This window comes from Micromys minutus (assembly GCF_963924665.1).
Source record: "Micromys minutus genome assembly, chromosome: 1".
Classification (NCBI taxonomy): Eukaryota; Metazoa; Chordata; class Mammalia; order Rodentia; family Muridae; genus Micromys; species Micromys minutus.
Genome location: NC_137969.1, coordinates 94,007,042 through 94,079,075, shown reverse-complemented (window position 1 = coordinate 94,079,075; position 72,034 = coordinate 94,007,042). Strand labels below are relative to the sequence as shown.

At 38.9% G+C, this 72,034-nt stretch overlaps 3 protein-coding genes across 4 annotated transcripts; all 3 read right to left on the bottom strand.

Moving 5' to 3' along the window:
• Window positions 1-17,699: 17,699 nt before the first annotated feature.
• LOC308435225 (acyl-coenzyme A thioesterase THEM4-like) lies at window positions 17,700-48,059 on the bottom strand (the record flags this gene model as incomplete). The annotated part of the gene is given in 3 exon segments (XM_080935916.1): window positions 17,700-17,727; window positions 17,729-18,410; window positions 47,639-48,059. Coding segments are annotated over 3 exon segments (1,131 nt in total).
• A 5,675-nt stretch (window positions 48,060-53,734) lies between these two features.
• LOC308417678 (protein CTLA-2-beta-like) lies at window positions 53,735-55,640 on the bottom strand. 2 transcript variants are annotated; one of them, XM_080913015.1, is made up of 5 exons: window positions 55,599-55,640; window positions 55,098-55,234; window positions 54,459-54,581; window positions 54,255-54,350; window positions 53,735-53,951 (listed from the first exon to the last, which is right to left on the bottom strand). In XM_080913015.1, exons 2-5 carry the CDS (start codon window positions 55,182-55,184, stop codon window positions 53,943-53,945), a joined length of 315 nt encoding a protein of 104 aa, XP_080769141.1. In that variant the 5' UTR covers window positions 55,185-55,234; window positions 55,599-55,640; the 3' UTR covers window positions 53,735-53,942. The 2 variants fall into 2 exon arrangements, with proteins under 2 accessions (XP_080769141.1, XP_080769140.1); XM_080913014.1 differs by having other exon boundaries at window positions 54,255-54,581.
• Window positions 55,641-58,527: 2,887 nt separating this feature from the next.
• Window positions 58,528-59,667, bottom strand: LOC308435163 (trophoblast-specific protein alpha-like; the record flags this gene model as incomplete). The annotated part of the gene is made up of 4 exons (XM_080935783.1): window positions 58,528-58,566; window positions 58,888-59,031; window positions 59,129-59,254; window positions 59,569-59,667. 4 exons carry the CDS (start codon window positions 59,665-59,667, stop codon window positions 58,528-58,530), a joined length of 408 nt encoding a protein of 135 aa, XP_080791909.1.
• Window positions 59,668-72,034: the final 12,367 nt, after the last annotated feature.

Below are 72,034 nucleotides of genomic sequence, written 5' to 3'. Positions count from 1 at the left end.
AATGATACTCACAAAAGGCCCCAAAGCACAAATAAATCATCTGTAGATGCTGGTCCCTTGGGGTGACCACTAAAGACAGCAGCAGATGTGGAGTGATACTGCTTTGAGTATATAGGACAATCTGTGTTTGTTGTGGATGGCAGAGACAGAAAAGTAGAGCCACTTCAGCTTTATGGAGCCCAGAAGATCATGAGTGAATCTCAGAGGTTGGACCCTGAGTACCTTGTACTTTAATGTTGGATTGCTTTGATTTTTTACAACTGTGCCCTGCTTCATCATTTTGGGGGTAAGAAATTATACAGTTGGTTACATATTTTATAGGAGTCCAAGAAGAAATGTTTGGTACTTAAAAAAACACTGAACTCTCAAAGTGTTGAAATTCTTAGATATAGTGAGATCCTTAAGAGTTGAACACAATTTTTGTTGTGATATAACTATTAACATTAGACTATGGGATTCATAAGAAAGTGGACACAATAGTTTAATAGTGGTATATTTGTGTGTCCTGGTGACATTTTTCAATTTGACACAATCTAGAGTCACGTGAGAAAAAGGAACAACAACCAAGGAGATGATTAAATCAGGTGGGCCTGTGAAGATGTCTGTGAAGCATTTTACTGATTAATGATTTTTGTGGGAGGGACAAGTCCATAGCTGGCAGTGCCATCTCTGGTCATAGTGTGAATAAGCCAGCAAGCTGTGAAAACTGTAGAGAGTAAGCTAGTAGGCAGCTCTCCTCTGTGGTCTCTGCTTCTGCCTGTGCCCCAGATTTCGCTCTTGGTTACCATGATGGGGGATGGTAACTTGTAAGCCACATAAATCTTTTCCTTCTCCTAGTTAGCTTTGCTAAGTATTTCATCACAGCAACATAAAGTCACTAAAAATAATAATTGGTCCATCATGCCTCAAGAGGAGGAGCTACTTTGTATAGGTAAAAACATTACGAGCTATGACAGACAGCATCCCCAATCTGAGAGGAGCTATTTTGGTAGTGCTTATTTTCAGTGTAGGTGCCCTGAGTACTGACCATGCTTGGTTTAGAACTGAGAAAAGTGAGGTTGCATGGTTTGCAAAAGGTGATCAAAAAGATATTCAGCACCTGAAGTGAAGAGGACATTCTTCCTGCCAGTTCTCAGACACAGTTTTCAGTTAGAGCCCAAAGACATTCTCATGAGAAGCTTCTGGAAACCAGTGGCCCCTAAGGCTGATGCTTCATATGAAAGACAAAGTTCATTTGTTTGATTTCAAGTGTCACTCAACTGCTGCCAAACTCCAACTTCAGTTAATAAGCAAGAATTAAAGGTGAAGCAGACACTGGAACCAAATGATGTGAACAAATCACTGATAGAAGATTGAGTCACTGGTGTAATATATAGGAGTTTCAGTAAACTGTCATCAGCTGTTCAAGTTTGCTGAGAAACTGCCCCTGGAGATGGGATCGCCCCTTCCAACTTCGGACCCAAGCATGTTTATTTCAAGTGTTCTTTCAGATCTCTTATCTGGAGATGGGATGTCCTGCCTAACTCTGATCAAAGGGAACAGTGACATGCACCAAGAGTAAAGGCACCATGTATCTGTGAGAACAGTAGAAGGTTAAACATTACCATTAATCAGCTACCCTGTAATTGAAAAGTGACTGCAATCTGAGGTTCAATTATGGGAAGCTGACAGATGGAAACCAGAGCAGTCAGGAGCTACCTTACTTTTTCCCAATGACAGATGTTTTGAGCACCTTAGATGGTGTGGTGTCTTCATCTGCTGCTGTTTATTCTTTTACATGGAAGTCTTACACTGGCAGACACTCTCCTCTTCCTGGTGTTTTCTGTGTTGGAAGCTCCATCTGCACTTCTTAGCAAGGATGTTTTAGATTCTGCTTTATGTATGTAAGCCTCTGATTTGTGATATTACCTTCCTTCCTTCCCTGCTTCCTTGCTTCCTTCCTTTCTTTTGGACATTCAAAACAGGGTTTCTTGGTGTAGCCCTGGCTGTTTTAGAACTCACTCTGTCAACCAGGCTGGCCTCAAACTCATAGAAATTTGCCTGCCACTGCCTCCCAAGTTCTGGGTTTAAAGGCATGTGCCGCCATCACTTGTTTTCTGCTGTTTTTCTTTTAATTTTCAACCTTGCTTGAAGGCACCTGGAATCTCTCTGTTGTTAGCCCCAGCTGACTATGTTAATATGGAAGTTTATTTATTTATGCTGGCTGTTTTGAGTGCCTTGTTTGTTGATGTTTTGCTATATCTGTCTATCCATCTATTTATCTACCTACCTATCTATGTACCTACTTGTCACAGTAAATATTTAAAAAGGTGGCTAAACAGGTGCCCAAGCATACTGCTCCATGTTTTCCCAGCTCCCTCTGACCAGGATGGTCCAATTCCCTTGGTGGGTTGTTACCACACCAGGAATACCCATCCCAATTCCATGGCAGGGTTGGTGTGCCCCACACCATTGTACTTTCTCTTGAACTCAATTAAGTCACCACATTAATGAACACACTTCACAGTACCTCTGATACAAATCTTAACATCTGCTTCCATGGTTGCTCCCAGCTCCTCCTCCTCAAACTGACTCTTTCTTCTCCTTCTAAAACTTTGTTCTGCCCATTCTGCCTTCTCATCTAATAACAGGACTCAATTTATCCTGGACCTGCCTTCCTGCATAAAGACATTATCTTCACCTACCTACCTACCCATTATCTATACCCACCAAGCTACCTGCTTTTGCTATTTATTTTTACATTGGTATGTTATGTATTTAATAAACTTACCCATCCAAAAACCAAATGCTGGCTGTTGTCAATCATTCTCTGAAGTATACAGAAAATCATTACCGAGTTGGCAAGTTGTATGTGATACTGTTTATGTTTTGAATAAGTAGCTCTTCTAAAAAATGATAGGGGTGTATAGCACAATGAGATAGGTGAATAAGCGAGGGGTGGTGTTCTTCAGAAAATCCTAGCCTCCCAAGAACTCGCTGCTAGCACTACAAGATGAATCAGTGTCTTCTTTATTTGAAATTGAAGTTACAGCGATCCTATAGATTCTATATGAAGAGTACAGTGTTCTCTGTCTATATTCTCTGCTACTTAATATATACATATAGACAGAGTGTTGACTGTTCAAGGTTATTAGGTCATATTTTAGGATCTTGACAGAATGTAAAATTTTCTCTGACTCTGAGTGTCTGTGAGACCACAAAGTCTCAAGAGCAACAAAGTCAGTGCAGCTGTTTGACACAGCAAACTCAGAAACAATAGACCCAGCAAAAGATCAGATTACAGGCTTCCTCCTATATGTAGTGTACAGGTAATTGCCCTCAGAATATCAAAACTTAATAAAAAAGTTATTTTGCCTAAAACAACATTTGATAGTATATATTATGTATATATTATATATGATAGATATGTATGACAGATAACATATTTATATATGATATAAAATAATATAATAGAAATATAAAACTTTGCCAATCATAAGAAAACTGGTTCACATTAAGTTACAATGAAGTATTTTAACTTAAAACCAAAGAGAAAACAAATGAATAGAACATAAGAAGTCAGCCCACAGCCTTGGAGAACTTTCAAACATAAGGCTGACTATTGTCTCAGTCAGGGTTTCTATCCCTGCACAAAACATAATGAGCAAGAAGCATGTTGGGAGGAAAGGGATTATTCAGCTTACACTTCCACATTGCTGTTCATCACCAAAGGAAGTCAGGACTGGAACTCAAGCAGGTCAGGAAGCAGGAGCTGATGCAGAAGCCATGGAGGGATGTTACTTATTGGCTTGCTTCCCCTGCCTTACTCAGCCTGCTTTCTTATAGAACCCAGGTCTACCAGTCCAGGGATAGTACCACCCACAATGGGCAGGGCCCTCCCCCCTTGATCACTAGTTGAGAAAATGCCTTACAGCTGGATCTCATGGAGGCATTTCCTCAGTTGAGGCTCCTTTCTCTGTGGTAACTCCAGCTTGTGTCAAATTGACACAGAAAGAGCCATCACAGCTACCTTAAAAACTGTACTTTAACCACTGTGTACATTGCTCAAGGACTGGGAACCTGCCTAGACTGAATCAGAAAGAAAAGCTTGTTTTAGTTTAACAAAAAATATACAAGCCAGTTTAGTTTGTGACATTGTGTCATGAATGCGATTCGAATTTAACTCTTGTTCAGAAAAGTGAAAGAAAAAGAATGAGTAGTAGGGGATATAGGTGTAAGTTAATATTTTTATTAGCCGAGTAAAAGATGACTATTTTAGATATGAATAGTTTATTTTTCCCTAAGAAAGAAAGCCACATGGTGAAAAATAAAACAATTTAAGGAATCTTAAAGACAAGTTGGAAAGTGTCTGAATAAGTTGTATGAGGTCTGAGGAAAAGTGAAACATGTATGATGTCTATTTGATGATTAATAAGCATTAAAATTTATAAATTAAGTGTTCAATACATTAATATCAAGTTTCTATTTAAGTAGGTTAGTTTTTTTAAGATATTGATTTATTCATGGTGACATTTACACAAACATGACTTACAAAACCAAAATTGTTTGACTCATTACTTGAGGTTTTCCTAACCTTGATAGATTTTAATCATTGAGTGTTAGCAAATCAGAATATGTTTAAATTATCTGGGGGGGGGGTTCTGGTGTCATCTAAACTTCTTTAAATATAATCATGATGTTAAAACTACAGTACTGGTAAAGCTCTCTTTCTGGGTAGTCATCTTCAAGCTTACAGATAAATGCCAAAGAGCACAAGAATATTAGAAAGGACTGTTCTTGTAGTCCAAGGTCAACCAAGACCCAAGAGAAGATGGTACCCCTCTGGAAGGTGGCTTGTCCTCTTCATTGGAGATTCTATTTTAACCAGGGTACCTCCTGCAGGGAGGAGAGTCAATGGGGATGTACATGTTTCCAGTGCTTTCCTGTTCCTGCCATTGAGATGACTTTCTGGAGTGAAAAATTAAAGAACAAAGAAGGATCCCCCTTTGTCTCTAGAAGAACTCCTAAGTCTTAGTATATTTTAAAAAGAAAATGAAACACAGGGTTAATCTGTGACCACTACATAGTCAGAAACGCTCAACAACAAAATGTGAGAATGTAAGAATTCTACCAGTTTGGGCCAATCGAAAGCACATGGACCACCACATTGTATAAAACTACTAACACTTATCTGGTATTTAAGAGTGTTTTCCAGAATTTATTCTGTGAGAAACAAGATATGCCCACAGGAGCAAAAATTCCAAAAAATGGAAATTCACATTTCCTCTTATACCAACCATCACCTTCAGGTAAGTACTCACACATACCAGGCCTTCTGAAAGCACATCCCCATCCTTAAAGGTCTAATCAGATTTGTATCTTCTGCTATTCATCATCATAGTTACATTGGATCTTAGTCCTTTTAATCTTGCTTTGTGCCTTTCATCCCCTTCCAGTGTGTGAGCACATGTCCTTAGAGGGAGGTTGTTGTCCTTTATGGTTCAGAAGTTTAAGCACACAACTAAAAACTAATCATCCTTGGACTTGGATCAATGATTCATATGTCACTTACACATTTCAAACATGACATCTAATCCCAAGTACAGACTAAGGGAACTGTAAGAGTTTGGGTCACTTGACACATTACTTGTCTCTATGCAGTAGGAGATAAAACTTCCTCTCCAGAATGAAACCTTTCTAGAATTTTCTTGCTAGACAATCTGGGAAAGACTTTCCTAGTAGTCTCTCTGACCGACTCAGTTTCAAAATATAAAAGATGCTCACATGGACAAGACATTGGGATCCAGACATAATAGTGTAGATAAAGCACAGGGAAGGCTATTCCCAGGGTTCCAGGCTCTCCATTCCTGAGCTAGGGGCATATTAGGGGCAAAACACAGGTAATTCTCCTCTGCATAAATCAGTTGAGACCAGAGCATACAATCTTGTGGTACTATCCTACTTCTGGTGACCTAATGATACTATGTGCAAAGCACATAATAGAAATTAGATGAGGTGATGAAGTGGGGAGTTTATAAAACTCAGCTTCCATATCTGAGGTTTGCAGCATGTTGTGTGACTTGTCTTGAGGAGAATGAAGAAATGTCTGTTGTACGTGATGGGTCATAAACAGACTAAAGGACAGATTGCACGTAAGTCTGGTTAGCTCACTTATGAGTAGTAGAGAATCAAGGCAGAGTGGTTAGTTATAGGAGCATTGGTATCTCAAAGACAGATGTATCACTGTGAAGACCCACCCTAGCATGCTTGGTGACTCATGACAGCTGAATCCCTGGAGGCCTCTTAGGATATAAAGAAAACACAAGACTGTTTAGTTCCCAAACCGTGTAAGCGTCATTTATCCCTCCCACTTCTCAAAGTTATAAAAGCTACAAACAGCTCATGTTGTAAGCTCAAACTACAATGGTCTGGTCTCAATTTCAATGAGCCTCATGCTGCAGTTGGACTGCAAGTTCAACTTGGACAAGTTGGACAAAGGGTCACCTTTGGGTGATGTTGAGAATAAAGGTTGGTACTCCACTAGACAGAATAGGATTCCATGTCCACCACCAAGGTGGAGACAAAGATCTATGACCTTAGATGGCATCAGAACATACAAATACTTTTATTTTAGATCCAGTTTTGTTCTATGGAAGCCTTTCCCCCTAAATTCACATGGTTGACGATGCCTGTGCCCTGGACTGCCCACTGCCTGATTCTATTTGTCCTTTGGGTTGTAGATGAGGCGGGATCAAAGGCACAAACTCAGAGCAGGTGAAAATGCTATTGCAAATTTCTTTAATAATCCACAGGGGTGCCCTTTATACTTTTCACTCTGACCCCATTAGTCCTAAGCAAATGTCACTTACAAGCAGAAAGTTCCTGATTGGCTGGCATTGTCTACATCAGCAATCCTCCGTGTCTCAGGCAGTCTTCAATTAGGTCCTCCCGCAGGAGTTGCCTTTGCAGCTGTGCGGCACTGGTGTTTATACAGACGCAGCCACTGCTGTTCCTCCTACAGGCTCCAACTTCGACAAAATCTTTATTCGCTTATATGTACTCCTTTGCTCATATTGGTGGACATGTTGTTTTTCCCACTCCTTACTTCTAAACAAAATTACAACGAATATCATTGCTAATGAAGCTTCATGCTAACTGAAAATGTTTCAAATAGTTTCTCTTTTTGTATATTTCATGTTTTACACACACACACACACACACACACACACACATGCAGAGCGGAGGGGGAAGAGAGTGAGAGAGAGGGATAGAGGGAGGGTGAGGGAGGGTTGGAGGGAGTGAAAGGGAAGAGGAGGAGGATGGGGAGTGAAGAAATAGAGAAGCACCTGTACATGAACCCACACCACCCCATGGCCAACATCTTTTCTTACCTGTGCTCTCCCTTGCACTGTAGAATACATAACTATACAGGGGGAGATTTGTTTTCCAGAAGGGTCACAAGACTTTGCGTTTTTCTCTTGCTCTTCCTTTCAAGTGTTGCAATGTAACCTGTGCCTTGTGGGATCTATTGGTAGTTCAGTTCCTTGGCTGTGCATTCCACTTGTCAGGTTCCATAAGTTAACAAGGGATAGATTTAAACACCCTTTGTAGTTTTCTATTCCTTAATACTTCTCTGTTGTGGATTAAGAGCTCACTTAGTTCTTTCTAAAAGAATTTATTGGTGTTCTGTGTGTTTTCTCCTTCTTGTTGTTCTGTGTTCATGATAATTACCAACATAGTGTAACTATTATTTTCTATTAGCCCGTGTTTGTAATGATTGATACATTTAAGCGTATGAATGCTACAGTGATAGTTATATTGAGATTATGTACATTATAGTACCTGGATTCAGAGATGTTCTCTTCCCTATACCCTAAGTGCTTCTAAATAACTAGGGCCTGCACAGACTTCTGTGAGGAACTAATGCCACAACCCATTCCCAGTTAAAAATCATTTTCAGCATTTTTTAATAAGTTCTACATACTTGGGTAGTACCAATCCCCTGAAACTACCAGTATGTGTTGGTGTTGGGGCTTTCAGGAATAGGTAAAGGGGATGCATTTTCCCACTGGTAGCTACTTAAAAGGAAAGCTGCAATAATAAGACTCTTCGCTCCACACACATTTCTCTATTGACAGTTGCTGTCTTTGAAATCACGAGACTGCTTCCTTTCCACAAGTTTTGACCTCAACTTATGTGTGTGCAAGTTGAAATTCTGGTGGTGGTGTGGTGTGTATGCATATGTGTGTGTGTGTGTGTGTGTGTAAACCTTTGAGTAAAGTCACAGACTTTTGACGTTGCCTAGTAACTAAAAGTTTATCATTATGTATCCTGGCAATATAAAATACATTTATTGTGTAATTCTGAAATGTAAACATAGCAATTTAATGTTAACAAAATGTGTAGTAAGTCATGTTCTCAACTACTAGGTATTTCAAAAAATTTTCCAACAAAAAGTGTGTTTTACTGGAGATACTATGTTTTTGTTCAGGAAGTAGTACCTGGTATTGTTAATATTTGAAACAAACCTATAAAGATTATTATACTTGGATGCAAGGAGTATCACTTAGACACTTTCTGTTCATATTTATTTAGATACTGACTTTAAAAGACTTCTTTTATATAGCTCTCAGGTACGTGTTCTTTATACAGGAATGATGTAAAACAGATAACTGCAATTACTTTATTTTTCTATAGAACTTTGGTTCATTCATCTGTACAACTATATTTAACCATATGTTAACTTTATATGTAACCTCACATGAACTCAGGTTAATCATTATGTAGAAGTTTTTCTCTTGTAATTTTGTCTCTTAACATTCCCCACAAACTTGTACAGTTGTTGCCTTCTCAGGTTCAGTATCTTTGCCAACTGTTAAGTTTCATCATAGTCTTTGACAAACCCTCCTCTGAGGCATTTCAGTGACCGCTTCCCTTGTCACCCTTTGTTATTCTTAAAGCAGTTACAGAAAAAAAAAAAACAGCATTCCACAAATCTTTAAGAGCATTTTTGGTGACATCTAAAAGGGTGCTAACTGTAGGCATCCCACTCCTCTTCTTGTCACTTGAATGTTGATTTTGAGACTCATAACCAAACAGCTGGGCTTCTTTGCTTTAGTTAACACATCTGTCTCATCAGCATAAATCAGCTTACCACCCTCCAGGACCATCTCAGCTCTGTGACTGATACAGCATTTTATAATGAAAATTGACTAGCTGGAGGGGGGCCAGTGAGTGGGACATTGAATGAATAAATGAATGAATGAATGAATGAATGAATGAATGAATAAATAAATAAGGACCAGGTGTGACTAATACAATGGATGGATGTGTGTTCTCTGTGATAGATGCTGCCCGTACATCAGCAAATCCTAATTGTTTTGAAATGGAGTCTAAGGGCACAGGGACCAGACAAAAATTCCTCTTCTGGTTCCTCCCAATCTGGCTCCTCTCCTGTTTCATTCTCTCCTCTGTATTATCCTCATACTTACGCTTTTATCCTGTCTTTTAGGTGTTCTATTTACTGAACTTCACCGCGTAGTCCAACAAAATGTTCCACTCAATAGCTTTCACCCTACAACGGCTCTGCAAAAAGACCTTTGAGATGCTGTGTAGAGAAGCAGGCTAAAAGTGAGCCTCATCCTATTTACTCCTTTGTGTGAGCCCTATATTTCTCACTGTTCCTCCCTTTCATGCTGTGTAGCTCCTGTCACTTCTGTTAGCTCATTTTGGTGCAGCAGTCCTGCCAAAGGGACCAACCAGCCACAGTCACCATGAATCAACCTCATGCCTGCTTCATCTCACCAGCTCACTCTGGCCCTCCCACCATTTTTCTCCCCGTTTCTTGACCTCCCCAGAGAAATCACTCAGTTTCCCCAGTAGCCAAGTCATCTGTTATATCCTCCCAATAATACATTTTTTTGAAAAGTCTCTCCAGGAACACAGGAGACAAGCACTGGCTCCATCAAGCGGCCAATCTGGTTAAAGCTCATGCTAAGTGACCCCAGGGGTCCCTCCTCCAGACGACGCCCCCTGGACCCACAACTGCTCTTCAACAACATAATACATCATCACAGGGAATCATGTTAAGACCCTCCTTAAGTGGCCAAAAGAACCCTCTCTAACAGATAGATCCATGAGTACTCTTTGTGGGTATAAGAATTGCCCACAGACTACACAAACATGTAGTTCAGGGATGGTTTATTGAATGCACACCCTTAGACTGATTGATCAGGGTGGTAGCTCAGAATTTGGGGCTGGGGCTATGGCCCTAAACATATCTCAGGACTGGCTTATTAAGGAAAAAATAAAACCTCCATAAACTCCATAATGAGTTCCTGCACAGATGCAGGAAGTGCTGCCCTGTTGTTAGCTCTGATTCATTCCGTTTTAGACCTAAATGTCATATTGGCCTATAACTTGATAGGTCCTATGTAAAGCTTTGTGGAATTTCTTAAGATTAATAACCCTCATACAGAACATAACAGGATATGTGATCAGCACAACCTTTCCCTGAGTCAAGCAAGCTATTTTTCTGTGTCCATGACTGTCTTAGTCAGGGTTTCTATACCTGCACAAAACACAATGACCAAGAATCAAGTTGGGGAGGAAAGGGTTTACTCAGCTTACACTTCCACATTGATGTTCATCACCAAAGGAAGTCAGGACTGAAACTCAAGCAGGTCAGGAAGAAGGAGCTGATGCAGAGGCCATGGAGGGATGTCACTTACTGGCTTCCTTCCCTGGGCTTGCTCAGCCTGCTTTCTTATAGAACCCAGGTCTACCAGTCCAGGGATGGCACCACCCACAATGGGCTGGGCCCTCCCACCTTGATCACTAGTTGAGAAAATACCTTACAGCTGGATCTCATGGAGGCATTTCCTCAACTGAGGCTCCTTTCTCTGTGATAACTTCAGCTTGTGTCAAGTTGACACAAAACCAGCCAGTACAATGACTGGCAGGCATATTATAGCAACAACATGAAATAGCTGTCAGGTATGGAACAAAGTGTCTACAGCAGTGCTATGGGGACTGGCTTCAACAGCCCCTTTGGACAAAGACCCTCCTTAGTAGGAAAACAGCCTCATTCTCTCTCTCTATGTCCGTCCCCTTATAGTTGGGAATAATAGTTCCCTGCTGATAGACCACACCTCAAAGTTTCCCTTGTGGACAGGAGTAGGAACTCCAGAAAGAAAAGACTATGAGAGGGAATGGAATATATGTATGGTAATCATTTCTGACCCACATAACGGTTGCTGCATTTTCTTCCTTTGTCATTCCTCACTGGGCATGGCTGGGGAGTCTCTCTTTTGTCTACATGGCATAGGGCATAAGGCTTATCCTCCCTTGTGGGTGAGATCTGAGACCACGTTTCTTTGTCATGTGTTCTCCAGTAAATGTGGTGTCTCCTATCTGAGGCCTCATGTTTCTTTCTTTGATTCTTTGTTTCTTTCTTTCCTTTCTCCCTCTCTTCCTTCCTCCCTCTCTTCCTTCCTTCCTTCCTTCCTTCCTTCCTTCCCTCCCTCCCTCCCTCCCTCCCTTCTTCCTTCCTTCCTTCCTTCCTTCCTTCCTTCCTTCCTTCCTTCCTTTCTTCCTTCCTTCCTTTCTCTCTTTCTGCCTCCAGTCAGTCCTCAAAATGCCTGCATTATTCTAACAATTACTATCTGAGAATCTGGCTTCTTCAAACATAGCCAATCACAGGAACACCATGATTCACAGTCTGTATCTTAATAAAGGCCCATAAAGTAAAATTAAAACTTGATTGATACTCTCCAAGAATGGCGACTCTCTGTCACCCACAATAAGGGAAGATCTGAGCTCACTGGGATGACATGAACTTCAGGTGAAGCCTGTGAGTAGGATCTTATCAAAACTACTGATGCAGGTTCTGAAACAAAACTTTCCAACTCCTGATGGGTGGGAGCCTGGCTAGACAACCCTGCCTGGTGTGTAAAGAAGACTCAGAAATTCTATATTGTATTTATAGAGAACCAGCCGAAGGATAAAAAAATACTTGAGTCAAGAGGCTTTTCTAAGATTTACTTAAGAAACAAAATGTGTAAGAAAGCTTTAAGATTCACCAAAATGTAAAAAAGTTTGAAAAAATAAGTCATTTAATAAATTCAAAACATCCCAAAGCACTGCTATTTTTGCAATCTGCTTAAAATAATGTTAATCAGGACAACACCCATGTATAGAAGGTGAGGTAAGTGGGCCCAAATATATTTTGTACACAAAGACATAAAGATGATATGTCATAACTTCTTCATGAAGTTTAGAAAGAAAATATGTTTATATACTCTCCACAGAACTGGAAGGAGTGAAGAAAACCACCGACTGCAACAAAGATGGAGTCTACAGTTCCCACATTCATAAGGGCATTTCATGACATGGGATATGCACAGAGTATGTGCACACAAACACACACACACAAACACACACACACATCACACTCATACACACATACTCTCACACTCATACACACATACCACACACTCATGCACTCATACACACACACACACCACACTCACACACACACTCACACACTCATACACCACACACACACACACACACACACACACACACACACACACTCACACACCAATTCTGTGGTGAAAATACTCCTCTAGCTATCTCCTCACAAGGTCATCCAACCAAAAGTGGTCATCCCTAAACATATAGATCTGAGAAACCTTGAAATCAGAAGAATACATGGTATGTATATGTTGATTGTTACATATATACACTATATTTGTAATAACGATGATTAAAGAAGAGTTGAGGTGACAGGGAAGCAGTAGAGGTGAGAGTAGTGTGTCTAGTATGTAAATAATACTATAAATACTATAAATGATACTTTGTAAAGTACTCATGTGAAAATTTACAAAGCAAAAATAAAATCTTTTTACATGCTAAAAAGTAAAATTTTAAACAAATGGAACAACCCATTTTCTTTTTAAAAATTGAATTCCTGAAGACTTCCATAAGACATATTTAGATTGTCTACTCCTGATGAGCAGACAAAAGTGGGAAGAAAACAAAATTGTGATACTTACTTGCTACCTGGGAGATCCACCTGCCACATTCTCTAGAATATCACTGCCTGGTCTACAATGTCCTCAAAATGAATTAAACTCTGGGTTATGAAAAAGAAGCCCTACTATTATTTTAAACTCAAGCTTTATTTTTAAAGATGTAATTTCGTACATTATTTTACAGATGAAAATTCAGCTACTTATTTGTTTGTGGTCGTAGAGGGAGTTGCTGTTATAAAGTTTTTATAGCAGCAAAATGTAGTAATTAACGAATGTAAAAATGTCCACATCTTCAATAGCCCAGGTACTGTATCCCACACAGTTGATGCTGATTTTTTTCTGTGGAGAGAAGCCCCTCCTCTGTAGGTGTGGTGCCCAGACCACTTCTTCCTTAGCTCCACCAGCAAGGTCACACAATCGGGTATGTGGCATAAGTGGCAATTCCACAGTGGTTGTCCCAGTCTTTAGGGATTTTCATGTAGCCCCTCATGCCCCATTCCTCACCCCATCTGGAAGAAAGCACAGTTTCCATTTAGTGGGAAGAACACACTAGAGCAGTTTTCTTACATTAGCTTCAGTTAAACACTGTGGCAGAGGCCACACTTCATAGCCAGACTCAGAAAAGGCAGAGTCAACTCTTGAACACAGACAGTGACTTTACACAGGATTGCAAAAGCCACTGTAGAGAATGTCTTCCCACCTACATGTATCTCAGAGTTAGACATGTGTCAGAATTCAGAAGTGCAATAGTATAATTACATATCAATACCCAACCACCACAGAATCCTAGTGCCATAACCACTCAATTAAAATCCTGAGTACAGCCTCCATGGAATAAAGACTACTTGTGCCTGTATCTATATGCTGCCTGCAGATGGTAATTTCTTTTGATTTCAAATAGAAGTAGGTGTGGCAATTTATAGCTGTTCTTGATCAGCCAGTATTTAACACCATCTGATTCTGCTCCTTCAAAGCCATAGGCAAGCATAAGAACAGCATGATTTAGATTAACCCTTCTACAGTTTGGCTCATCATACATTCCTGGAAAATAAAGTTAAAACCTGGGTGAGATGCTTCAGTGACCTCACAGTGACCATGTCACCACTGACAACAAGCATTTCTAACTTCACTGGCTGGGATGACATACACACAAGAAAATGTTTAACAAGAGGATTCATTTTAATCAAGGCTGGGGATGTCTGTGCTCTAGTATATTTAACCAAAATAAAATTCAGCATAAATCTTCTCGTAAAATTCTTAGAAAATATAAGTCTAAACAAACACCATAAAACACAAAATCAGTGGATTCAAAAGAATCTCATTAGACTTAACTTCAGAAATGAAATTTTTACTTAAAATCTTAAAGACCAATTACTAGAGAAAATTCACTCAAACTAAGCCCCACACAGCACAATGAAGTTAATTTAGAAAACATGATAGACTCGTATCTTTGGGATCATATTTATTCAATGTCAAGTAGAAATATCATGTGCAAATATTGTAAATGTACACTGTTAGTCCACTAACAGAAGCATTTATATCAACTTTATATGCCAAAGCATAATCAAGTTGACATGCCTTGATGCTGGCATAACTTTTCTTTATGCATTTCTAGAAGAAACTAGGCTTACTGCTCTCATAGAACTGGAAGGAACTGTGGCTTGCATCAGTTACAACAGAGATGGGCCCCACTGTTGCCACAGCATGCATAAGGGCATCCCCACTTGCTGTGATTTGCACAAAGTCTCTGACACTAGCAGTGGAATTTTCAGCATTGTACCTGCAAGGTCCTCCCTTTGAAAGTTAAGGGGAAGATGTTTAGTAATTGCCATCTATCTCTTGTGCAAGTTCCCTTTGAACTACATCACTCTTGGCAGAAATATTGAAAGGGCAAGTAGTTCAGGACATATGATCTGGGATAATGTCTTCTAAATATGACAGGGAAGCTACACTCACAAAATCTCAACAATATTGTTGTCTGAACAAGACCCAAAAAATGACAATACCAGTTGTCACTCATCATGGATATGACAAATCTTAGAAGACCTCACTCCAGGATGAAGTGTCATAGGCAATTTATGGCTGATAAGGGGAGAGAGAGAGACAGACAGATAGACAGACAGACAGAGAGAGTGAGAAAGAGAGAGAGAGAGAGAGAGAGAGAGAGAGAGAGAGAGAGAGAGAGAGAGAGAGAGATATGCAGTTTCCTTTAAACAAATATGAAACTCCTGAGAAGTTGTCCATTCCCAAATGGTCAGCCCTGGTCACATACACATGTGAACAACACTAAAGAGACTAAACATGTTGTATTTATAAGTTTTATGTATGTACATGTATGTTACATATGTACACATAATGATAATAATTGAAAAAAAAGAGGCCGTGACTTTAAGTCTGAATGGGTAGGAAATAGGAGCCATTGAGGGAGAGAGGGAGGGATAAAAGTATGTAAATACAGTGCTAATATATGAAATTCTTATAAATTATATTTTAAAAATTTACAAGACAACTACAAAGTCTAAGAAATAAAAAAAAATGTCAAATTAACCCAGCTCACTTTTTGTTCTCATTTGACAAAATTGTCATTCTTCTTCTTTCTCTTCCCTATCTTCTCACTTCTCTATTTCTTCTTTATCTACTTTGTGTACGTATGTGTATATGTGATACACATATGCTCATGGATATATCATTTTATGCATTTGTAGAATTGAAAACATGTCTTTTATTAGGGACACTTGAGGACATATTTATTGAGAACTAGGACATTTTTTTCATCAGCACAAAAAATGTCCTGGGACTCTAAAACACTAATATTTAATGTTTCAATTACATCAAAATACTGTTAAATCTATGCAAATTCAATTGCTTATCATTCAATAGATATTGATTGTGAATTGCAAAAGGGCAAAGATCTGCCTCCCTCAGAGCAGCATGTCCGAGGCTGTGCTTTTATAAAAGGTCCCAGAAATGAAACAGCACTAGGGTATCTGATCTTAGAAATTATCTTACAAGTCTTCAGGGGCACATCATAGGTCTTCCATCCATAAACATGTTCACAATGGAGAAATCTGTACTGTGTGGAATGGCTTTTATACTCTTGACATTTACAGAAAAAGAGATTCTTGGAAACCATATTCATAAGATAAGCAGACAGAGGCTAGTACACAAGAGCACTGAGGAAGTGTGAACCCTGATCTTAGTGGAAATGCTGTAAGTTCTTCCCTTATCATGAAGTTGAGAATGGGCTCATTGTATAATACTTTTGTTATAAAGACTTATAATTCCTGCCTTCCCAGATTCTCCAGAACCTTTATGTTGAAGCAATGTTGAATTTTTGTCCAAGGTACTTCTTGTGTCTAATGAAATGGTCATGTGTCTTCTGTCTTTGACCTCATTTAAGAAGAAGATTACATTTGTGGATTTAGGTATGCTAAATCAACTTTGCATTTGGGAAGCGAACTGTTTTGATAGGTAGACAATAATTTAGATGTTCTACAGAACTCACATTGCCAAGATTTTATTGAGAATTCTTGAGTCTATTGGAAACATTAGCCAATAATCTGTTTTTTGTTTTTTTTAAATTTGGGTCTTTGTCTGTTTTTTGATATTATTGACTTCATAAAATAATTTGATAGTGTTCCTTTGCTATTTTATAGATAAATTTAAGAAGCATTTGCATTAGTTCTGTTTGTAAGGACTGAGAGAATTCTGCACTAAATCTCCCTGACACTAGGCTCTTTATTTAGGAGATTTTTTTTTTTTGAACACTAACCTCCCAATTTATTTTAGCATCTGAGTACATACACTCACTCAAATACATAAACATTCACAAAGGGAAATTACAGAGAGAAGATGATAAAGAGATACAGCAGAAAATTATGCTATATCTGAAAACCAAAAAAAGCTGAATGCTTCCTTGGTAGAAGCCAGTAGAGTGGTGTGAAAGTTCCCTCCCAGAACCTTAAGAAGCAATGTTTTGTTAATACTTTTAGACTGCTGGCCACTGGGGCTGTGACAGTGACATTTTTGTTTAAACTACCTTGCTTGTAGTTCTTCATTATAGTCCCAGAAAGCTAACAGAGCCTTCTTCCAGGGATGACAAACTACAGTGTTTTAAGCTACAATAGAGCAGGTTGGAAAAATGAACAACAGTGTTTTAATCTCTAGGGCCCCAGACAACTGATGTGTGGGATCCATTCCCACAGAAATGAGCTGTGTTCCCGAATATGGTCAGAGAGATGTTCTGTTCAGATACAACAAACCTAGCTTTGTAACACAGCGTGGCTTATGTACACATACTTCACTCACAACACTCCATACATTTATTCCAGCCTTTGGTTTTCTTACATTTCCATGTTTGCAGTCGAAGTTTCAATACAGTCTCCCCCCCCCCCCCGCAGTTCACGGGTGCTATGCTTGTTAGTTTTAAAATCTGTTCTTGCGTTAGAACCACACATTTGTCCTAGGGAGATACAGATTATTGCTGAGACTCCCGGAAGTACTTCTTACTTAAACCTGGAAGGCGGAGAGTAGGTTCCTGCAGCCATGTCAGAGGCTGTTCTGAAGGGGCTGTGAGAACAGACGCTCCCTGGGGGAGTCAGCAGCTGTGACAGGAGTGCAGACAGGTGCCGCTTCTGGAGGGGGAGAACCTCATGCAGAACAGTGTGGAACTCACCAGAAGTTCTTTTATGTCAAGGGTTTGTCAGGATCCAAATGCTTTTGCCTCTGTGTGTAAAGTCTTCTCATCAATACTTTGAATATTACAGGAAACAAAAAGTTTCCTTCCTTCAATTTTTTGAAGTTGGCTATTTACCACAACAGAAAGAAGGGGGATAGGTTTTTTATAGTCGATGTTGAGGTTGGCCGTCATGGAAATGCCCTCGGCAAATGCACACATGCCGGTAGTGATGTCAATGATGGTTGCAATGGCACCTCCGTGAAGAAATCCAGGTACTCCTTGCAGGTGAAGACCTCCTTGAAACAAGCAGACTATTCTCTTCTCAGTGTTATTGTAGAACATCACGTACTCAAAGCCTAGCCCTTCCTCCAAGCTTCTGGTGAACTGTTGGGCCTTTGACATTTGCTCTTCTTTCTTAAACTTTGAGTCAACAAAATGGGTTTGGAATTCTTGAAGGGCATGAGTAGGGTTTTGTCTGTACGAAGGGAAACTTTTCCAGGAGCCATCTTCACATTTCTTCATGAACTGGTCAAAAAGGAGTCTTAGGTCCTTAGTCCAGCTGGGGTTAGGGAGAGCATAGTCCTTATGAATGACTTTCTCAGAAGAAAATAACCTCTTTGTTATTATCTCAGTAGTAGTAGTAGCGATTCCACCCCTGCTGACATATTTCAATCTCGAGTCACTTTCTCTTCCGGCTCCTCCAGATTCATACCTCAGGGCTGAAGAACCCGTGCACCCCGTTACAGCCTGGAGCAGGTGTTAGCTTAGCCTTGGTCACAATCTCTCCCCTCTCTCGCCTTCCGAAAGCAGTGTCCCGGCTATTTAGGAGATTTTAAAATAACAACTCTTTATCTGTTATTGGGTTCTTTAAATTCCTTATTTCATCCATGTTTAATGTTGGTAAGATCATATGAATCTGTAACCACAAATTCTTTTACATTTTCTGGATATATATCTTGGTGGGATAAAAATTCTTTAATATATATTTTTATGATTATCTGTATTTATCCAGTGTTTGTTATGTCTCCCAATCCATATATAGTTTTATTAGTGTGGACATTCTCTCACTTTTAAAAGTAATTTGACTGAAAGATTTTCAATGTTATTAATTTTTTCACATACCCACTCTTGAAGCCTAAACTCCAACCATAAGAAAAAACAAGGAAATAAGAAGATAAATAGGCAAGGAAAAAAAAAGGCACTACTACTTTCAAATGCTATTTATATATCTATAGACAAGAGACTTCACCATCATGCAAAAGGTCCTGAATTCAGCCCTCTGTGCTACAACTCTCCAAAAATGTAATTCCAGGACAAAACTAGCGCTAAGTGACATCTATCACATTCTCTGATGAAGTCATTCTCAAGTTCTTCAGATCTCTCTCCCTCCCCCCCATACACACACACACACACACACACACACACACACACACACACACACACACACAAGAGAGAGAGAGAGAGAGAGAGAGAGAGAGAGAGAGAGAGAGAGAGAGAGAGAGAGAGAGGCGGGGGGGGGGGGAGAGAGACTAGCAGAAACTTCTACACATAATAAACAGATTTATCCATGAAGCAGGATACAAAATCAACACATAAAATCAGTGTCCTTTCTTTTTCCTTTATATCTACTGTAAACATTTTGAGAAAGAAATGTGGGAAACAATTCATAGTAGCTTTAAATATTTTAGAATAAATATAACCATGAAAGAATAATTATACAATAAGGGGCTGGAGACATGGCTCAGTGGTTAAGTGCACTGACTGCTCTTCCAGAGGTCCTGAGTTCAATTCCCAGCATCCACATGGAGGCTCACAACCATCTATAATGGGATCAGATGCCATCTTCTGGTCTGTCTGAAAACAGCTACAGCGTGATCACATAGAATAAATAAATCTAAAAAAGAATTATACAATAAAAGGATTGACACAGAGGAAAGTAGTTGAAGATGTCAATGGATAGACATCCTTTATTCATGGATGGACAACACCGATTAATACTACTAGTATAAAATTATGAAAATGATTCTATTTCAGATTCAATATTGTCCTGCAGAAGTTCTTTTTTTTCAATAAATTTATACAATGCATGTAGTGGTAGCACTAAATAAATTTATTGAGTTCTTTTAAAGGATCATAGGAAGTTGGAAGGGATAGAGGAGGAGAAATTGAAAGGGAAATGTGTGTAAATTTGATAAAAATAGTTATAAGCATATATGTTTTGAAATTCTCAAAAAAATTTAATTAAAGACATGGACTTAGAGCAAGTGGATGATCTTTGCAATTGTTCTGCTTTCTATAGCCTGAGCTAGGACGTAAGAGTTCTGTATTGTACACACCTCTCCTTCATACGGATAGGACTCCTCAGTTACCAGGCCTTCATTGTCCTTCATATACTGGAATGCATACTGCATGAAGTCACCATTACATCCTTGGTTGCCATGATATAGGGAGCAGTCCACTAGGTTTTGCTCATTCAGAGGGACCAGGTCACTTGTTCCCCTGAACATTTGTCCTTCTAAGGATCCAGTTGCACTAAAAGCTCAACTACAGCCAAGTTGATCCTAAAGAAGAAAGAAAAAGATATTATCTACAAAACTAATAGCACAGAAATTTGAGAATTTATAGACTAAAAATCCCTCAGAAAATAGTGAGCTGCATGCTGCTGCAGAGACAGTAAAAGCAAGCGTGACATTTCCTTCTTGAATTCCTTGTGGACAATGGAACTCAGGAAAGTCCCACTGTCATACCTGGTCCTTTACAGGAGTCACATAACCTTGTTCTGACAATCCACAGCCTGAGGGATATCATGCAAAACATACTTACTGAATGCCTCCAACCTCTTGAGTTCCTGGATTTTAAAGCCAGTCATCATTTTCCTGAATTCTAAATTAGTCTGGAAATAAAAGTTAAAAAAAATCATTGAGGAGCAAGAACTATTTAAAGAACTAAAGAGAAGCATCACCTTCAAGTCACACATGCCATACTTACCAAGTCACCAAAGGTATTCACTCTCAAGGTCACATTGTGTTTCCCCTTAAGGTATTCCCAGTTGTGAAATTCATTAATTTTCATATTTTTCCCACACCATTCTCCTCAATTTTTCTTCATCCTAAAGTACATACTATCTATAGTATTTCCTTTTACTGTATGCCCTACACAAGTTCACTCAGTGGATTTGCTACCACAAATGAAGAGAGACCTTGGCCAAGGATGACTCTAGGCTTCCAAAACCACTACCCATCCTCAGCGACAAGAGGGGTGTTTGACAGAGTACTCATAATGAATGTCACCAGGTTAAGCCTTAGAAAGGGCTGGCTTAAGGAACCAACACTGGAACTATATTCTCTTGTGTTCTTGGGTTTGGGTTGTTTCTTTTTGTCTACTTGACACAAGCTGGGGTCATTTGAGAAGGGGGAATCTCAATTGAGAAAATGTCCACGTAAGACTGACTCATAGGCAACACCAATAGGGAACTGTCTTAATTAATGATTGATTAGGTTGTGGAAGGGCTTAGCGCAGTGTGGGCAGTATGTCTCCTTAGTAAAGTGATCCAGGGGTGCATAAGAAGACCAACTTAACAAAGCAGAAGGAAAGAGCCAGAAAGCCATTCCGCTTCAGTTCCTGCCATGGTTTCCCACCATGACTTATCTTCATGAGGAACTACAGCCATAAGATAAAACAAACCTTTTCCTCTCAAGTTTCTTTTGGTTGGAATTTGTATTTACCACAGCAACAGAGCCTAACTAAAAGAGCTCCACCAAGCAAGATCAATTCTCTCCAGGGTTCATCTGGAAGTTTCATGTTACTGACTGTTCTGTATGTCTTATTGTCCTTTGTCTTCCATTCATGCCATTCAAAATCTAACCTGAGACCAAGTTCATGAGAAGCTGAGGCCACTCCCATACAAATGGTAGTCATCAGTAAAAATGGAGCCATGCTTCAAAAACCTGGAAAAGGGGAAGAAAAGACACTCTAATTACATTGGTGCTTCAATAAACACACCTTTTTTTTTCTTGTCTAGAAATTAGGCCATCATGGTTAAGTAACATCATTTCAACTATTATCACAGGTGTTTATTAAAATGCCAAGGAAAAGGCTTAAATCAGACACAGAGGGGAATTTTGTTTATTCTTTAAAATGAAGAACAACCGGCCAGGTCTCAGGAACTGGACTGTGTGCATTGTGAACTTAGCTCATTCCAGAGTGGATGTACCTTTAAAGTGCAACTGAAGACCCAAGTCAAAGTTGGCCCAGGTTTTATGTCATTGGTACAGTAAAACTTCACTTCTGCAGAATTTAACCTAAGTACAAACATGTTCATAGTTATAAGGGCCATGAGACATTTTTTCCTTGCCCAGTATTAGCTAGAGATGGGCTATGTCCAGCTCTTTCATTCAGAGCCTTTCTGGAACCACTTATCTAGACCATTGTAAAGGGCAGTGACTATAAGTCTTCTTCTGTATACCTGGTAGTGTGACTTAAACAACTAACTCACTGTCTCAAGAAGAAATGAACCCATACCCAAGCACTAGACTTCAGAGCCAGCAGTTTAGGGGAGGTACAAGGGCAGACCAACCTTCAGGTGTGAGCTGTCATAACAGTATGGAGAGGGGAGCAGGTATATCTTCTAAAGGAAAGTAGAGAGGTGAGTCTAGACAAGTAAAGGCATCAAGGAGTGCTAGGCAGTTAGGGCTGAAAACAAAAAGGTTCTAGCTAACCCTGTGTGGGTTTTTGCCCTCACATGCCTTCCTTAAAGCAAGGAGTTTTAAGTTAAAATAATTTGGTGCTGCCTTGTGAATACCTACACTTTAGTCCCATGTCTTCTCTTTAAATCATAGTTTAGGTGAGAGCAGGTTGGAGTAAAGATTCTGGGATGCATTCTATTATAGCAACATTTACAAAAATAAGCTTACAAAACTAAAACCAAACATCTGATTACAGTGGTTCTCAACCTTCCTAGTCTTATGACCTGGTGCTTTAATATATCTACTTCCTCATGCTGAGGTGACCCATAGCCCCAAAATTGTTTTTGTTTCTAATCCATAAGTGTAATTTTGCTACTTTTATGAGTTATAATGTAAATATATGACATACAAAACATTTGATGTATGCATGACCTCACTGAACAGGGTTTTTGACCCCCAAAGGGGTCATGACCCACAGATTGGTAACTAGAGTCTTTTTTTCTTTTTTGTTATTTATTGAAGAACTTTATTTTTAAAAGAAAAAGATAAATGTACATATTTTAAGCATTTTTGCATAAAAGTATACGAATACATTTTTGTCAGTGCTTGGCTTTTTTTGTAAGGTTTGATAGTGTGCATTAAGATCTTACTAGTTACAATGAGCATAAAGTACATGTAAATCAGGATGTAACCTGGAATTAGTCAAAGCTTTCTTGGTGTGTAAGGAATAAACATAGTGTTTTTTTTTCTTTTCTTGAACTTCACACAGTCTGAGTTGTTTCTGGGGTGTTCAGAGCTTTCTGGGGTTAGTATCCAATTATCAGTGACTGCATATTATGTCTGTTCTTTTGTGACTGGGTTATCTCACTCAGGATGATATTCTCTAGATGCATCCATTTTCTTTAGAATTTCATAAAGTCATTGTTTCTGATAGCTGAGTAGTACTCCATTGTGTAAATGTGCCACAATTTTTGTATCCATTCATCTAATGAAGAACATCTGGGTTCTTTCCAGCTTCTGGCTATTATAAATAGAGCTGCTATGAACATTGTGGTGCATATATCTTTGTTGTGTACTAAGGTGTCTCTGGGGTATATGCCCAGAAGTGGAATAGCTGGTTCTTCAGGCAGTATTATGTCTAATTTTCTGAGGTATCGCCAGACTGATATCCAGAGTGGTTGTATTAGTTTGCAACCCCACCAACAGTGGAGAAGGGTTCCTCTTTCTCCACATCCTTGCCAGCTTCTGCTGTCATCTGAATTTTTGATCTTGGTTAATTTGACTGGTGTGAGGTGGAATTTCAGGCTTGTTTTGATTTGCACTTCCCTGATGGCTAATGATGTCAAGCACTTCCTTAGATGCTTCTCAGTCATTTGATATTCCTCAATTGAGAACTGTTTGTTTAGCTCTGTACCCCAGTTTTTAATAGGGTTGTTTGATTCTCTGATGTCTAGCTTCTTGAGTTCTTTGTATACCTTGGATATTAGGTCTCTATCTGATTTGGGGTTGATAAAGATTTTTTCCCACTCTGTTGGCTGCCATTTTGTTTTCTTGAAAGTGTCCTTAGCTTTACAGAAACTTTGCAATCTCATTAAGTCCCATTTGTCAATCTTTGACCTTAGAGCACGAGCCATTGATGTTCTGTTCAGAAAAATTTCTCCTGTGCTTATGTGTTCTAAGGTTTTTCCCCACTTTCTCATCTAATAGTTTCAGTGTACCTGGTTTAATGTAGAGATCTTTGATCCACTTGCACTTGAGCTTTGTACAAGGAGATAAGAAAGGGTTTATTTTCATTCTTGTGCATGCTGAGTGCCAGTTGGACCAACACCATTTGTTGAATGGTAACTAGTGTCTTATTGAGATAATTACTTGTGATTTTGATAGCTTGGTTATGTTTTAACTTTTTGGTTAACCTTACCCCAAACAAGATTTATGTAAAAATAGTTGAGTTATTTTCACATTTCTCTAGATATAACAGAATTTACAACTTTTAAATTATGCTTTTAGAAATGTCATTCTTAGTGTAAAACTCCAAAGCTTAGGGACCTACGCCAGCAACAGGAAGGACCTGACCCACCTTTGAGATGATATAGCTGGTGGAGAACAAAAATAAGGATCCAGGTGAGTCTTCCTAATTCGTCAAGAGAAGCCCATATGGAGTCCCAGTTGACTTTAAACCAAATCAAGTCATTAATCTGTAAACACTTTTTTAATTTTGTAAATGCTTTTGAACACCCAACAGCAAACTGTAGATAAACCTATAAGACAAGTCTACCAGCTTCTGACAAAGTAAATGGACAATTTTTCAAACACCTAAAACAAACAAACAAACAAACAAACAAACAAACCTGTCTACGATTAGATAATTTTCCAGAATACACTCAAAGCAAGAAACAATACTCACCAACTAGAAAGATGTTCTGGTTGAGGTGTCACACACTCTTCAAAAGGGGCTTTTTCAGATACCTGTGCTCTCCAGAAACAGCCTTAAGAACTTCCTGCTTCTGTAAACAGCTAATCAACTTTGTCTCTTTCAGTATTCAGAAAACTGTTCCTGCAGTTTAAAACTACACACTGCTTCTTGTCTTCATTTTGGTTCTTTTCCTTTGCTCCGTGTCCAGTGGGAGAGCACTGTGAAATTAGGTCACAAAGTAGAGGTTGATATTCCTTTTGGTTGAGAAAATTTAAGCTTCAACTAATCAGGATATAATTAACTTAAGATATAACAAATCACAGTGAGGTCACCTACACAACAATTTTCTAGTTTGGTGTCTGATCCTAAGTTCAGGAAAAGAGAATCCAAAGATTTGGCCCACTTAGTGCATGCTTCCTGCATAATCCAGAGCAGGCAATGATCTGTGTCTTGGAACTTCTCTTTGGGAATGAACTTCGACTCAAATGTCCTTCTACAGAACCTGGAAAGGACTGCATCTAGTAGTCCTACACTTTCTGTTCCACACTTGAGGTTGTTTCTCCAAACTACCACCCAATTCTAAGATATAGAATAGGGCCACACGGGCAAAACATTGGAAGCCCGAAACACCTGTGTAAATGAGGCACAGGTTCTCAGCACTCCAGTTAAGGCCACACCGGGGCAATAGCACTTGTAATTCCCCTCTGATCATGCTAGATGAGACCAGAGCATGTTTAGGGATAATATACAAGACCGTGACATTTGGCACAGGAAGTGAAGGACATAGTAGTAATGAGCAGAGATTCCCTGAATGTCCCTGTGGACAAGCCCAGACTTTTCCTCCCTGGGTCTTGAGACCATAAGTGGGTTCCCGAGGGGCCCAATTAGCTCTTAAACTTCTTTAAGTGCTACCCTTGCTCCAGTCCACCAGGGCTGCAGAAGTTGGAGGCTTACTGTCATTCTGGAGGGATCTACCTAGGGGTCTATCCAGAGTTTTCCTCTGGAGTGAATTTTTTTTAAACAACTTTATTTTACAAAACAAAGATAAATGTACAGATTTTAAACATTTTTTGCTTAAAATTATACATTTTTGTCAGTACTTTCTTTTTCAGATGTTAACATAATTTTTACATAAAACTCTATGAATATATTTTTTAGTCAGTACTTGATTTTTTTCAAGGATTGATTTTATGCCTTGAAAACTTAATAGTTACAATAAGCTAAAGTACATGTAAAACAAAATGTAACATGAAAATAGTTAAAGTTTTCTTGTTTTGTAAATATTTTTTTGTTTTGTTTTGTTTTCTTTATTTCTTGGACTTAATACAGTCTGTGAGCTGTTTCTGGGGGAGTGCAAGCCTCTGGGGTTAGCATCCCACTATCAGTGACTGCATATTATGTCTGTTCTTTTGTGACTGGGTTATCTCACTCAGGATGATATTCTCTAGATGTAGCCATTTTCTTAAGAATTTGGTTAAGTCATTGTTTCTGGTGGATGAGTAGTATTCCATTGTGTATATGTACCACAATTTTTGTATCCATTCATCTTCTGAAGGACATCTGGGTTCCTTCCAGCTTCTGGCTATTATAAATAGAGCTGCTATGAACATTGTGGTGTATATATCTTTGTTGTGTATTAAAGTGTCTCTGGGGTATATGCCCAGAAGTGGAATAGCTGGGTCTTTAGGTAGTACTATATCCAATTTTCTGAGGTATCGCCAGACAGATTTCCAGAGTGGTTGTATTAGCTTGCAACCCCACCCACAGTGGAGAAGTGTTCCTCTTTCTCCCCAGCCTCGCCAGCATCTGCTGTCATCTGAGTTTTGGATCTTGGCCAATCTGACTGGTGTGAGGTGGAATCTCAGTGTTGTTTTGTTTTGCATTTCCCTGATGGCTAAGGATGTGGAGCACTTCCTCAGATGTTTCTCGGCCATTCGGTGTTCCTCAACTGAAAACTTTTGTTTAGCTCTGTACCCCATTTTTTAATAGGGTTATTTGATTCTCTGGTGTCTAGCTATTTGAGTTCCTTGTACACCTTGGATATTAGGCCTCTATCTGATGTGGTGTTGGTAAAGATCTTTTCCCATTCTGTTGGTTTCCGTTTTGTTTTCTTGACGATGTCCTTAGCCTTACAGAAACTTTGCAATCTCATTAAGTCCCATTTGCTAATCTTTGACCTTAGAGCTTGAGCCATTGGTGTTTTGTTCAGGAAATTTTCCTCTGTGCCTATGTGTTCTAAGGTTTTCCCTACTTTCTCATCTAATAGTTTCAGTGTATCTGGTTTAATGTGGAGATCTTTGATCCACTTACACTTGAGCTTTATACAAGGAAATAAGAACGGGTCTATTGTCATTCTTTTGCATGCTGAGTGCCAGTTGGACCAGCACCATTTGTTGAATAGGCTGTCCTTTTTCCATTGAATGTTTACTGCTCCTTTGTCAAAAATCAGGTGACCATATACATGAGGGCTCATTTCTGGATCTTCTATTCTATTCCATTGATCCACATGCCTATTTCTGTACCAGTACCATGCAGTTTTCAGCACAATTGCCTTGTAATATAGCTTGAAGTCAGGGATAGTGATTCCTGCAGATGTTTTTTTGTTGTTGAGGATGGATTTCGCTATTCTAGGTCTTTTGTTATTCCATATAAAATTGCACAATGATCTTTCCAATTTCATGAAGAACTGGGTTGGAATTTTGATGGGGATTGCATTGAATCTGTAGATTGCTTTTGGTAGGATGGCCATTTTTAAGATGTTGATTTTTCCAATCCTTGAGCATGGGAGATCTTTTCATTTTCTGAGATCCTCCTCAATTTCTTTCTTTAGAGGTTTGAAGTTCTTGTCATACAGGTCCTTCACTTGCTTAGTTAGAGTCACACCAAGGTATTTCATAGTTTTTGTGACAATTGTGAAGGGTACCTTTTCCTTAATTTCTTTCTCCACATGTTTTTTCTTTGAGTATAGGAAGGCTACTGATTTGTTTGAGTTAATTTTGTATCCAGCCACTTTGCTGAACTTGTTTATCAGGTTTAGGAGTTCTCTGGTATAATTTTTGGGGTCACTCAAGTACACTATCATGGCATCGGCAAAGAGTGATGTTTTTATCTCTTCCTTTCTGATTAGTATCCCCTTGATCTCCTTTTGCTGTCTAATTGCTCCAGCCAGGACTTCCAGTACTATGTTGAATAGGTAGGGGGAGAGTGGGCAGCTTTGTCGAGTCCCTGATTTTAGTGGGATTGCATCAAGTTTCTTGCCATTAAGTTTGATGTTGGCTGTTGGTTTGCTGTATATTGCTTTTATTATGTTTAAGTATGGGCCTTGGATTCCTGTTCTTTCCAGGACTTTTAACATGAAGGGGTGTTGTATTTTGTCAAATGTTTTCTCATCGTCTAGTGAGATGACTATGTCATTTTGGTCTTTGAGTTTGTTTATATGGTGGATTACATTGATGGATTTCCTTATGTTAAACCATCCCTGCCTCCCAGGGATGAAGCCTACTTGGTCATGATGAATGATCGTATTGATGTGTTCTTGGATTCGGTTTGCAAGGATGTTGTTGAGTATTTTTGCATCAATGTTCCTAAGTGAGATTGGTCTGAATTCTCTTTTTTTGTAGGGTCTTTGTGTGGTTTAGGTACGAGGGTTATTGTAGCCTCAAAAATGAGTTGGGTAATATTTCATCTGATTCTATCTTTTGGAAAAGTTTGGCGAGTATTGGTGTTATACCCCCAATAAATGTCTGATAAAATTCTGCACTGAACCCGTCTGGACCTGGGCTTTTTTTGGTTGGGAGGCTTTTGATGACTTCTTGTCTTACTTCAGGTGTTATAGGGCTATTTAGATGGTTTACTTGGTCCTGGTTTAACTTTGGGACCTTGTATCTGTCTAGGAATTCGTCCATTTCCTCCAGATTTTCCAATTTTGTGGAGTATAAGTTTTTGTAGTAGGATCTGATGATTTTTTGAATTTCCTCAGTTTCAGTTGTTATGTCGCCACTTTCCTTTCTGATTTTGTTAATTTGGATACTCTCTCTTTGCCCTCTAGTTAGTCTGGCTAGGGGTTTATCAATCTTGTTGATTTTCTCAAAGAACCAACTCTTTGTTTTGTTGATTTTTTTCAATGGTTCTTTTTGTTTCTATTTGGTCTATTTCTGCCCTAATTTTGATTATTTCTTGCCGTCTACTCTTTTTGGGTATATCTGCTTCCTTTTGTTCTAGGGCTTTTAGCTGTGCTATCAGGTTGCTGATGTGAGCTCTCTCCAGTTTCTTTTAGGAAACACTTAGGGCTATGAGTTTTCCTCTCAATACTGCTTTCATTGCATCCCATAGGTTTGGGTATGTTGTGTTTTCGTTTTCGTTGAATTCTAGAAAATCCTTAATTTCTTTCTTTATTTCTTCTTTGACCCTGCTATTCTTTAACAGAGCATTGTTTAGTTTCCATGTGTATGTGGGCTTTTTGTTGTCTTTGTTGTAGTTAAAGACCAGCCTTAGACCATGGTGATCTGAGAGGATGCATGGGAGTATTTCAATCTTCTTTTATCGATGGAGGCTCGTTCTGTGTTCAATTATGTGGTCAATTTCTGAGAAGGTGCCATGGGGTGGTGAGAAGAAGGTGTATTCTTTTACTTTAGGATAGTATGTTCTGTATATATCTATTAATTCTTGTTGGTTCAAAGTCTCTGCTAGTTTTGGAGTGTCCTTGTTCAGTTTCTGTTTTCCTGTTCTGTCCATTGGTGAGAGTGAGGTATTAAAGTCTCCCACTATTATTGTGTGGAGTGAAATGTATTTTTTGAGCTTTAGTAGGGTTTCTTTTATGAATGTGGTTGATTTTTTGTTTGGAGCATATATGTTAAGGATTGAGAGTTCCTCCTGACAGATGTCCCCGGTAATGAGTAAAAAGTGTCTTTCCTTATCTTTTTTGATAACTTTTGGTTGGAAATTTACTTTATTCGATATTAGAATAGCCACTCCAGCTTGCTTCTTGGAGCTGTTTGCTTGGAAGTTTTTTTCCCACCCTTTTATTCTGAGATAGTGTCTGTCTCTGTCTCTCAGATGAGTTTCCTGTATGCAGCAAAAGGCTGGATTATGTTTATGTATCCAGTCTGATAGTCTATGTCTTTTTATTGGGGAGTTGAGACCATTTATGTTAATAGATATCAAGGAATAGTTGTTTCTGTTTCCTGCCATTATTGCTTTTTTGGGTTGAGTCGTGTCTGTGTCTTTTTCTTCTTTTAGTTTTCTTGTTTAGGAGTTTTCTTGTTCTTACTAGGCTGTATTTTCTCTCATTGTATTGGGTTTTCCACCTATAATTCATTGTCGTGCTGGGTTTGTGGTCAGATATTGTGTGAATTTTGATTTGTTTTGAAATATCTTCGTCTCTCCATCGATGGTGATTGAGAGTTTTGCTGGGTATAGCAGCTTGGGCTGGCCCTTGTGCTCTCTTAAGGAGTGCATGTTGTCTGTCCAGGGTCTTTTAGCTTTCATAGTCTCTGTTGAGAAATCGGGTGTGAGTCTGATTGGTCTGCTTTTATATGTTACCTGACCTTTTTCCCTTACTGCTTTTAGTATTCTTTCTTTACTTTGGGCACTTGGTGTTTTTACTATTATTTGTCGGGAAGTATTTCTTTTCTGGTCCAACCTATTTGGAGTTCTGAAGGCTTCTTTTATGCTTGTGGTCATCTCATTCTTGAGGGTAGGGAAGTTTTCTTCTATGATTTTGTTGAGGATATTTACTGTGCCTCTTAGTTGATACTCTTCTCCCTCTTCTATTCCTATTATCCTTAGGTTCGGTCTTCTCATTGTGTCTTGGATTTCCTGGACATTTTGGGTTAGGAGCTTTTTCATTTTTGCATCCTCTCTGGCTGTTTTGTCTATGTTTGCAATGTTGTTTTCTTCCCCCTGAGATTCTCTCTTTGATCTCTTGTAATCTATTGGAAATGCTTGCTTCTGTGACTCCTGATTTCTTTTTTTGGTGTTCTGACTCTAGGTTTATCTCTTTTAGCGTTTTCTTTATTGTGTCAATTTCTGTTTTAATTTCCCTCTTCCATTCCTTTATTTCTTTGGTTCTGTTTTCCTCTAGTTCTTTGAGTTCTTTGATTGTTTTTCCTGTTTCTTCTTTAAAAGTTTCTGAATCTTTTTGCTATTTCTCCCTTTCTTGTTTAAGTATCTCTATCAGCATCTTGAGGTATGATTTTAGGTCTGTGTCTTCTTTCTCTGGAGTGTTTGGAATTCCGATGTTTGCTGTTATGGGAGAGCTGGGTTCTGGTGTTGCTAGATTGTCTTGGTTTCCTTGGGATATACTCTTTCTCTTTCCTCTTGCCATTTTGTTGTCAGTGATATGTTCTTGCCTTTCCCTTTTATCTGGTCTGTGTCCCTGGTTCTCCACTGGTCCAGATGTCAGATGGGCCGAGCCCTGTTTTATGCCTCAGAGTCATCAGGTGTGAGCAGAAGTTCCAACGTTCTGTTTCTGGTTGCTGGAACAGGCACGGCAGGGCAGGGCAAGGCAGGGTGTGCACTTTCCGTGTGCACTCCACAGAGATCTCTCTGCTCCCCTGCAGCCTAGGTCTCCCACTCACCAGTTGCTCAGCCTCTATGAGCTGCTGTTCCAGGTGGCAGATGGGCCAGGTTCTGCTCTGCGTCCTGAAGTCGCCTCCGGGTGGAAACAGAAGTTCTAATTTTCTGTTCCCAATCGCTGGATCGGGCAAGGCAGGTTAGGGCAAGTTAGGGTGTGCACTTTCCTTGTGCACTCCGCAGAGATCTCTCTGCTCCCCAGCAGCCCAGGTCTCCCACCCACCAGTTGCTCAGCCTCTATGAGCCGCCGTTCTGTGTGGCAGATGGGCCCGGCTCCGCTCTCTCGAGTGAATTTTTAATCTCCCATCACAGGCTTAGTGATCTCACCTGTAGTGTCTGCTGTTCCTCAGATGAGCTCCACAGACCTAGGTTTTCAGAGGTCTCTGAAATCCTTTATTACATAGTTCTCAGACTTTAAAGCCCTAGTTTCTGTAGGAAGCCCCACCTCCTATTGTGCTTTCCCGTGTTTGTGAGTAGGCTGGGACTCCAGGTCCTGGAACTCCAGGCATGTACCAAGATCTTATCCCATACTGCCCCCGGGATGAGGCTGTGGGCTTCCACAGACACTGCTAATCACCATTAGCACTGTAGTCTTGTCAGGGAAGGTAGAAAACCCGATCTAAAGTTCTGACATGTTTATTGAATGGCCCTTGAAAAACAGTTTCCAGGTAACTGTGCTGAATTTTAGTTCAATTCTTCATTTTTGTATTAAAAAACATGGATTTACTTAAAATATCTTGGAGTGCACTGAGTCACTATAGTCTAGTCATGTTTCAGGTTTAACCCACAGCTTAGCTTAGCTCAGTGATACTGAGTCTACCCAGAAAACAGAATGGGGTAAAAGAGTTGAATCTGAAACAACAGAACAAGAAGGATGTGAAAATAGGAACTTGTAGCCCATGTCTCAGCATAACCAACCTGATCGTCTTAAAAAAAAGACACTGAACTTCTCTGTTTTTTGATGTTCTTTCAAGATTTTCATAAAACCATGACTATGAGATTCAACTGGAGTTTGTAAACTTCTTTGATGATTTTCTGACTTCCCACAGCCATGGAATGAAAACTTCTTGGTGTTAATTACCTGAAAGACAATGATAGGTTAAATCTGTATGTGTTTTCAATCCTTTGGATAACAACAACAACAACCACAACAACAAAAATGCTCACAAAGTTATTTCTACTCTCTGAAAATGGGAGGTCAATATAAGTTATATATTCCTGTAGATACAAAAATGATAATCTACCATAGGCCACTGGTTTTGAGTTAAGCCGATTTGACCGATTTTCTCTGTCTGTATATACTTTTCCTTTTTCTTGGATATTTTCTTTACTTACATTTCAAATGTGATCCCCTTTCCCAGTTTCCCCTCTGAAATTCCTCTGATCCATTCCTACTCCTCCCTGCCTGTATGAGAGTGTTTCCCCACCCACCCACTCCCTCCTATCTCTCCGCCCTTCTAATTTATATGATCCCAGGAGAATTTTGTTGGGATCTGGATTTCAATGGAATTGAATTTAAATTGCTTTTTGCAGAATTGTTGTTCCCATAATATAAATACTAAAAACCCACGAGCACGAGAAATACCCCCATCTTCTATATTCTTCAGTCTCTTTCTCCAGAGATCTGCTATGGATTTTCTTCTTTTTTCCCCCTGTAATGAAAGATTTGCTCTCACCGTAGTGATTCACAATTCCTGTATTCTCCTTTCATGTGTTTAAAGATCATGGTCTTTGCTTGAGTGATCCAGTTTCTTTACTTTGTCTTCAGTTCTGACACTCTGTCCATTCTTCATCTTTTATTTCTAAGGAATTCCCTTGAATTTTCTTATACTTTTGGTTGTGAACCTATCCTTTAACAGACGAGATATCTCTCCAGCCCACTCTCTTGAATTTTCTAATTGGCTTGTTAAGGTTTTTTCAGTTTGATCTTCATTTCAGCTACAGTTCTCTTCAACACCTCTGATTGTCTGTGTCTGTCTCTGTGTCTGTCTATCTGTCTGTCTTTGTCTCTCTCTCTGTCTGTCTCTGTCTCTTTGTCTGTCTCTCTGTCTCTGTCTCTCACTAAATCCAGCTTTCAGATCCTGAATTGTCTTTATCATTCCACACAGTCACATATTTCTGTTTTCTCATACATAACTTGAACCTTTCTTTCTATCTTTAAGCTCAAGTTGCTTTTACATGTCTTCTTTAAACACCTTGAATTTCTCTGTCATTCCCCTTCCAAGTCTTTAGTGCAGGACGTTAAAGGCTGTTTGCTTTATCTTTCTATTGGGAGGCCACATGCCTTCTCCTATGTTTTAGAGCAAATAGTCATTGGAAGCTCCATGGTGAGTGTCATAGAGGCTAGCTATTCTACCACGTGTGACGCTAGGAGGCTTTCACTGACAACAGGCATTGGTGCTATGCTTCTTGTACATCATTAGCCTTTATTGGTAGAATTTCTACCAATAATAATTTATCAGTATAACTTTAGGGATTCCTTGTATCCCATGAAATTAAAAAGCTCTGTTTCCATGTTAAATATGAATAAATTTAAAGGGCCCAATGAGGGGGAAATCAATCACAAAGGACATGAATTACCATGAACAACTTATATGAAGAGTCTGGGAAAGATTAACCCATTCAGAGGGAAATAGATTTTCTGGCTTCCAAGGGTCAAAAGGTCAGAGGCATGGGGATGACGTTATCAGGTAAGGTCTTCTTTTATAAGGACTTATGATAACGAGATACTGAACTTTACGTCAGTTAGTTCTATGGTATATAAAATATAGATAAAAACTATTTGCCTTGAAAAAAAGCTCTGTTTCCATGCCCATTGTTCTGTAAACATTAATATGGGGGACTATGTCAATGATGTTGACCGATAGCCCCAGAGCACAGAAAGCCATGGTTGATGACTCAGGTATGTAATGTGTCTTCTCTGAAGAAATTATGCCTCATACTTCACCAGGGAATTCTCTGCTTATCAGGGATATACAGTATTTCCAGAAAGATCCTTACTGGATCTTCTAAAGAGTTCACAACCAGTCATCTTATGTTAAACTTCCATGAAATAGGCATGGGTATTTCCTTGGTTCTGTGTAGACAGACTATCCTGTGTATTGTTTGGATGCATCACCTGTCAATTAAAAAAACTATGGCCTATGCTTAGGCAGGAAATAGGAGGTGGGACATCCAGGAGGGAGATTCCGGGATAGAGACAAGAATGAGAAGATGTGAAGATCTGGACACATGGTACCTGAGCATAGGGAACCAGCCACGTGACAGAATATGAATTAAAGTACATGATATTTTAAGTTATATCGAGTCATAAAACAGTATAGGTATATGGCCAAGGTATTTATAAATATATTTTGAGTATGAGTCTTATTTCTTGGGCCATTGGTTCGAGAGGAAGAAATGGACCCAACTTCAACAGTTCCAGTATCAACAAACGGATTCAATCCCACGGCAGCCATCAATGAAAGAAAGAAACTATAAACCAGAAGCCTCAGTCACTGAATAAAAACAAATACATTCTTAAAAGAGAGTTAACACATCAACGATGGGGTTTGTCCTGAAGTAATAACTGACAGAAAATCAGGAAGTGAAGAAACAATAAAATATAAAACTACAAATCCAGAAGGAATGTGAAGGTGGGGATTTGTGGTCTAGATACCACATATTATTTTAATTTGACATCAATAATAATCATATCTTCCAAATGGACGTGAAAATATAAGTATAGGCTAAGATTTTCTGAACAAAACTTGAATAGCACAGGAAATAATCTCAACCTTTAGCAAAGAGATTAAAAATTAATTTCTAGGTACACATAAGCTCTCACCCTTGGATCACAAAGATGTAAGAAATGTAAATAATAATGATTAATATAAATGAATTAATAAAAAGTTTTAAACAAAGCAGAGTCAGAGAAACAGACTCAGCATGGCTATACATCCTTATTCATCTGCCTCCCCCTCCCCTTAACCCTTCTCAAAAGGCTTGGCTCCTCCTCCAGTTACTCGTACTTTTCCATTGTTAGGACTCTGTTCTTCTCTCCAATTTACTGTTTTTCTTTAAGACTAATCTCTTAATTTGTGAAAACCTAGGTCATGTCCAAACATGTCTAACTACACTAGAGGTCCTATAGGTTGGATACTTCTACATTTTCCTGATGCACTTCAATCAGGAGAAATGTATATTACATTCCTTCACTCATAGCTTTGAAAACATAACCCAGAAGCCTATACCAGAATGGGCTTGAAACACAGGATAAAAAAGTAACAATGGCTATTCTCTGAATAGCTTTCTCACCAAATTTTTAAATCACTCTCCTTACATCGTTGGTGTTAGATGGCACTGCGCTGTTGTAAATAGCATCCATCCCAGTTCCTTAGCTTCAGGGAGCACTGCGGTTAGTACAATGATTGACCTTGTCAGTATCTGCTCATATTTTATGTATCAACTTCTGCATGTTGAAGCACACTGCACTTTAGTACAAACATATTTCTACTATGAATCTATTTTAGTTCAGTTATGGGTTTCTGTTAATCTTACATGATTGTCTGTGCATGTATGTTCTTTTCAATAGATCACATTTTAGGAGTTGTCTTAAAACATCTAGTTTTACATCAACTTGACACATGATAGAAAGTCATCTTGGATGTGAGCCTTAAGATAGGACTGTAGACAAGCCTATAGGGCATTTTTTTTAATTAGTGTCTCAATAGACTGAGATTCAGAATACATATGCTAAACAAACTCTTTCCTCCTCAAGTTGACTTTGGATTATAGTGTTTTATCATGGCAATAGTAACTTAACTAACAATACTGTAGACAAGATTTACAGAGTATGCTATAAAATGGTGGGTAGTTATGGTTGGTAAGCATGCCTTTAAAGATTAATCTATACACTATCCTGACTTTTTCTTTAGCCTATAATATTACATAGTAGGTTCCCAAAACTGTGCTGCAGTAAAAGGAAAAAGGTAGAAGATTTTTCTCAACAATTCTTCTATTTAGATTTTATTGTTTTAAAAATGGACATAGAAATATTGTTTTATCTCAGAAACAATATCAACTTGTAATATGTTTTCAATTCTGACAACCTTAAAATCAAGTACACATTCTCACTTTTCAATGGAGTTTATACGAAATGACTCTTAAGGAAAGTGCAAAAATGGTGCCTTCAAATTACATTCCCTTCTCTTTGAACAGAGGACACCTTCACATTTTCCTGATATACCTCAGGAGACACCTATCTCATGCTCCTTCACTCAAAGCTTTGAGAACATAACCCAGAAGCCTAAACTCTCATCAGAATAGGCTTGAAACAGACAGAAAAGTAAAAAGGACAAGTCATACTTCTTTGTGTGATTCAGAAATGCAAAGCCACTTGTGAGATGCATCTCTGAGAGCCATTGTGATAAGGTGTAGGGATTCTGGAAAGCAAAGTCTCATTAAAAGGAAAATTACTCTTCCTGTCTCTTAGCATGGCTTAAGAAGGAACCGCTTTTCAGAGAATCAGTCCTGCCTCCTGGAGGGATGATTCTGTAGACAGGTAGCTGACCTACCCAAATTGAATATTAGAGTCCAACCACACCAGAGGTCATCTAGACTGGAAATGGAGGAAATAATTTTCCTTTGGTGGGTTTTGACTACTCCAGTAACAATACCTATTTTCTGAATATCTTTCTCACCAAATTTTCTATGCATTTCTCTTCCTATGTCTTTAATGTATAGCTATTCCATTAGATATGGTCCACAAATTAACATTGAGTTGCACAAATGGTATTTTTTTTCCAAGCAAACTGGATGACCATGTGTCTTGGCCAGACTCTTCCCATTGTGAAGATGTCCCCTCACCAGTACTTTCAGCATTTTCCCTGCAAAGAGCTCTAATACTCTAGATACACCCTTCTGGGGGGTTCCTGCTTAGTGTGAAGAACATCAGTGCCGTACCCTGTCCTTCTTTTTCTCACTCAATCATTTCTGAAGCATATTTCATGAGGCTATAGATGCATATTTGTGATAGAAAGAAACTGTCAGATCTAGGAACAATTTCTTTATGTAAGTTACTTATTCCCTCAGGACCTGCTCAAGTCTAGTCATGTATACCACAGTTGTCTGGTGAAAAATTAGACCTATGAATGTCTAATTTCTTGACTTAGTGAATCAAATAAACGTCAAGTGCTGCTCAGATCACATGATAAATTGGTGCTCCATTGCTTAATATTCAATTTCCATTAAGGCCGAAGAGCAAGCCCATAGTTGTTTGTCAGAGAAGAGAAATCGTCTACAAATGACCTCAGGACCTTTCTCCAAACTCTTAAGGGTCCCTCCTGAAATTCACTTATGGGGCCACCATAGACTCCAGTCAGCATTTTTTTTTTTTTTTTTTGCCATTGAAACATGAAGTCCAATCAAGTATTCTGCATTGCATGACTCAAGTGACAGAACAGTCTCCACAGAAGCCTAGACATATTGAAAACCCTTATTGTGTTCTGTCTTTACTCATAACTAGGGTCATGTGCTATATAGGTTAAAGTGACACATTCTTGTGAAGAATGTGCTACTTTCAAAATCCAAAACAGAGCTTAATTGCAAAATGGCTTTTGGCAGAGGGAGGAAAAGTGTAAAGAGAATCAGATCTGTCCTCTTCACATCAGCAACTGTGTCTTTATTTTCTACCAGTGCCTCCTGTAGAGCTGGATTTGTAGGTAAATGTTGCTTAAATTTGGTTTCATCAAGCAATGGTTTAAAGTTTAGCTGGGCGTAGTTGTTTGTGCTGGTCATGGAGGAATGCTGCTTACTGGTTTGCTTTCTGTGGCTTTCTCAGCTTGCTTTCTTATAGAACCCAGAACTAAAAGCCCACAATGGGCTGGGCCCTCCAAACCTTGATCATTAGTTGAGAAAATGCCTTATATGGATCTCATGGAAGCATTCCCTCAAGGGAGGCTCCTTTCTCTGTGATAACTCCAGCTTGTGTCAAGTTGACATATAAAACCAGACAGCACATCCACTTTTTCAAATGTGTTTTGCCTGTATATTTTTAGATTTAATATTTTTTGACTGAGATGTTTATTTCTTCTACCTCATCTTTTCCCTTCGATGTCTTGTTCTCTGTTGTTGGGTCTTATCTTCAAGGTTTTTGTTTCACTTCCTAAATTTTTTACTTCCAGTTTTATCTTGATTTAGAGTTCCCCTAGTGATTTTATTTCTACTTTCCCATGTTAACACTTTTCTTATCTGTTCCTTTCACTGAGTATATGTGTACACATACGGATGTGTGCTTGTCCATGTGTGTGGTTTCACAGACATCACTACCAGATTTATTCATATCATCTTCGAGGTCATTGAATGTGTTCTTAACAGCTATTTTAAGGTTTATATTGTGGTTTATTGTTATTGTATTTCTTAGTACCCACTGCAGTAGGGTTTCTGGGCTCTGGTGGAGCCTATTTTGAATGTTGCTGATAATTAGGTTTCTGTGCTTGTGTCTAGGCATCTGCATTTGGGATGACTGTGGCTCTAGCTGTTGCTGTCTGGTCTTATGTCTCTTGAATGCTTGTTCTGTTCTTTGCTTTGAGTTGCTGCCTACATATCTAGGTCCAGGTCTGATGTGCCCACTGATTCCCAGGCCAGCAAGCCAGTAGGTTCCTAGGTAGAGAGGTCACCTGGTATTGGAGGCTGACACAAAGGGATAGGGTGATTGAAGGAAGCTGGGTCCACTAGGAGGTTCTTTGGAGTATTGCGGGCATAGAAGAAGAGAGGAAAGACAGGTTTCTTAAATATCCTCTTTAAAATATGTCAGTTAGAACATTGTATGAAATATATCGTAACAGCTGGCTATGTGTAAGGTCATGATGTCAAGAACATGGTCTTGCAATAACCTTTGAAGCTTACTATGCTGACTTACCCCTGAGGTGTCTGCCTCTCTCCTGTCCCTAAAAACAGTACAGAATTGCAAGAAGATTGTTTTGTTTACTAGAATAATTTAAAACTCTAAATTGATAATAATGTCTAATGATTTCAATAAATAACACACATCTGAGATTTAAGTTGCAAAGACTATGAATCCTTACCTTTTCCTGTGCATTATTGTTGAATGTTTTGGTCAGGAAACCATGTTTACAGCTATTAAAATACTTGGATGTCCTGTGTGGAAAATCATTACCAATATGGCTGCAGTGAACTTTTCAGTGGTATCTTGTTCTGCTTGCAGTGGGGCTAATTTATCATATTACGTTGCATATAGGACACCACTGTTCCTAGGTGCTTTGCAAAAGCTACATACTCTCTAGCTTTGTACAATAACAAGTACTAAAGATAGTGAGACCTGAGAAAAAAATAATCCCAGGACTGTTTGATTAAAGCAGGCTTTATTTAGTACTGGCCAGCCAGTTGTCTCTCCTAAGGTTGAATTTTCAGAAAGCAGACTCACACTGGCTTTTGATGTCTCTTTTAGGAGGCAGGGTTTGGGTTGATAAAAACAAAACAAAAAACTAAAATAAAAAAACAAAAAACAAACAAATGAACAAAACAAAACAACAAAAGCATTTTTTGAGATAATTGGTTGTCAGCACCAGAACAGAAGAGTTGGGGATGTGGGGACCCAGGACTCAAGGCTCCCTGTGGGGTAAATAAATGTGATAAAAAACAATTGTTGAGATACTTGGCTGTTAGAAAAAAATTCAGTAAAAAGAAGTACAAGAATAAATTATATGGAAGGGGAGTGATCAAGGCATCTGGAAAGATTCATTTCTGTAAGGCAAAAGGGCAATCACATGTTGCAGATTCCGGAGTTCAGCAAGGCAAAGGGGCAGGCATACATCATGGGGCCACAAGTTCATCAGAGGTTGAAAAACATGATTTGCAGAATACATTAGGTTTAGGAAACAGAAACACACTTTTTTTTTTTTTAAGTTATAGAAGGCCCCTGTTTTGGTTTCACAACTTCTTTGGTGCATGTCTGGGAATATAACTTCTGGGTTCCATTGGACAGCCTTTTGTAGTGCATGGAAACTGTAATTTTTATACATAAATAAGGACGGTTAGATTCAAGTTTGGTAATGCCTGTTTTCCTGTCCATAGTGGAGCATGTGCAGGAGGCACTACTGATTTCTTGCACTGTTTGGTTTGAGGTCTTTCCTTGTTAAAGCATCCAGTTATTTTGTACCTTAGTTATGAGCTAGATTTGTGCATGGACAATGTTAACATTTATGTACTTCACATAATTATTGTACTCAACATCAGTGCTGGATTTTATCTAAGCAATAACAACTGTATGCACTGCAAAAAAATTATATTTTTTTTTCTAATTTCCTCCTGAGAAATGAAGACAACTGTGGCATGGTGAGACAACTTGAACTATTATTCCAAATATTTATGTAAAGAATGTAAAGAAAGAAGCTCCAGCTGGACGTTATGAAGTGAGTAAGAAATCTTGGAACACACACTCCTAAGTGGGCTGTGCCCATCAAATCCCTCCCCTCGGGGATCAGGGAATTCTTCAAAAAAGGAGGAAGAAAGATACAGCCAGAGGTGATGGAGGAAACCAAGAAAACAAACCCCTCTAGCCTAATCAAAGCTCATAGCAACTCACAGGGATTGAGTCTGCACCGTTACCAGGCCTTTGCACATACATGATACTTTGCAGTTTAGTGTTTCTATGGACTTCTTGAATGTGCATGAGTGGCTCTCTGCTTCTTGTGCTTTCAATTGAGCATTTTCCCTCTTTTTGTCTGTCCTGTCCAACTCCAATGTGGTACTTTCGGTTTTATATATTATATTATCATATTAATCTCTTAGAAGCATTTTTGTTTTCTAATGAAAGAAGGAGAGAGAGTTGATCTGAAGGGGAGAGGAAGTGGGGGAAGAACTGGGAGGAAAGAGAAAGGGGAAACCATGGTCAGCACATATTCTGTGGGAAAATCCATCTTTAATAAAAGGGAAAGAAAGAAAACATATTTAACTTCTGAGGTAGTCAACCAGGCTGTGTGCATGCACTTTTCCATCCTAGGTACAGTTCTGTCGGTAGACTATCTATTCTAATTTATGCTTGGGTTCTTCTTCTTCTTCTTCTTCTTCTTCTTCTTCTTCTTCTTCTTCTTCTTCTTCTTCTTCTTCTTCTTCTTCTTCTTCTTCTTCTTCTTCTTCCTCTTCCTCTTCCTCTTCCTCCTCCTCCTCCTCCTCCTCCTCACCCTCCTTCTTCTTCACTGATTTCTAAACTTAAAGAAGAAAGAAAAAGAATGTAGAACAGATTAAGGCTGTGGTGTTTGTTAGTCTATGTACTGGCTGGTTTTGTGCTTCAACTTGAAATAAGCTGAAGTTATCACAAAAAAAAAAAAAAAAAAAAAAAAAAAAAAAGAAAAAGAAAAAAAAAGGAATGTCTCCATGACATCTAGCTCTAAAACATATTCTCAATTAGTGATTTGCAGTAAGGCATTATTTCAGTTAGTGATTAAAGGTTGGAGGGCTCAAGGTTGTTAGTCCTGTGTTCTATACGAAAGCAAGCTGACTTTTTTCTATGAAATGTTTTTAGATCCTTTGTCAAAAATCAAGTGACCATATGGGTGAGAGTTCATTTCTGGATCTTCTAGTCTGTTCTGTTGATCTACCTGCCTAGCTCTGTACCAGTATCATTCAGTTTTTACTACAATTGCTTTGTAATATAGCTTGAAGTCAGGCATTGTGAGTCCCACAGAAGATTTATTGTTGTTGAGAATAGATTTCGCTATTCTAGGTTTTTTGTTATTCCAGATGAATCTGCAAATTGCTCTTTCCAATTCTATGAAGAAATGAGTTGGGATTTTGATGGGGATTGCATTGAATCTGTATATCGCTTTTGTTAAGATGGCCAGTTTTACAATGTTGATCCTTTCGATCCATGAGAATGGAAGATCTTTCCATCTCCTGAGATCTTTTTCAATTTCCTTCTTCAGAGATTTGAAGTTCTTGTCATACAGGTCCTTCACTTGCTTAGTTAGGGTCACACCAAGATATTCCATGTTGTTTGTGGCTATTTTGAAGGGTATCTTTTCCCTATGTTTTTTCTCAGCATGTTTGTTCTTTGAGTAGAGAAAGGCTACTGATTTGTTTGAGTTAATTTTATATTCAGTCACTTTGCTGAACTTGTTTATCAGATGTAGGAGTTCTCTGGTGGAATTTTTGGGGTCACTTAAGTATACTATCATGTCATCTGCAAATAGCAATATTTTTATTTCTTCCTTTCCAATTTGTATCCATTTGATTTCCTTTTGCTGTCTAATTTCTCCAGCCAGGACTTCCAGTACTATGTTGAATAGATAGGGGGAGAGTGGGCAGCCTTGTCTAGTCCCTGATTTTAGTGGAATTGCCTCAAGTTTTTTGCTATTTAGTTTGATGTTGGCTATTGGTTTACTGTATATTGCTTTTATTATGTTTAGGTATGGGCCTTGGATTCCTGTTCTTTCCAAGACTTTTAACATGAAGGGGTGTTGAATTTTGACAAATGCTTTCTCAGCATCTAGTGAGATGATCGTGTGGTTTTTTTCTTAGAGTTTGTTTATATGGTGGATTACGTTGATGGGTTTTCTTACATTAAATCATCCCTGCATCCCAGGGATGAAGCATACTTGATCATAGTGAATGATCATTTTGATATGTTCTTGAATTCTGTTTGCAAGAATTTTATTATTTTTGCATCAATGCTCATAAGGGAGATTGGTCTGAAGTTCTCTTTCCATGAAGGGTCTTTGTGTGGTTTAGAAATGAGAGTTATTGTGGCTTTGAAGAATAAATTGGGTAGTATTCCATCTGACTCTATTTTGTGGAATAGTTCGTAGAGTATTAGTATAAGGTTGTCAATAAATGTCTGATAGAATTCAACAAATGGTTTTGGATCAACTGGCAATCAGCATGCAGAAGAATGAAAATAGATCCTTTCTTATCTCTTTGTTCAAAGCTCAAGTGCAAGTGGATCAAAGATCTCCACATTAAACCAAGTACACTGAAACTATTAGATGAGAAAGTGGGGAAAACCTTAGAACACATAGGCACAGGGGGAAATTTCTTGAATGGAACACCAATGGCTCATGCTCTAAGGTCAAATGTCAACAAATGGGACTTAATGAGATTGCAAAGTTTCTGTAAGGCTAAGGACATTGTTAAGAAAATAAAATGACAACCAACAGATTGGGAAAGATCTTTACCAATCCTACATCTGATAGAGGTCTAATATCCAATGTATACAAAGAACTCAAGAAATTAGAATCCAGAGTCTCAAACAATTCTATTAAAAAATGGGATCCAGAGCTAAAGAAAGAATACTCAATCGAGAAATATCAAATGGCTGAGAAGCACCTAAGGAAATGCTTGACATCTCTAGACATCAGGGAAATACAAATCAAAGCAACCCTGAGATTCCACCTCACACCAGTCAGAATGGCTAAGATCAAAAATTCAGATGACAGCAGATGCTGGTGATAATGCGGAGAAAGAGGAACACTTCTCCACTGCTGGTGGGGTCATAAGCTGGTACAACCACTCTGGAAATCAGTCTGGCGGTTCCTCAGAAAATTGGACATAGTCCTACCTGAAGACCCAATTATTCCACTTCTGGACATATACCCAGAGATGCTCCAACATACAATAAGGACACATGCTCCACCATGTCCATAGCAGCCTTATATATAATAGCCAGAAGCTGGAAAAAACCCAGATGTCCTTCAGTAGATGAATGAATACAGAAATTTGGTATATTTACACAATGGACTACTACTCAGCTATCAGAAACAATGACTTTATTAAATTCCTAGGAAAATGGATGCATCTAGAGAATATCATCCTGAGTGAGGTAACCCAGTCACAAAAGAACAGACACAATGTGCAGTCAGTGATAATTGGATACTAGCCTCAGAAAGCTCTGAACACTCCAGAAACAACTCACAGAATATATGAAGCTTAAAAAAAGAAAAGGCCAAAAAGTGGATGTCTCAGTCCTTCTTAAAAAAACCAAGTGTATAACACCCTCTCAGAGTGGGGTACACCTAGACCATAAACCATTAATAACTAAAGAACTAAGAAGCTAGCTTTGTGGCAATTCTTGGTAATTAAAAATAATTATGTTTAATCTTCACATACCAAAAACTTTGACTATTTCCATGTTTCATTTTGTTTTACATATACTTTATGATCTTTGTAAATAGTAAGATTTTAATGCATATTAATAAACCTTTAAAAAAATCAAGTACTTGTAATATATTCTTATATATTTACACTAAAATGCTTTTAATAATCTGTATATGTATCTCTATTTTTTAAATAAATTTAAAAAAATAGTAACAAAATACATAAAGTTCCTTAATATTGAAAAATTTCTCCTGTAAAATTAGAGTGTAGCTACCTTAACTAGATACTTGATAAAGAGAAAATATACACTTTTATTATTTAAAAAAAAAAGAAAAATAAAGCAAGCTGAGCAAGCCACAGAAAGCAAGCCAGTAAGTAGTGCTCCTCTATGACCTCTGCAACAGCTCCTGCCTCCAAGTTCCTCCTGTGTTTGTTTTACTATCCTGACTTCCTGTGGTGCTATGAAATTGTAAGCTGAATAAACCCTTTCCTCCCCAATGTACTTTTTGGTCATGATGTTTTGTGTAGGAAAAGAAGCCCTGACTAAGACAGTCTACATGTGACTAACTGCTGCTCAGTGTTCTAGGGATGAAAACTGAGCAGGATAAGTTTCAGGTATAACATGGGTTTTTTTTTTTTTTGTACCTGTGACATCAAATGTTATGGCTCTCACTAAAGGGTTAGGGCATAGTTGACCCAGAATTTGTATCAGTGGAACTGAAGCTACATTAAGAAAATCAATCCAGTGTTTCTTATCAAAGCTGAACAAACATTTTTTTTTTTTTTTGATGCAAAAGAAAGTGTTTATTTTTCCAGAACACCAGAATCAACCTTTAGCAGTCTCTCAAGCAAGACTGGAGATTATAAGGCTTCTAATTCACAAGCACCTTTTATATACGTTTTTAGAGGGCAGATTACAATAAAAACAATCATTCTGGGAGGGTACCTATATTCCCCAGAAGTCTCAGATGGTCTCTGGCCAGTAGATTTTACGGTTTTTTTTTTTTTGAGAAGTATTTTTTTAGAGTCATTTCTGAGAAATCATCCTAGGGCCAGGAAAGTGAAGCCCTCCCTTGGGTCCTAATACTCTTTCCTGAGGTCATCTCAGGGTTGGGTCAGAAATGCTTAATTTTATAACTTTCATGTATTTAAAGACCTGTATTAACACATTAGATACACTCCTAAATTTTTGTCTTCAGTGTATATTTGACAGGGTTTGGGGTAAGGGGTAACCTACATATTTTGGTAGAGTTGTAACACATTGTATGACTCTCCTCAGAAGGATGCATGAGAAACTGAATAGTCAACTACAAAGAGGCTGAGTGTTCTCCTAATGCTTTTTAATGTCTTTGAATATGGTGGGAAGTCAGGTGCCTTTTCCAGAATAGGTCAATTGAGAAAAGTCCAGGTTAGTGCTTAAAGATTCAGTGAGCAGCCAGGCCAGCAGCTTGTCCACACACACTCTCCTGGAAGTACACCCATTTTTCCCTGTTCATTCATAGGCCTTGGGGCCACTGCAGGGTGAAAATAGACAGATTTACTTGTTTGGGGGTTTGTCTGATGACCAATGAGGTCCCTAGTTTCCTGCCCAACATAATAGTGAGAACCCCAACCCCAAAGGAAAGGTCATAGTCCTCCAGGGTATTGGGCTTGTATGTCAGATCTTCAAAGAACTCTGTCAGGGCAGCCATCTTCTTTTTTGTAGTTCATTAGCTGTCTCTTCTTGAGAGATTGGTTTGCCCAGTGTCTCTATATTCCAGAAATGTACCATGCAGACACTCTGCTGTTTGATGTTCTGTATCTGACTCAGGTTGTGGCGGTTCAAATGGGCATGCCAGATGTTGCAGGCTGTGTTGGCTATGACCACAGGATCCAATCTGCTCCCTCTTGCTTGAACCAGGCAGAAGTCAGTACGCCATCAGTACACCAAGCTTGCAGCACTCCCATGCTGGTCTTGATTGAGGACCACTCTGTGTACGTTCCTTTATGCATTAGGAGATGACTGTGTTGTGAAAAGACTTTACCACTTTGGTTAAATTTATAGGGTTACTCTTCACTGTTGTTTTATGTATTAGTAAACTTGGTAGTGAAAAGGGTTTATGAAATTCATATTTGTAAGGTTTTTCTTCAGTATGTATTTTTTATGTCCTTGAAAATGACTTTAATATACAAAAGTTAGGAAGAAGCAAATGGAAACATGTTCTAAGTATTGCCTTATCATCAGCTTCTATTTTTCATAGTGTAAAAATAAGTTCATCTTCTCAGGCTCTAGGAAAGATGGAGACTCCATGTTTAAATCTTAAATTTTCCAAAATGTAATGACTCTTTCTAAGCACAAATTCTGTTCCACAGAACTTAATAAGTTTTCCTAACCACAGCTTATGTTATTCATCTTATGTTCCTCCAAACATAATGACTGTTCCAAAAAATACAAAAGAACAAAGGATATAATTAATTTTACTGTAAAATCTTTATTCTGCATTTGTTGACATAGATGAGATACTCGAGGAAAGTCACTGTTTATGAATCTTGATTGGTACAAACATGGAGATATGACACGGCACAGGCGTTTCTGATTTTCTTGCATAACAGTTTTATAATATTCTAGATCAGGGTTAGGAGTGTTGGTGTCACAGTTCATGTCCTGAGTTAGATTTGTGGTCCTGATCAGTCAGTAGTAGCTTGTTCAAAATAAATTCTTGATGTTTGCGTTGACCTGGTGTTTGAGTAGTGTCGAATCTCAACAGACCCTATAACACAAAGGCCTTACCAGGTTTCTTATATTCATAGAATTTCTCTCCAGTATGAATTATTTCATAATGAGGAATCTATATAAGTGTGAAAAAGCCTCACCATATTAGATGAATTCAAAGTTTCACTCTAATATGGGTTCATTTATGACTCCAAAGATGACAATGACATACAAGGGCTTTACCACACTAATTACACAGGATTTCTCTCTGGTACACATTCTTTTATGTTCTAGGAGATGACTCTGACTTACAAAAAAGCTTTACTACATTGATTACATTTCTAGGGTTTCTTTCCATTATGTGTTCTTTTAAGTATGAAGAGATGATTCCGATTTTAAAAGGCTTTATTGCATTGATTACATTCATAGTGTTTCTCTCCAATGTGTGTTCTTTTATGTATTTATTATTGTGACCATAAAAGTCTTTATTACACTGATTACAATTATAAGGTTTCTTGCCACTATATCTTCTTTTATGGATGTAGGCACTATTGTGATGTGCAAAGGCATTACCACATTGGTTACATTCTGAGGGTTTCTTTGTAGTATGTATTTTTTCATGACCTTTAAGTAGACCATATGTTCTAAAGACATGATCACACTGATTACATTCATAGGGTTTCTCTCCAGTGTGAGTTCTTTTATGATATCGGAGACCAGCATGAAATAAAAAAGCTTTACCACATTGGTGACATTCATAGGGCTTCTCACCAGAATGTATTCTTTTATGCCTTTGAAGATGATTTTTGTCTTGAAAAGGATTTATTACATTCCTCACATTCATAGGGTTTCTCTCAAGTGTGTGTTCTTTGGTGTATCTGGAGATCCAAAAGATATGCATAGACTTTTCCATATTGGTTACATTCAAAGGATTTTTTGTGTGTTTTAGCATGGGTTCTTCTATGTTTTAGAGAGAACACAGTCTTTTAAAGTGTTTACCACATTGGTTACATTCATAAAAATTTTCTTCAGTCTATATTCTTTCATTTATTTGAAGATTGTGACATGCAAAGGAATGACTATACTGCTTAAACTCATGGGGTTTCCCTCTAGTATGTGTTCTATCATGTATTCGGAGAAATAAAAAGAATTTACTACATCGGTTGCACTCATGGGGTTTCTCTCCACTGACTATTCCATTATGTACTTGGAGATGACTCTGATAGGCAAAGTCTTTACCATACTGGTTACATTCACAGGATTTCTCTCCTCTATGATTTCTTTCATGCCTTCCATGTCTTCTAGAATTGTCATCTTCCCAACTGTAGCCTATAGCAGTGAGATTTCTATAGGTCTCCAGCATCACATCTCTGTAGTGACTCTTCTGTGAAGGATCCAGTAAAGCCCACTCACCATGCACATCATGATAGGTCACTTCACTCATGTTGAGACTTTGGAGCTTGCCTGATTGCACCTCACAGCACCCAGCACCAGGAATCAGACCTTAGCATGCCAAAAAGACTTCTCCTGGCAACTGGGAAAAACCTGCCTCTAACAAACAGTTTTTTATCAAACAGTCAAAGGAAACCTCAAGTCTTGTGAGATGTAAGATATCTTTTTAACTGCCCAATAAACAGCAAAAAATTTGCTATGACTCATGAATAATTGCCAATAAAATAATTAGAAATAACTTTTATTATCCTTTAATTGTTTATATTTATTTTTATGCATTGCAAATGACTAATTTACATAAATCATTGATACATAAAGAACATTAATTTGAAAATAAATGATAATATATAAATTTAATAAAAGTCACATAAAAGATTATGAACACAGTTTAGATCATATGATAATTAGGAGGTTCATTATCCTATATTCACTTTCCCTGAAGGTGCCATAGTAGGCCAAAGATTCCTCAGAGTAGAGGAGTTGTCTAAAGACAATTGTAGAACTTGCTTTATATTCTCAAGGCCGTCTTCTGGGTATCACTTTATTGGTCCTGCCAGAGACTCCAGACACCATTGTGGGAGTCCAAAAATCACTGAAGGAAGACCCCAGACTCAGATAGTATGCAAAGACAAAGAGCATTTATTCTGCAGTAACATCTAGCATGCAAGGGTTACCATTGTTCAGAATGGCAACTGAGATAGAAACATTGGAGCCCCTTTTATAACAGAACTGCTTAAGTGCTTCTGAGATAACAGCAGATTTCTAAAACTTAGGAAACATTCTAAGGGGTTACAGAAATTATTAACCAAAGGTCATAAAGAAGATATATACCACAGGAACCTAGGTACAAAAAAATGTTGGGGGGGGATAAGATATTGTCTGGGTTTGTCTAAACAAAACTTCAGACATGGCTTAGTACAGTTGTAAAGTTTTCATGACCACAGGGCTAGTACCAAATGGTGAAAGTTAAGCCAGCTAATTGCTCCTAGTATATATGCACAGAGGCATTCTCTATTATAACCTCTTATTTAGTTTATGACTGAATTTATGTGAACACACACTCTGAGAGTCATACAAGTACTGAGAATGAAGGGCAGAGATAAGTCCCTCCCCCTTTAAATCCCTTACTCCAAAGTACAGCTGTGCATTTCCTGCTGGTTGCTTTCTCTAGCTCCCTGCTCTGTCACTTTGAGGTAATAACCTGAGGCTGCAGCTTCCAGCCTTAAAGCACTCACAGGCAGGCGATTAGCTCTGAGAATGAAGTATCTAACTTAGCAAGTGGCTCGTGGCCTCCTTTCTGTGTGTGTGGAGATAAAATGGGATATTAGAAATGAACTCCTCACCATTCCCATCAGCCACCAAGGACTGAGGTCTAATCAAGCATGTTGGGTTAAATAGCTCAAGTGACAGATCATTCTACAAAGCAGGAAGGGCCTGTTGTAAACACCCATTTTGTCTGATTGCACTCAAAATGAGTAACTTTAAGGTTCCGGTGCTATATTGGCTAGAGTAACACATTCAAGTGAGGAATGTGCTGCTTTCAAAACCCAAACAGGAGTCTTAGTTATTAAGACTCCCGCACAGGCATGTGCAAGCAATCATAATCAGACTCAACGGGCCATACATCCAGAAGAGTAGAAGGGAGATATGTTAGGGAAATACAGTGGCCTGAAACTCGCAGACTGTGATTAAGTGTCTGATCATTGTTAATTGTATACATGCTTACCTTGCCTCTAATGGAGATATAAAACCACTGCATGTCAATTATAAACTTAAGATATTTAAAAAAAATAAATTACATTGCAAAAAAAGAGGAAAGCTGCTCAAAACATTGACTACTTCTCACCTCATGGGGACAGCCAAAGCAAGAGCAAGAGCCTGCAATGTTTTGGGAGATTTTTGGACAGTTCTGATTAAGAAGCCCAACAAGGACTCCTCAGCCTGGTGTTGAGGATTTTTTTAGATTATCTTGGCTTTTGGACAGAACACTGTTATTCCAGATGGGAAAATTTCTACTTAAGAAGTACTTAATACTTAAGTAACCACTTAAGGTATTTTACCTTCCTCTTCCATTTCTCTCCCACTTCCTCTGCTTTTCTACCTCTCCCTTGAGATAGTGATACGAGGATATTGACCTCTCCTCTTCCAGTCTCCGCTTTCTCCCCTCCCCAGACCTTAACCAACAATGGCATCTTCACATTTTCCTGGTTTCTGCAGTTACTCTGAAGATTTAGATCTATGAGAGAGAAAATACAAAATCTATATTTCTGGGTCTGTGTTACCTCAGTCTATATGATCTTTCCTAGTTCCATCTATTTACTCGTAAAGTTCAAGATTTCATTTTTGAAAAAGTCAAATACTATGAAGTCACTATGAGATTTAGACAAAAGACCTCAAGGCCCCTAACCTGGAAGTGACCACAGTGTCACTTCACTGAGGACTAGCCTTCATGGCACCAGAAGGGAACATACAAGCTTCCAAGCAAGGCAAGCAACAGATAGGCTTATCCGCTGTGAGAAGATATAATATGGCAACACCATAAGATAACACTAAGGGTGCAGTAATAGCACATATATATTGGGGCTACCCAGATGCTTCCTCAAGAAGAAGGAAAACATGTCTGGCACTGAACACTTACTCAACTACCCAAAGCTAGTGACGTTGTGGATATTGCAGGGGAACCTACAATCACAATTTACTAAAACAGAATCAGTACTAATTAAATTTTCATAATCTAACAGTGGACTGTTTAGATCTGTTGGTATATCAATCAAGGAAACTTTTCTTTGCAAAAGACAGGAAACTGCAATCAATGTTGCAGTTTTGAACACCAATCCTGGCTGATAAAACTACAAAACAACACCTGCTTTTAAGGATCAGAGATAACTGCAGAACAGGGGGTTGAAAGAAAGCAAGAAGCAGGGGAACCGGGAGTTTTCTGTGAGACTGTGCCTTCTAGAAATGTCAAATGTTATAGCCACGAAGTCTCAACCATATAGTTGCTCAAACATGAGCTGAACAAACATGACGCTAGTAGACTTGCCAAAGTAAATTCAAAAAGGACAGTGGAGATTCAGCCCCACACAAAGTATGATAACAATGAATGAATGCTGAGAGCATAAGAAAACGTCTTCCCCAAGTAAAAGCACACCAACTGGTTATTTAGTTAGAAATGGTGAGCCTTGAAAATAAACATAAGTAACATTATACACACTGAGCAAGTTGTACGTATGTATTTATGAATAGATATGTTGTCACATATAACAGCAAATGATGAAAATTATGATAAATTAAAAAGCAGGGGAGTATTGGGAAAGTTTGTAGGAAAAGAGAGAAATTATATAATTATATTGTAACCTTAATAAATTATATCTTTAAAAATAGCCAATGAACTGATGAGTTACCTAAGAAGACTTGTAAATAGTTTTAAAAAATATTCACTCTTCTTAGCAACCAGGGAAATGCAATTTCAAACTGCTCTGAGTCTCCTACCAGAGTCAGAGGGGTTACTGTCAGGAAATCAAAGGGCATGGTAGGTGACAAGTCTGGGGAAAGAGTCAGTGTTCGCTGCGACTGGGGAAATATCCTGCAGCCACTGGGAATTCAATGTGCAGGTTCCTTAAGAAACAAAACTACAACTGAAATTCAGTTTGGTAAACCACGAGATGCTACGTCACAACCTGGATGTCACAACAGGAACCTTCTAGTCTACCTTCTAATGCACCTACAAGAACTTGGCTATTTATCATTCAATAAGTATTCTGTCTTCTTTGTAAGGGCCATTGCTGAGACTTAAGATTCTAAAAACTAGAGTGGCTTCCATATAGACTCCAATGTTTTTCTCTAACAGTAGGAGAATTGGGGTGGGTTGGTTGTGGCACCTTTAGGGTGTTCTGGAAAACTACACCTGAGGAAAAAGAGTTCCTAGTATCAGCACATGAATTTAAAGTCCCAAAGGTGCTAAGCTTTACCATAAAGTGTCTGAAAAATCAAGCAGTGCTTGTGAAGAATTAGTTCTATAGGAATTCTATAGGAATGCAAAAATCCAAATTTGGTGAGTCACGGATTCAGAGAGACACTGAGATTCTCAGGTCAGAGTGCCCGCAAGCCAGCTCTGACAGGCCCCTCAGTGAACTGGGAAGGTGAACTTACAATGGAGATCACGGGAGATGGTGAGGCCCGAACTGTGGATATCCACCAAAGAAAGATAACATATGGAATGAGTCAGCCTAAGAGAGAGTCTACATGGCCTACAGGGACCATAGCATAGACACTTGGCTGTCTGAGTCAACCACGGTATTTAGTATGTGGTCCTTTTCCCTATGAGTTACTGTGTTGTTTCGGACTTACCATTCCTTGCCATGTTTCATTTTGGAATGGAAATTCATACTCCATGCATTTGTGTGTTGGAAGTCTATGATGCGATATTAGTTGTAGAATTTTGCGGGTAGTCACAGTTAACCATCTAAGAAAAGGACTGAGCTTAGGAGGTTTGAACACTTCTGGGAATATGATCTTTTGAGGTTTGTACAGCCTTGCACTTTTTGCATGACTGGGCTCTGCTGGGTTGTGAAAGGGTCGCTTGACCATAGACCACACTCCAGTGATCACAGACCTCAGCCTGTAGATGGATCTTATGTGGGCACAGTACAGGGCACTGGTATGTTCTTATAAAATGAGATTCACAGCTCAGAAATAGGGAAGTGGGGCAGTAGGTGACATTTCTGCACCAGTTGTCATCTATACCTTGTGAATTCATGGGAATTAACAATGAGGAAATCCCAGAAAATTCAATATAGACTTTCAAATCATTGTCAAAAGGAGACCATAAAACCCCAGAAACAAGCTTGACCAAGGATGGAAACCTGATTCCATAATGAGAGAACCATGTACCCTTTCTCTTGGAACAACATGCAACAGGCAGTTATCCCTGCAAGCAGAATTATGAGTTTATACACATAAAAACAAACTGAAACAAAACCAGAAAGAAGCAGAATACTAATTTAAAATCTACCTTTAATTTTAAGACCTCATGCTATGTATCCATTTTTTTTTTAACATGAACATCAAAGATCTTTGTGAGACCATTTAAAGAACCCCAGAGCATGCACTAAAATTTTGGCAATGTTTGGTGAGCACGAGTGTGCCTCAGAGTTCACACAACAGTGTTGATCTTACAATACTTCGATGTTGCACAACACACGGCAATGATGGACACCGTGATGGGACAACAGCCTCCTGCTGTTGAGCCTGTCCAACATCCCTCCTCTCACATCAGGAGGCAGAAGAGTCCCAAGGCAATGGCAGGGCTCTTGCTTCACCATGCTGAATCAAGCCACAGCTGTTACTCTGGCTGGAATAAAAGGCACACATCACATTCATTAGAACGGGTGCAGTACAGTGGCTGAGCCACAACACCCACCCCTGGACATGTTGCCTTCACGTTCACAATGTTTAATGCCAAACTCCAGTACATCCATCAGGAAGAAAAGATCGTTAGCCACAACCTAATAAAACCACTCCCCACATTTGAAAGAGCTGCACACTTAGTCAAACAGTGAACTGCATGATGTTTCACAGCTGATGAAAGTGAAGACTTCAGTTTTCTGTTGGCTTCCTGTGGGCAGTCGAGGGTGGGGATGTGACTCTGTCATACCTGATCCCTCCCAGGTGTCAGATAGCTGTTCTCTTCCGTCATTTCTCTTCTACACATTGAGTTCCCGCAGCAATTAGCCCTGAATTCTTCAGGAGTCTTCATAAAAAAGTGAATAATACATTGAAAACCAAAAGTGAATAATACATTGACTAACCGTAAGGAAATGGAGTGGAAAAAACACAGCATTACCAATGTCTCACTCACCAAGTCACTGAATTGATTCAGGCCCATGTAGAAGCTGGTCTTGCCCTGCTCATAGTCGGCATTGTGGGCCTCGATCATTTTCTTAGTCTCCTCCCACACTGCTCTTCTGTGCTTTTCTTCCTCCTGGAAATGAGTAAAACAGCATTTCTCATCTTAACAACTGCACACAGCCGAGACTATGGTGTGGAGTGACAGAGGAGCCATGGAATGTGATCTCATGACACCGCCACCAGCCAATTTCCTCCCCCCCCCCCCAGGGTCATCAAAGCTACCCACCCTGAGTCTTTTTTTTTTTTTAAATATGGCCACCAACAAATCTTATTTTTTTAAATCAGTTCTTTCCTTTTTATTATTCATGTATTTTATTTATTATATATAAGTACACTGTATCTGTCTTCAGATGAACCCGGAGAGGAAATCAGATCCCATTACAGATTGTTGTGAGCTACCATGTGGTTGCTGGGATTTGAACTCAGGATCATTGGGAAGGGCAGTCAGTGCTCTTAACCGCTGAGTCATCTCCCCAGCCCCCCCCCCACCCTGAGTCTTTAGGCAAGCTCTTAGTGATGGCTTGTCCATTCATGCCCACAGACTTCCAACAGCAAGAGATTCCCCCGGGACCGTGCCCATGTTACCAACCGAGCCATAGGCTTTTTCAAATTTCTTCTTCCATTCCTCCCACTCAGCATCCAAGCTTGGATCAGGGGATGGAGAAGCTGAAGCCATTCCCAAGCAGAGGTTGAGCAGGAAGGCAGCACAATTTGGGTCCCCCAAACCTAGAGAACCAGTGATTGTGATCAGCCCCCAAAAGATACACACGTGTAATGTTATACACATCGACTAGGCTCTATTTAGCAATATATATGTATGTGCGTATATGTATATAATAATAATGGATGGAAAAAGAGGACAGAATCTGAAAAATATCAGGAAGGGTATTTCTGAGAATGTGAGGGAGAAAAAGGAGGAGAACAAAAATGTAATTCTATTATTATCATTAAAAAAAAAAAAAAAGCCCCCGAGAGACAATCAAAAAAACAAAGCAAAAATAAAACAAAAAATAAAAGCTAAGAAAAAGAAGTCGCAGGTAACCAGAGCAGAGCTGTGAGGAAATGTGTGAAGGGTGGAGGGTCTGTGTACCTTGCTTGTCTCTGGCTCCCTCCCGAAGTGCTGCAGCTTCTGTTCCCAGGTAGAAACAGCAACTGACAAGGAGGCTGGTGAGGTAGGAGCAGAGCAGCCTGTGGCTCCACCCCTTCCTGTCTGGAGCATGGGAAAGCCTTTCCCTGAAGCCTCAGCCTGGCTCACAGAGCAGAGGTCAAAAGCCACCTTAGTGAGCTAAGTTTCACAGACAGGGAAGCGTCTGGAGACTAAGCAGACCCCAGGCACAAGCTGAATCATACAGGATGTGGATTTTCTGAGAACCACAGGACTCACAGGATGTTTTGTTCTCGGTAGTTAACGATTGTTAGAAAACAAAAGAATGGCAGGGCAAAGTCAGTGGGGGCAGCTTTATTTATGTGTCTCACAGTCCCACCTCAGATTCTGCGTCTGTTCAGAGAACTTGCTTGAAACAGAGCCTATGACAGACAGAAGCATCTTCGGAGAGGATGAAATAACCATCCGTAAACGGAGAAGTCTGAAATATCACTCCACGTGAACATCAGTGTCTCAGTTCAGGGCTTCACAGTGTTTAGAAAAGTTCTAGAGTTGCCCGAACCGAACAACACATGCGTGATGCATAAAAAGCTCTGTGGCCTTCAGGGCTTGATGGGGCCATTGCAGGATTTGATTGTAAATAAGGAAGTTGCTGTGTGGACTTCTCTATAACTCTGACAAGCACAGCTGGGCATGTGATTACAAAGCAGAGTTAAGAAGAGTCAGAAAAGACTACAGTTGCTTTGGCTGAGAAAATACAGAGGATATAAATTTCTACAGGTGATCAGAAGCTTGTTTCTATTTTGATATCTCACAGGAAAGGGTAAATCAGAAAATGTGGGGCCATTTTCCTCTGATGTTCTCCAGATTTTTACTGAGTTCTTGTCTGTCTGATAATTGAGATTTGAAATTTTTGGATGTTTGATACAGGCAGAATTGGATCGATAGATGAATACTTTCTTTAAAAAATGCACATGCCTCTTCAAGCCAAATTGGATAAAAATCTAAGCAGAGAATTGGTATACACAGATAATAGCAACACAGCTTAGTTCTGCATTACAATTAAAATGAAAGAAATCTCTTTATGTGTGTGGTCAAGGTATAGTAGTCTTTGGTTAACGTTTCCTGCTGCATTCTTTAAGCCACTCATAGAATGTTCTCCAAAGCTGGTCCTATACTTGGACACAAAACAATTCTCAACAGATGTACAAAAAAAATTAAAATAATACCTTCATTATTTCTGAGCACCATGGAATAAAGAGCTGGACCTCAAAAGTAGCAGAGAGCTTATAAACTCATGGAAATTGAACCATGTGAATAAAAATGGGTCAGGATAGTCAAAAAAGAAATCAAAATATTGTTAGATTTAAATAAATTACAGGAGATACTCAAAGTTAATGGGACACAAATAAAGATGGTTCTGAAAGCGCTGAGTTCATAGCACTTAGTGCTTACATAAAAATTTGAGTGATCTTATTCTAATAATGAAATGCTACACCTGAAAGATCTAGAATAAAAAGAAGAAGTCATGCCCCAAAGGAGTAGATAGCAAGAAGTTATCAAAATCATCCATTGTTTAAGAAACACAAGAAGATATTGGAAGATGGAAAGATCTGCTATGCTCATGATTGTTAGGATTTGTATAGTGAGAATGGTTATTCCATTAAAAGCACTCTACCGACTCACTGCAATCCCCATCAAAATTCTAACACAATTCTTCACAGATTTTTAAAACCCTTTCAGCATTTCTAATCTGATTCTAGGCACAGAGTAAGGGAATCTAGAGACTTGGGAGATGTGAGGACACGTTCTTAGTTACAACAAGAATTCTGCTATGTTTCCTAAATATTTGATAATAATTGAATTATAAATACTATTCATTATTCTCACATTAATTTTTGTATATTTATTAGAATACATTGTAAAAGTGCTGGCAACTCAAGAATGCTGTAAGAAAATATGTTTTCTCCAGGGAAGAGCTCAACAATTGGTTATTCAATAATGAAAAGTCAGATTTAAAAACATATGTACAATTACCATTATATTGACTTTAGCACCTTGCTTTTACCCACTTTGGAATACATGGAACAACAACTAATTTAAAAAAGAGGCAGTGAGTTGGGAGGGAGAAAGGATAGGTATATGGGAGGGTATATGTGGGGAGGAAAGAAAATGGGCAAATGATGTAATAAAAATCTCAAAAAAAAAAAAAAAAAAAAAAAAAAAAAAAAAAAAAAAAGGGAAAGAGGTCCCCTGCACAGGGGCATCGAGGTCTAATGGTTTAAAGAGCCATCACATTGCACTGAATGCAAACTATGTTTACTTATCAAATTCATGTGAATTAAAATAATTGAATTTCAGCAAATTTCAAATAGACTTTCAGACCATTGTAAAGGGAGTGCACCTAAAATCTTGGAAACAAAATGAAATCAAGGATGGAATACTGATTATATATTGAAAAGACCACTCACCCTTCTTCTCCAACCACCACCACACAATTATGCCTTCACGAAAAACTATGAGTTAGCCACCTAAACATTTACCTCCAGAAAACCAGGAAGAAACCAGAACACTGCCTTTTAAATAAAGCTTTATTTTAAAGACGTAGACTTGTATATTCATTTTTAAGATTAAATTTAAAAAATTATTCCAGGAATCATTAATATAAATGAGTTGAGAGCATGGGTTAAAGCATTGGTAAGGTTTTATTAGTGTGAACTTGCTTTGGGGTTCATATCACAGTATGGATCTTAAGGGACTTCAGTGTGGGATCTGACATGTCAGGGGCTGGCTACTGAGTTGGGAAGGCCCCTGATGCTTTGATTCTCCTTCTCCCAGTTTAGATCTTCTTCTTTACCATCAGGCAGCTCACATGTTGGGGCAGACATCTCTAGAAAACGACACAGTGACTGTTTCACTCCTTCCCTAACTTTATACTGCTGTTCCCGTTACTCTGGGTGGAAGAAAAGCACATCACATTAATTAGAAAAAAAAAGTATCCCAGTAGCTTTATCATAGTACTGCCCCTAGAGCCTCTGTTCTCAACTTTGAGAGTAATACCACGTCTAAAGCTCAGCAAGTGGTACATGCACCATTGTGCAAGAAGAAAATGTAGTCACCTACAACCACTGTATCAACTTCAGTCAAAGTTCATAGAGCAGAACACTTAGACAGTGGACTGCATTGTTATCCCACAGCTGCCATAAGTGAGGACCTCAGTTCCTTCTTGGCTTCCCTGTGGGTAACTGAGGGTGGGGATGTGACTTTGTCATACCTGATCCTGTACAGGCATCTCATCGCCACTCTCTGCCAAATCCTCAAATTCGGGGACATCGTCAACTGGCTGTGTTTGTTTTTCCTCCTCTCCAAACATTGGGTGGAAAATGTTAGTCATTATTTTCATGAGTTCTTCATCAGCCTTCATGGGAAAAGCAAATAAAACGTTGAAAACCAACAGACTAACTGTAAAGAACTAAAGTGAAGAAATAGAGTTAATCTGTCCAAGTCACACTTACCGCCAGCTCACTGAAGGCCCTCATTTCTACGTGGACTCCATCCTTCTCCTGGTCATTTTTGCTATTGTCCGGTTTGACAGTCCTTATAAATTCATCCCACACTATTTTTTTGAGTCCTTCTTTATCCTAGAAATGAACACAAGTGACAGTATTTCCTTCATATTAACTCTGCACTCAAGCCAACAAAGTAGATTTGCTGGACAGGTAAAGAGGAGCCCCAGGGAGGGATCTCAGTACTATAGCTATCTATTCTCTACACTCTGTGTTTCAGAAATGTCTGCCACCTTGTGTTCATAGTACACAACTTTAAGCGACTCCTTGCTTGACCCCTATGACCTTTTTATGCCTATATACTCCTAATAGCAAGGACTGTTCTCTTTGAGATCCCTTTGGACAGTTCTCGTGTGACCAACCAGCCTGTCAGTTTCCTTGGAGTTTACCTTCTGCTCTTGTAATTCAGCATCCAAAGTGGGATCAGGGGATACGGCAGTTGAGGCCACTCCCAGGCACAGGATGACAAGGAAAACTGTAGGAATCATATCTCTGGTACCTAGAGGAAAAAGGGAGAAATCTCTGTCTAAATATTTAAAAGCTACTATTTTTTTTTATAACTGAGAAGAAACTAAGGCACCCATGGTGGACCAAGACTGTTCCAACTATTTCAAGTATTTATCTAAACAATGTGGAAAATGCTAAGGATGTGGTTCACTTGAGGAAAATATACCAGGGTATTTGTTAGTAGCTGCTCGTGGCTCTAGGGATGAAAATAGTTAAGTAGTGTGAGCTTCAGTTTTCAGATGGATGTTCATATACTTCATGATTCCAAAAGCTGATGCTGTAACTGAGGACTGAAGGCAGAGTTGGCCTAGGATTTATACAGATTAATGGAACTTCAAGATCTGAAGGACATTGAACATCATCTTCCTGCCTATTATACAGCAGGAGCTACCCTATGTCTTGGACCCTCACCTCTTGAATGATAACAGTCTATTCTGTCCTTCCTGGAGAACCTAGGAATGACAGTATTTGCTGAGTCTTTTGACTCACCACTGTCACTGTGCCTCCTGAGTCTCCACTCGCTACTGCCTAGAGGAAGGGGTTCACAAGGTTACACAGTCAGGTTAAAAGAAGACCCTCCCAGGCTTCTCAGCTCAAGGCTTTCTAGGTTCTCTGTTTAACACCCCCAGAAGATGTCAAGCCAGGAGCATGCTGCCTGGTATTCCTTCTGCAGAGGGGATTTAGATTGTGCTGGTATGGGAAAGAAGTGATCCTAACTCAAAAGTTCTGGGTGTGGCTGACATTGTTCAGGGGACCAACTGGCATTCCCTGTGACGAGGCTCAGACTTGCACTCACAGGGATCTAGCATAAAGTTGCATGCCTGAGGGGCCCGGTTGGCTATTTGGTCTTCTGCTCATCCTCCTCTGCTTCTCTACACCAAGGCTCCTGATGGTAAAATTATTCTCATTCTGCCTCATTATCCAGGGAGTTTCTCCAGAGGAAGCCTCCAGTTCCCAATCTGCTTTCAGAGAACCAGGGCCTTACCTGAGATATCCAGTGCTGTGCTGTGCACTCCAGTGATTCAGCTCTTCAGGGGTCCCTGGAGATCCAGAATCTAGCTGAGCTGTACACCACTCAGTCTTTAAATCCTGAATTTCTGGCTACTAGGCACCGCCCATGAGTCCCAGTGTCTTTATGATTGGTTGTGTTGATGACACCATTGGTCCCCAGGCTCTAGGACAACAGGTATTTATGAAATTGAAGGATGGAGTATGGATTGCCACAATAAACTCTGATGGAGATTTGCAAGAGTCAGTTTTAGAGAAAGGTTAGAAATGAGCTTTGAGGTCCTTGGCTCACTTAGTACCCCAATGTTGTGCCTTGCGGGCTGTTTAAAAAAAAGTGATTCTAGGTAATTTTGAGTGGCTTTTCAGTCCAACCATGGTTGTGGCTTGGAGCATGAAACGCCCTGGAGCAGTATGAGTCAGTACATTCAAGTATCTTGGTAGAAATACAGACCCTACGATACTTCTCCAGTATCTGGGTTGGATTCAGGTGGGTTGCACAAAAGGACTTAGAGAAGAGGAGCTAGAGAAATGGCTTTGCAGTTAAGAGTACTAACTGATCTTGTAGACACCCTGAATTTAGTTCTCAGGACCCACTTGGAGCTCCCAACTGTCTTTAGCTAAAGCTTCAGGGAATACAATATCTTACTGTTTTGCCTCTTTGAGCACTAGACACACAAGTGAAACAGGTAACAGACACACAAATGTAAAACAAAGTTAAATAAAAGCTGTTTAGAAAAGGTGGAAAAACCTGAGACAGAAGGCCCAACCCCAGAGATCTCTCAGATATTGAGCAACCAAACAGACAGCATATGGAAGTTGGTCTGAGGCCCCCAACACAAATACAGCAGAGAACTGCATGGTCTGGTCTCAGTGAGAGGAGATGCTCCCAACCCTCAAAAGACTTGAGGCCCCCAGGGAGTGGGGAGGTCTTGTGAGTGAGGGTGGGAACATCCTCTTGGAGACTGGGATTGGGGAGGTATGGGATGGGAAGTGTTTGGCGGCAGACTGGGAGGGGAATGAAGACTGGACTGTAAAAAAGGAATAAGGAGTAATAATAGTAATAAAAAAGAGAATAGTGAGGATAAGAATGTCTTGAAACAAAGAATAGATAGTCAAGGGCAAATCCTTGCATGGGACAGGGAATAAAAGGGCTAGGTGAAGGACTCCTAAGATGCTCCCATTGCTGATGCTTTCTCCCAGTCTCCTTGCTCAGAGATACTTTATCATCTCATGCCTTTAGTGATTGATTCATAATATATGCATCAATTACTAAAAAGGCTTTGTCGATAAGTGAATAAGGGAAAATGAAAAATATGGAAATTTCTTCACTTACTCATTCTTGATTTTGCCTTATAGAAATCCCATGTTCCTCTTGAGGTTTGTGTTAAGATACTTCTTAAACTTTAATATTAAGAATGTAAAACAAGGAGAATGTAAGAGTGTTCCAGATAGAAGAAAGCACAGGTACATAACTGTAACCACTAACTACTACAATCCAAGATTTGCAAACAGGAGAACATGACCCATCGAATCAACCAAGTAGGGCTCACAGAGACTGAAGCAGCAAGCATGGGTCCTTCTGTGTGTAAGTTATGGCTGTCAGCTTGGTGTTCTTGGAAGACTCTTAAAAATGGGAGCAATTGTGTGTTTAACTCCATTGTCTGCTTTGGGGATGTCTTTCTCCCATTGAGTTGCCTTGTCCAGCCTCAATCTGCAGGCTTTGGCTTGTGTTACTGAACTCTGTTTTGTCCTGTCAAATTGTCATCTCTTGGAGGACTGATCTTTTCTGAAGGAAAATGGAGGAGAAGCAGATCTAGGACAGAAGGAAGGTGGAGAAAAGCTGGGAGGAGTAAGGAGAAAGATAACTGTGGTTGGAAATCTATTATATGAAAGGAGAATCTATTTTCTATTTTTTAAGAATTCTCAGAAATGTTCCAAATCATTGTGATTTTCTCAATAGCATAACACACAAACACACACACACACACACACACACACACACACACACACACACATCACACATTCATTATAGAAATCCTTTTCAGGAAAAACAACTACTTTACCACTTCTACAGTGTTTTCAATGAATATTTTTACTATTCTCTCAAAGCTTAGTCATAATTTTCATATTTCACACATATCATAATTTGCAGATTGTTCTGACTGAGACTTGTTTGAGCACCACCCAGAAGCACTGTGTGACTTGTCACTCTCATTTCTTTATACATACATAACATGAAAGTTCCTATTTTAAGTACTGTAGGTAAGGGACTCAGTGGCATTAGCCCCTTAGAAGCCCATTAAAACATATAAACATTGGCCCTGCAAGATAAACTTTGCAAAGTGAATGCAGAATCCACAAAGCCTGGTGACCTGAAGTTTAGTGACTCTGTGTTGACAGAAAACCACCCACTCCTATGTGCTGTCCTCTGACTTCCACACACATATCCTCCCCCAAATTCAAAATACATACATATACACATACGTATATTGCATTTATATGTGTATTCACACAGATATATGTATATGGAGAAAATATTTTACTAAATGTGAACTTTGAGCATTTAAAGGACACGTACTCATTTCTTATGTGCTCTCTCTACTTGCTTTCAGTCACTGTTCCAGCTGTCATGTCTTCCACCTTCAGCCATGATACTCCCCTTATTATGAACCCTAATCAATTAGAATTATATGCCAAGATAAACCCTTCCTTCTATAAGTTGCCTTGGTCATGGTGTTTTATTAATCAACAGAATAGTAACTGATGCACATAGAAACAGCATTTTTTTTCTGTATAATATTTCATGAACATTTAAAACCATTTTTTTTCTGTATAGTACTTCATGAAGATTTGCTTGCTTTCTATGTAAGTGGAGAAAGAAGATATAATGCCCATGTCCCCTCCACTATCAAATATGCCCAAAGTCTAAATCTGATCCAACAAATTTGTAATGCAAGAAAAACAGTGATGGATGCTAAAGCTAGAGAGATTGAGACACTATTGTTTTTGTAAGTCATTGGGATACCTGTTTATATGAAATCTGTTAAGTTGTACATATATCCTCTTAATTAACGTATTTAAATCTAGTTTGAAGCCTGTTTGTGTAACTCTTTGTATCATCCTGTTAATTCTATTAAGGCAGTTTAGCACAAACCTCTGTCCTTATCATCTGCTAATCCTTCCTACGTGATCAAGACTCTGTTTCTCCACCTATGCTCTAGGTTATGTCTCCTCACATGGCCAGCCACAAGGTTCCTGTAGGTCTGTTTAGTCATAATCTTCTCCTTAACAATTTTCAATCTACAGAGACGCAGTCTACTCCCTGCAATAAAACTTACACATCCATCTATACGTGACATCAAGCACCTTTTCTTACTGTAGGACTCCATACAAATGACTTCTGTAGCTATAGCCTACTCTTGAATATAGATTGCCTAGATATTTTAAATAAGTAATTATTCAATTATTTTATATATATGTATTTTTAATTAGACATTATGACCTAATTTACTATAAACAGTAGTTCACCACCCTTTCTTTTGCCTGTAATTCGCTAGAGAAGCCAGAAATTTCATAAAAAATAATCATGTTTTGGGTGATCCTGAATCCTCAATTCCTATAACTTCAAGTGTTGTGGTCTACCTCTGGTCTCTCATGATTCAAGAATTGAGTTTGAAAAGCAAGTGGCATTGTTAGATGGAAGATTGACAGTGAAGACACTAAAACTCAACTTATATTTCTGAGGCCAGCAAGTCCATAGCTCTGTGCTTTTTCTGTGGACAGAAGGACAAGAGCCTATTGTACTTGATGGAGCACCAGTGACAGATCAAAGACATTATTACAACTCAGCTAAGAATATCAAACTATTAAGTTTATTTGGGTTGATTACTTAAGCTTGAATTAAAGGCTATTTGCCAGAGAATGAGTGATTCTATGTAGCCATACCATCCAAAAAAATCCACAGCATTCTAGGTGATAACCTAATGAACTGCATCCGTGTAACTTCCTCCTAAACTTGGGGGATAAGAGATATTTACAAGATTCAGAAAACTTCTGAAACTTACAAGATTCACAAGGCCTATTCCCAGGGTTTTAAAAGCCATGATCAACTCAAGTGACAAGTTTATTCTATAATTTTCTAAACTAAATGAAGGTGATCCTACTGAGGTCTTCTAATATTGGAGGATATGGAATCCCAACAGGCCAACTCTTGTCACCAAATTGGGCTGCTAGTACTGGAACTGAGTTGAATTCAGTTGAGATGTTGGCTAATGGTATCCCACTGAAATCCGTAAACAACTCAGGGTGTTGCCAAGACAGTGGTTTACTCTCCACAAACTGTCAGCAGGGTCTCATTGCTGAGGTTAATAACTACATAACTAATTGAACATGGAGAAGTCAAACTTGTGTTCACATGGAGCCTTCACTCCTACTTTCTAGTACTCTTGTTGATGGAAGGTATTCTACAGGCTACCAAAAGAAACACAGAAACACCACTCAAGCCACACAACCTTTGACCTACGATCTTTTCTGTCTGCACAATATGCTAGGGTGATGGTGGCACAGAATTTGAGAGAGTAACCAACCAATGCTCCATTTCATGAGATAAAGCACATATCCAACACTGCTTGGAAGACCAAGACCAAGAGACTAGATAGCTCAGAGACCTGGGCAAAATAAAAAACTACTGGTCTAAAAAAAAAAAAAAAACTATCAACAAAATGACTTCTAAAGGTATTCTGTTATACTCCTAGATCAGCGCCTTATTCAGCCATCACTAGGCAAGATCCCTACTGCAGCAGACAGGAATTGATCCAGACCCATGGCCAGATACTACACACAAAGAATTCTTGAACAGAAAACTCAGCTCTAAATGGGATGTCTTTATCAAATCTCTCTCCTCAGAGCTCTGGGAACCTCAAAGAAGAGGAGGTAAAAAGAGTTCAAGATCCAGAAGAGTTGGAGACACCAGGAGAACAAGTTCCTTTGAATCAACTAAGCAAGGCTCATATGAATTCACAGACAGGGATGTGGTAATTATGGGGCCCACATGGGTATGAGCTAGGTCTTATGAGTATTATAGCTTTCAGTTTACTATTTCTATGTGACCTCTCATTGCATGAATGAGTGGGTCTCTGATTCTTGCACCTACTCTTGGGGCTCTTTTTCTTCTGCTGGGTTACCTTGTCCAGCCTCAATGTGATCACTTTTGTTTATTTTATTTTATTTGTGTTTTGTTGTTACCTATTAAAACCCTGCTACTTTGTAGTGAAAGACAAAAATAGAGTATATATTCAGGGGAACTGAGGAGGATGGGAAACTTGGAGAAATAGAGAGCAAACTATAATCAGGATACATTGTATAATGAAAGAATCTATTTTCAATAAAAAAATCAGTAAATAAAAAACTAAAAAAAACTAAAATTAATGTGATTTTTTTTTACTGTGACTCCATCTTTTGGGGGAGTTGTTTTACTTTCAAAGCTATTATTAAAACTTCAAGGTATTATTACTCTAATGTCACATTTATTCAAATCTTAATTGTATAAAAATAATATGTTTAAAGGTATTAATGTGCTTTAATGTAACTTTTACATTGTATGTATAATGAATTAAATTATATAGAGGTTATATGAAAATGCATGACATGTTTGTTTATAAAGCTGTTGGATACTCTGTGCTTTAGTTCCAAACATACAGACACAAGTATAATTCTTATCCATGAAGTATGATGTATCATTTCATGACACCTTAGATTATTTGGCATTCATATGTCAGTGACAAAAAAAAAAAAAAAAAAAAAAAAAAAAAAAACAGCTGCTCAATTATAGTTAAGATCCACTCAGAAGGAGAGAAATCATGCCTGTTACTGAAAGTCTAGACAGCTTCTTAAGGCTGGTATGATCACAGCCCTTGGCAAACAACCTACTAGGTTGGAGAGATGCTTCAGCCATTAAAGGCTAGACTCACAACCAAAGACCAACATATTTTCTCACTAGCTTTCACATCTTATCCTTATACCCACAGAAAAGTGCAGCCACCAACCCTCACCAAAGAAGCCTCTCTTTACAGCAAACGGAGACCATTGCAGACAACTACAACTGGACACAATGAAGAAATCAATAGATTGATTGTAGGAAGCCCAGCTCCAAAAGAAACATCTGCATCTCAGCTTCTGCACCTATAGCCCAGGTAACACTACAGAAGAGAATACATATCAGTGGATGTAACGTAGAAGGGAAATTTTTCACAGGGTCTCATTATAGATGAAGATCTACAGGCAACTACTTACTGCTTGGAGAATGAGAATGAACTGGTCCTAAGGATGAACCCTCTTGTTGTTTGTCCAATGCAAAGTGATTAGCCTTGAAATCATACACACACTAACAACAGATAATGACTCAGCAGTATATGTATATGTGTGTGTGTATATACGTATCTATTCGGTATATGCACAATTATACATACACCACACATATATTGGTGCACACACAAATATACATATCAATTATAAACAAGGATAAAGAGGCTGTCAAACTGAGGGAAGATGGGAGGAGTTCTATGAGAGGTAACTTGGTGGTGCCGATGGAAGGAAATAGGTGCTGGGAAGAGAGTGATGTAATCCTATTTCAATTAACAGCAGTTTATAAAAAGACAAAGCCTAACTCTGGTGGAGAAGTCGAGAGTGAGTCAGGAGAACAGGAGAGCTTTATGCGTGGCTTCTGGAAAGCTGGCAGGCTGACCAACTCAGCAACTACTCGGACACAGATCAGACACAGGAGGCTTTGAGTAGACCCACCCCCAACATCTACCTCATCTATGGACTGCTGGAGCATGTGAAAGGGTTGGTCCTGCAGATCTAGAGCTGGAAGATCTTCATGACACAGGGCAACAATAAGATATTCAAGATGAGTCCAGGTGAGGATCCAGTATTAATGGCACAGCAGAAGCCAGAGGCCTCAAACCAGACCAGTGACTCATTGCAATGAACATTTGCAAGCGAAAATGTGTGGACCAAAGGCACACTACGGCAGCATCCAAGGTAAGACTTACAACTGGATCTCACCTAGAGACGAGTAGGGGTGAATGAGCAGACACAGAAAATCACAAGGAATGTGAAGGCAGAACACTCTCTACACATCAAATATGGTCCTGATGTGAGATCACAATGCAGAGACTGTGTTGACAGGAAATGGCTTCTTATCTTCTGGCCATCTCTCAATGAATTACTAAAATGAGGTATTTTCTGGCAGGCCATACTAGTCAATAAATAGCCCCTGCTCTTTTCTACAACTTTCCTAAGATTCTGTACAAAGTCCACCAAGAAAACTATAAAATTTACTCTCTTAAGATCTCTCACTTATTCCTTGGGTGAGTATTTTGCTCTATATAACACAATAAAGCATCTCTTATTTTAAAAATGTATATTCTTTGACATTTTAATAAATGTGTATACTCAATTTTGGCGATTTTTAAAAGACTCTCCATTACCCTTTCTCATTCACCTCCTGGTTCTACTGAAATGCAAATCCTTCTTATCAACAAGTCTTACCAAAACCATATAATTTTAATTTGTTATATGTGTGTATGTGTGTGTGTGTGTGAGACAGCTCAGGTATGGAGATCAGAGGAAAACCTGTGAGAATTGTTTCTCTTTTTCTATCACATAGATCCCAGGGAACAATCCAGACAGTCAGACTAAGGGGTAAATAATTTTACCTACTGAGCTATCCAAACAATTTCATTATTATCATTGCTTATTAATATTAATGTAGTATTAACATTAACACTAATATTAGACCCACTGGACTTCTGCTATGAGCAGGAGTGAGGGGAGTTATTTACTGGGGCACAGGCAACTTAGCCTTTCCTTAATCTTTGAGGAAAGTTACCTCTTCACTACAAGCACCCAGTGATCACTCTTGTGTCTGTTTTGGTACCAGTACCATGCTCTTTTTATTACTGTGGATATGGAGTATAACTCCAAATCAGAGATGGTGATACCTCTAGCAGCGTTTTCCCTCCTCTGGATTTCTTTGGTTATCCAGAGTGTTTATTGTTTCAATATTAACCTTAGTATTTTTATATCTATGGAGAATGGCACTGGAATTTTATTATGCACATCCTTGAAGTCATATATTGTTTTTAGTAGGGTGGTGTGATCGTTTGTATATGCACAGCCCGGGCAGTGGCACTATTAGAAGGTATGGTGCTGTTAGAGTAGATGTGGCCTTCTTGGAGTAGGTGTGTCACTGTGTGTGGTGGGGTGGGCTTTAAGACCTTCCTCCTGGCTTTCTGGAAGTCAGGATTCTGTTAGCAACCTTCAGATGAAGATATAGAACTCTTAGGTCCCCCTGAACCAGGATGCTGCCATGTTTCTGCCTTAATGATAATGGACTAAACCTCTGAACCTGTAAGCCAGCCCCAATTAAATGCCCTTTATAAGACTTACCTTGATAATGGTGTCTGTTCATAGAAGTAAAACATTAACTAAGACAGATGATATTTTTACAGAGTTAATCTCAACAATCCGTGAGCATGAGGAGTCTTTGCATCTTTCAGAGTCTTCAATTTGTTTCTTCAGTATGTCAGAGATTTCCTTTTCTCTCTTGGTCAAGCTTGTTTCATTGTGTTAGTTTGTTTTTGAATTCACTGTGAACTGGAGGCTTAAATCCTCTTTATCTGATTTTTTTTCTCAGTCTGCTCCCATTATTATAAAGGCCATTTATAATAATCTGGGTACATTCATTTTGTTTCTTCTAGATGATCGTCATCTAAGGAGTTTTCTGGTGAAGATATTTTGCACATAAAGAAACTTTGATTCCTTGGTTTTTCTTTTGTGTCACTCCCTTCTTTTGTCAACCTCTCATCATGTATGTTGGGTAAGACTTAAAGCACCATACTGAATAGGAGTGAAGACAGTGGGAATCTTTGTAACAGGAATGGTGCCATTTTCATATATATCTAAGTTTGTTATATATACCTATTTGAATGTTGAGTTATATCCTCATAGTTCTGTTCACTTTGGGTCTTTATCACAAAGGGCTGCTGGATTTTGTCAAAGGCATTCACTGTGCCAATTGAGATATTCATCATCTTTCCAGTTTTTGAACACATTTATGTTACTAACTATAATTATTTATTTGTGTATTTTTAACAACTCCTGCATCACTGGAATAAAGCCAGCTAACTCATGGCTAATGCTCATTTTGTAATTATTTTATTGAGATTGTTTAGTTCTCTTCATCAGAGATGTTGCTCTACAATTTGTGTGTGTGTGTGTGTGTGTGTGTGTGTGTGTGTGTGTGTGTGTGTGTGTTTGCTTGGTTTCACTATTTGTGTGATATTGTAATATTGGCTTTATAAAATATTTGGACACATTCTTTCCCTGTATGTTACATGGAATAATTTTATTTTCATTATATTTTATTTATTCTCTGAGAATTTCATACATATGTATGGTGTATTTTGATCATTCACCCATACTCCCTTAGCCCAATTCCTTTCAGGACCCCACAATATCCTCCTTCCAAGTTTATGTCTTCTTAAACCTTGGCACCCTGCCGACTTCCCATTCTCAAATTGTTTACTCTTGACTCCTAGAATTTTTGCTCAGGTAGAGTCAAGAACCTGGAAGCACTGAGTAGGTAACGATCTCCATGTGCCCTGCTATCTCCCAGGTTACCATCCCCTCAGCCTTTTCCAGTACCATCCCAATGGAGGAGCCAGAGCTAATAGATTATAAAAGAATGGTGAGGCTATTGAACCTTTATGTGGTTAAAATCCATTTGTCACAAATTTGTGAATATAGGTGTACCAGCTGAATTTTAGGACAACTCTCACTAGCTCCCACATTCCAATGAATGAGAAAGTAGGGTCACTGAGCAGGAGAGAACAGCAACAAATTACGATCTCTTGCTCACCATAAAACGATGTCTATACAATGACCTAGGCACACTGTGTCTCTACTCACACACTATCCCTGTATCTCCCCACATATGACTAAGTTTACATCCTATTCTCACATCAGCAATAGTGTCAGGGTTTAGTGTCTGCAGATTGAATGGATCCCAAGTTGTGGTGGCTACTGGATGGCCTTTCTGTCAGTCTCTGCTCCATTTTTGTCTCAGCATTTCCTTTAGACAGGAACAATTCTGGATCAAACTTTTTGAGATGGGTGTGTGGCCCCATCCATCAACTGGGAACCATGTCTACCTACTTGAGGCAGTCTCTTTAGTGTCTATGACCCCACTGATGGGCATTTCCTGATGATACATTTTCACATACATGTTCTGCTCTTCTTCCTGCTTACCACCATCACACCAACCCACCAATTACAGGCAGTGAATAAATCACTCACCAGGAATATGCTTCTTTTTTTGTGATAAGTCAGATGGAATATTCATCACACTCTAAAACAAAATAGATGCTTAATAGCAATAGGATATCATTGATGCTCCAAGTCACACATTTCTGCAAGGCTGAAGAGGCTATTTCTGACATCAAGGGGTTCTATATAGGGTTTGCTTCTTCAGGTGATAGAGGTTTCTATATGAAAAAATATCATAACTTTTTATTTCTAAAAGATTTGGGTCTTCTTACCATGTGCATTGGACTTTACTGTACATCAAAAGTGTTCCACAGTTATCAAGGGGAACACTCCTTCATTGCCCATGGGAATTCAAACTTGAACAACCCCTTTGGAAATCAATGTGGCATTTTCTGAAAAAAAAAAAAAAAAAAAAAACTAGAAATAGTTCTACCTCAAGACCCAGCTAGACCACTCCTGGGCATATACCCAAAAGATGCTCTGACATCTCACAAAGACACTTGTTCAACTGTGTTCATAGCAGCTTTATTTGTAATAGTCAGAAACTGGAAACAGCTTGCATGTCCCTCAATGAAAGAGTTGATAAAGAAAATGTGGTACATCTACACAACAGAATACTATTGAACTATTAAGAGCAAATCATGAATTTTTCAGGCAAATGAATGGAACTTGAGAATATCATCCTGAGTGAGGTAGCCCAGTCTCAAAAGGACATGCATGCTATATACTCACTCATCCATGGATATTAGCCATAAAATACAGGTACCATGTTACACTCCATAGACCCAAAGAAGCTAAAAAAGAAAGAAGGCCCAAGTGAGAAAGTCTGAATCTCTTTTAGCAGCAGGAATAAAATAGTCATAAGAGGCAGATGGAGGGAGTAACTGGCAGGGAAAGAGGTGGGTGGGGAGGGGAATGGGGGGTTCAGGATTAGGTGTGGGGGAGAACAGCTGAATTGACTAGGTGACTGTGAAATGAATGGAAATCTGCAACTGACAGAGGTGAGGAGGT

What these genes read in the sequence shown, in the direction of transcription:
- LOC308417678 (XM_080913014.1), bottom strand. Translation starts at nt 55,184, where the DNA reads ATGGCTTCAGCTTCTCCATCCCCTGATCCAAGCTTGGATGCTGAGTGG. An exon ending in TTGAAAAAGCCTATGGCTCG is followed by an intron (nt 54,582 to 55,097) that starts GTTGGTAACATG and finishes ACTCATTTCCAG; the next exon opens with GAGGAAGAAAAGCACAGAAG.